Source organism: Lactuca serriola, chromosome 8 (genome assembly GCF_051521515.1).
Source record: "Lactuca serriola cultivar US96UC23 chromosome 8, Lser_US96UC23_V15, whole genome shotgun sequence".
NCBI classification, from domain to species: domain Eukaryota; kingdom Viridiplantae; phylum Streptophyta; class Magnoliopsida; order Asterales; family Asteraceae; genus Lactuca; species Lactuca serriola.
Genome location: NC_136415.1, coordinates 100,759,163 through 100,831,251, shown reverse-complemented (window position 1 = coordinate 100,831,251; position 72,089 = coordinate 100,759,163). Strand labels below are relative to the sequence as shown.

General features: G+C 39.6%; 2 protein-coding genes across 2 annotated transcripts; one reads left to right on the top strand and one right to left on the bottom strand.

The window, feature by feature from the left end:
* Window positions 1-48,911: 48,911 nt before the first annotated feature.
* Window positions 48,912-52,616, top strand: LOC145067223 (RAF-like serine/threonine-protein kinase 20). The gene is made up of 9 exons (XM_079014411.1): window positions 48,912-50,868; window positions 50,932-51,036; window positions 51,122-51,274; window positions 51,347-51,510; window positions 51,587-51,734; window positions 51,808-51,930; window positions 52,008-52,095; window positions 52,192-52,349; window positions 52,581-52,616. Exons 1-9 carry the CDS (start codon window positions 49,006-49,008, stop codon window positions 52,614-52,616), a joined length of 2,838 nt encoding a protein of 945 aa, XP_078870537.1. The 5' UTR covers window positions 48,912-49,005.
* Window positions 52,617-54,172: 1,556 nt separating this feature from the next.
* Window positions 54,173-56,029, bottom strand: LOC145067222 (uncharacterized). The gene is made up of 3 exons (XM_079014410.1): window positions 55,480-56,029; window positions 54,902-55,374; window positions 54,173-54,184 (listed from the first exon to the last, which is right to left on the bottom strand). The coding sequence occupies exons 1-3, from the start codon at window positions 56,027-56,029 to the stop codon at window positions 54,173-54,175; spliced, it is 1,035 nt and encodes a 344-aa protein (XP_078870536.1).
* Between the last annotated feature and the right edge of the window lie 16,060 nt (window positions 56,030-72,089).

The window sequence follows — 72,089 nt, the reverse complement described above, 5'->3', positions numbered from 1 at the left end:
GGAAACTCACCTGAGACTGTTGAACTGATGCTGCTAATCCTTTGATTGCTACTTGACCTCTGACTCCGAACTGCTGCTCCACTAGCTCCTCGAGCTACCAATGCCAAAATAACACTTAGGCCAACTGACCTCCAAAGGTCAACTAGGTCAACTCTAGCCAAGGTCAAAATCTTGGTCAAAGTCAACCTTCGAGGTCAAACCTACTCGCCGAGTCCACCTAATAACTCGCCGAGTTCATATGCTCAGGGTCCTTCTATTCGCGACTCGACTCGCCGAGTCAGTCCATGACTTGCCGAGTCAACTATTCCCGAGTCCTGACCTGTCCAACTCACTGAGTCCTTGCTCGACTCGCCGACTCGAGTCTTAACTCGAAGGGTTTGGGACTATGCGACCTGACTCGCTGAGTCTAAGAACAGACTCGCCGAGCATAAGGCAATCTTCAACCAACTCGCCGAGTTGTTCATCCAACTCGTCGAGTTCATGCCCATCTTCAACCGACTCGACGAGCTGTTCATCCCACTCGTCGAGTTCCTCCTCATCTTCAAGCTACTCGCCGAGTCCACTCGAAGGACTCGCCGAGTCTATTCAGATCTTCATACATGCAGAGGACTTTTGAGTCATGCATGGACTCCATACTGCAGATCTACCCTTCCCAAGCCTATTCCCCACGTAAAGTTGCAAACTTTACGTGTAGAGAAGGAGATCTAGGCACCATACACCATAAACTAGGGTTTAAGACCAAGGGGCTACAAAATCCACTCAATGGCTGATACTTTATGGGGTTCTAAACCAAAACAAGCATGGATCTGAGGTAGCAACCTCAGATCGGGACCTCAAGCTCGAGATTGATCTTAGACATGGCTTAAAAGCCCTAAAACTCATAACCAAAGAAGATCTAAAGGAGAGAAACGACTTAATACCTTCAAATGCTCAGAAATGTTCCCCAAACCTCGGATCCAAGGCCACACCTTGATGCTTCAAAGATTCCCACTTCTTCTTCTTCCTTTAAATCACTCAAGGAAATGGCCAAAAGCTTGAATGAGCACAATGGAGGCTTAGGGTTTCCGGTTCTGGACTATAGGGCCGCAAATGAGCCCTAGGGAAGAGATTAAGATGCTTAAATAGGGTACCAAGTCCCGAAATTAGGGTTTCCCAACCCAGACCTGACTCGCCGAGTCGGTCACTTGCTTTACACCCGGATCCTGCTCCGACTCGCCGAGTTCCTCCCTGGACTCGACGAGTCAACCCTCTTTAACTTAGGGTTTTTCCTTTCCTTTCTTGAACTTTCTGATTTCGGGTGTTACAAGCATAAATAAAAATTTTAAAATAACCGTGAATTTGGGGATGTCACAGTTGGTATCAGAGCATTAGTTTAAGAGGACTAGGAATTTTAGGAAATTTCTAGACTTAAACTAAGAATGCTAAGCGATGATTGTGAGATGAGTGTCTGTTATATTTAGGAAATATGCCTGAATAAACACAAGCACTAGATTATTTTGGGAGATGCCTAAATTGATTTTATGTACTAAATGATTTATTCTATAAGATGCCATATATGCTTTATGACGTTATGATTTGATCGGATCTATGGCCTATTGCCAACCGCATCTGGAAATTTTATGTGTTCAGATTTCTAAACGTTTAATTACGGTATTAGAACCGACATGTAACTTTTCGGAGTAACAAGGAGGATTACGCGTCTAAACCTTCTCTATCTTAAATTTCTCGTCTTGAACAACTATTACGGTGTATGGAACTTCATGCTAAGGACTCGTATGAGATTGAGCAAGTAAGGAAATAAGAAAGCTGATGATAGTGAAAGATACCTATCAAAAGATACCGTAAGAGAGGTATCTTTCCTTTAGAATGCGTCTAATAAATAATAGGTCTAGTATGGAAGAAGTACACTTTCAATTTGATGAAAGAAAGATTTTTGGTATAATCCATGAAGTTATCCCATCATCTGGCATTTCCATCACCAACCGAGTTGAAGCCTAATTGTTGTTGAAGATACGCATGGTAGAAGTCCAAGTAGAGTCCAGAGAAAATTTTAAGATTGTTTGGACACATTTGTATGCGTTAATTTTTTTTTCTGATAATAACTTGGAGAACTGAGAGACAATACTTGGGATGAGTATGAGTAGGTGTGAAAGGTAGTAGAGGCCTATAGTACCGGAAGCACAAGACTTAAACTTGGATCAAGGAGAGTCACAAGGTTACCAAGGCGCTAGTAATTGATTATGTTTTGTTCATGTATGTCGTTACCATCGTTTCGGTAAAGACTAAGAAGATGACTATTATTCGGACCCTGGTGGTCATATCAAATCGAGTCCATCTAAGATGAGTGTGTTACGTGGTTCAAAGAACCAAGTTCGGTGTAGCGTTCGACTTAAGCCAGAAGACTGGAGTGAAAGATAATCAAAGCGATCAATAGAAGTAGCACGATCTCCATGAAAGTAAAAAGCTTGTAGATAGAAGTAAAACATGCTAGAAAGTGATTATATCACATTAGAACATGAAGGAAGGTATATTCCATTTTGGAATCTGAATCAAAGTGACCTGAGTCTAAGCATTGCATCATACAATGAGAGGTCATTAGAACATGACCCAATGGTCTGTTACGATAATCAAAATAAAGTCTATTAATGAAGGAGCATGATTCTTCAATAAGTATCGAGATTGTAATTCAAAGGTTACAATTGAAAGTCTAAAATTGTATGAAGAACGGGTGCGAGATTGAGCACCGATAACAGTCAAGAAGTCTAAGAGTTAGATACTCATTTGAAAGAACATAAGAGTTATGATTATTATCTAGGATGAAAAGATAACGTGCATACTCATTATACAAACCCTGTTTTGTTGATGATTCAGGGACGTAATCATCCTAAGGGGGAGATAATTGTAACACTTGCACTTTCGGGCTGGTCAATTTAGAGACAATGAGAGTTAAAAATGACTTTTTGATAGAATATTATTTAAAATAAATAATCTTAACCAAAGTATGGTATATATCATAAGGATTCCGTACATATTAAGAACGCTAAAATCCGACTTATAACGAAGAAGTTAGGACCCGTCGAAGTTTTGCGACAAAACCGGCACGGCGCCGCGCATTGTAACAAGTGAATTTTTGATAAGCTACTTTTTAGCCCTAGCAATCTAAATGAAAGTCCTAGTATATGCTAAACCAAGAATTTGCATATAGAGAACGTCCAAATCTGACTTCGTTAGCGGAAGTTATGATTTTTCTAAGATTTTGCAAAGTAGTATACTACTCGAAAATCGAATTTTAGATCGATCGATTATTAGCCGACACAAAATAAATGAGAATTGAAGATCTCTTTGATAGGAGCTCAACGATATAAAGACAGTCGAAAACGGACGTCGAATGACAAAGTTATGAATTTTTAACAGACTTTAATTGTCTAAGTCTGTTAGAATATAACTTTTAGAATAAAGTCAAAATTAGCCGACGGAGTCTAAACGAAAGTTGTAGATCCCATCGATAACTACGTGTAGATTTAAAGAACTTCAAAACGGAGCTCGTATGTGAAAGTTACGGATTCTAGAAAATAATTCATTTTTCTATTAAGTTCCGGAGGTGACACATGACACCATCACAACCACACCTTCTTCCCCACAGCTTCGAACACGATTGCGACACATGGCACTTCAACACTTTGTGTTCAGCCCAAAAACACTTCGTGTTGAGCCATTTTACAGCCTATAAATAGAGGCGAAAAATCACCCCATTTCTTCACACCTTTTCTCAACTTCTCTCCCAACACCTCCAAACTCTCAAGGCTTTTCCTTAGAACCTCCTAGGTGTTAGTAGCAAGTCCTGGAGCGCTAGAAGGATTTGAGAAGAAGAGCTTTTGGATAAGAAGTTCATCCCGCGTAGAGCCCGGTTCCTCGCTAAACTCCTTTGTAAGTTAGTTATGCTTACCCTACTTTAAGTATAACTTATGTTTAAGTTCATTATCATTATTATGAACCTATAAAAAAGATTTATCAATGATTCCAAGTCGTTATACTGATTGATCTACTTACGGGGATGATGTCTAGGTTGTGATTTAGTGAGGTGTTTAAAGTGGAATTTCCAAACAGTATACTTCGTATACCAAACGGACCCTACCTGCGATATGATCCTACCTGGTTGTTCCTTACTTGATAGATCATGAAGTAGACTTCGAGTTACTGATGAATCTAGACTAATAATTAGTTGAAATAAATATTAGACTAAAATCTATCAATAATGATACTAGGTTTCTTCGAAGGAAAAGAAAATTGTTAGAAGCGGAGCGCTGCCCAAATTTCGAGCATTTAACAAGTGAGTGCATAGTTACTTTCATCTTACACATAGATATGAAGTATTTAATATTAATACATGTTATATGTGTTTATTCTCAATGTTACTGATATCTATGTTGGATGAACAATTTATACATGTTTTACTTGATTTAAACTGTATATGTATTTTATACCTATAAATATATTGGGTAAAGATGGGTAGATGAAAGATGATCTGGATGATGAGAGATGAAAGATGATATAGATGTTGAGAGGTAAAAGATGATGAGAAGCCTTGACTTAAACGATAATCCAGTCATCTAACAGAGTATAAATGAAGACCATAGACTATTCTAGACAGTCCAGTGGAAGCTAGCAGACTCGTAACCTGTAGGTGTTTTTGAACTATGTGTTCACCATATGTACTCTAAAAACCCTAACAGCTAAGGACTTAGTGCCTTATAAATGAACATTGACAACTATGGATTTAGTGCCTTATTAATGGACGTTGCCAGCTATAGATTTAGTGCGCTATAAATGACCGTTGGCAACTATGGATTTAGTGCCCTATAGATGAATATTGACAACTATGGACTTAGTGCCTAACAAATTACATGGGCAACTATGGACTTAGTGCCTTTTAGATAAACCCTGACATCGATGGACTTCGTTCCTATTCCTTAGGAATGAACATTGAAAAATAAATGATTCTTAGGGTAGATCCTGAAGAATAAAGAATATAATGGGGATGGGTAATCGGGTTAATTGTTGGACATGAAGTACGTGAAGAAAACAAATTAACTATATTATTGTGGGTTGAAAACCCTATGTACTCACTAGGTTTCCCAACCTGACCTACCCAGTTTATTTGTATCATAGGTATCGATGTGAAGACAGATTACACTGAGAGATTAAAGGAGATATAATTCATTAATGTAAATGAATGTAAGGTTTGTTTATGCTTATGTTTCTGTAATGACGATGACATGTCAACGTTTTAATATAATTAAAATACATTTCTTCGGAAATGCTTTGATGACATCTTTATCATGTTTTTTTGGGACAAATTCCGCAATATTATTCTTTAAATTGGATAATCTGATTTTTAAATAAGCATAAATAAAAATTTTAAATTCACCATGAATTTGGGGATGTCACAGTCGGTATAAGAGCATTAGTTTAAGCAGACTAGGAATTTTAGGAAATTTCTAGACTTCAACTTAGAATGCTAAACGATGATTGTGAGATGAGTTTATGCTATATTTAGAATGAGATGTCTTTTAATAAGCATAAAATGGATACTCTGATTTCTAGACTTAAACTTAGACTTAAACTTAAAATGGATACTATGATTTTTAAATAAGCATAAATAAAATTTTATGATCCTTCCCGTAGAATGGGATATCTTTCAATATAGTAAGTATGTGTCCCTTTAGCTCGAAGTTGGTGGTGTTCGGAATTTGGGGTCGCATAAGACCTTGCCCGTTATCTCACATCCTTTTCTTGTATTTCTCCATGGTCATTTCTGAAATGTCCTCTATCTCTTCTTCTCGTTTGATGTCTTTTTCAGATTCTGAATCGGTCACGTACTCGTTCTCTACTTCGTTCAGTTTCCCTTTTGGTCGTCTTTTTCTTTTCTCCTTTTTTTGTTGCTTTTACGAAAAATAGACTCGGGATCTTTCAAGCCTAGTAATGTAGTGGATGAAGATGCTTGTGTCATAAAGCAATTGTAACAAAACAGAAAACAAACACATAAAAATAACAAAAACAATAAAAAAACTAAATTGTATGAACTTTAGCCACAAAGTGGGCAATTCTTGCCAAGACGTGGTCACTGTAGGGAAAAAAATTCAAAACAGAGAAAACGTAAAAAACGAAACAAATGTAACTTTATGTGAAATAAATTCCACACAAAGGATCGAGAAAAAATAGCATATAAAGTTAACTAAAACTAAGTCGTTCCCCGACAACAGTGCCAAAAACTTGATCTGTAATATAAGTAATAGTTTTAAACCAACTAATCTAGACTAACCAACAGAAATAGGCAGTGTACCTAATTGATTAAAACGATAGCTTAGGTAAGTCGGGTATCGAACACATGAAATGAAAATAACAGCTAAAAATTATCTATTAAAGTTATCTAAATAAATTAACGGAATAAATGGGGGATTTTTCTAGTTTTGCAAGTCTAGAAACTTAAAAGTAATTAGCAAGGAAATACTTTAGACTAAAAAAGAAGCAAGAAAACAATTTTTAATTCAAGATATTAAAGAGACGTTCATTTAGATGCGATTCACTTGCTCCTATGGTTGATTTTGTGGAAAGTGCAATGGATTATAGTGTGATTGCTTACCGATTCTTAGATTGATTAGAATTATGATAAAAAACTAATCTTTTAGCTTAACAAGTTCATTCATTCAGTGATCAAGTGAACAAATAAACTAGAAAACTAGTGTGAAGTTCGAATTCAGGAAGACTTGTAACTTTGATTGATATGAATGGTTTATAAACATTAATACAATATATGATTGTTCTTCATATATTACATTTCTTATAAATTTACCAACTTTTCTATCTAACCCTAGGTTTTTGGTCGAAACACTAGTCTTACAACCCTCTTACTCACAAAATCATAAGATTCAAGCCAACTAAGAAAGATAGTTCATCAAATCTCAATTAAACTCAACAATAAACAGAAAAAGATGTTTTCATTAATATAAAAGGTTATTTTAACAAGAAACCATAATAAATAAGCAAATAGCTATAATTCAAATCCACTCAATCAACACATATTATACAATATCATCTGTTCTAAATGAAAGTTAGGGTACTTAGCCCATAACTACTGGAAACAAACAAGTAAAAACGAAAATCACTTTGACAAGCATGATTAAGTCAAAGCAATAGAGTAATTAAGAGTAATGTTACCTTTAGATCTATTCAAAATTAAGCTTCAAACGATGTTTTTGGTCTTCGAAAGTCATCAATAGCTTCCAACATAAGTTAGGGTTGAGAGCCAAAATGATATATATATATATATATATATATATATATATATATATATATATATATATATATATATATTTGCCGAAAATCGCTTCCCATGTCGAGGCAAATAGGCTCCACGGCATGGTGACTGCTTAAAACGGTATTCAGCAAGGCATTGTGAGATTGCAAAAAACCAACACGCCATGGCGTGGCAAGGAATCTCCATGCTATGGGATTCAGATTTTTGATATCCTTTGATTCTGATTGACTTGGTCCAGTAATCCAGCTTCTAGCTCTGTAATTACTTGATTTTCATCCCGAGTACTTAGCTTTTGTAGTATAATGAACACAATTGTAGCTAAAATTATTAAAAAAAATACACAAAATATATGATTAATTATGCACATATCACTTCCATTTTTAGTCTTTAACTTATGATCTTGAGATACATGCCAAAAACTTGTACAATACTTTTGGGGTTACACTATATATCACAACCATAGATACAAATGAAACCTTACATAAGCTAAGCCTATGACTTCTACTTTTATTCTTTAACTTATGATCGTGAGATACATGCCATTTTAAAAAGAATACATACAAAAAAACATGTCGTTAGTTACATGAGTTTTGGACTCGTCAGGTAATAAAATTTTCGAGTAATATCTCAATAATTTCTTAATTGAATTATTGATAAAACTTTTAAAATTTTCTAAACTTTATGCCAGAAGGTATGAACCAACGTTTAGAAATTTTCAAAAGATTTTGACTTGGAACGACGTTCGTTAATATAACAAAATTTTCATTCTTTAATGGAAGCCTTTTAGAAAAATTTACTCATCTTTAACTAATAAAAATTCAAACTACGGTTTAGAACTTCCAATGAAGCTTTTAATGAAATTAATTATTACTACAGTAATTCATAAAATAACTAGTGAAAGTGGAATCCCGAATAAATATTTGAATATCACATAAACTCAATAAATAAATATTTGAAAATCTCAAATAATTATTATGTCTAAAAACTGAAACTTTTGCATAAAAACAATAATTAATAAGTCAACCGAAAGCTATTAGTTCTCCATATATATAAAATACTTAAGCCATGGAAAATCTAACATCCCAAAATTTATGATCAAAAATTTCAATTTTAATTACGTAAATATAAAAGTCAGTGGTCTAAAAATAACAATAATGTCATCACATGTCATAATCAAAATCAATATCCAAAACATGTCATAAGAAAACAACATCAGAGTACAACTCCCAAAGATCTCATGTGCAGAAAATCATAGTGTGATGTGCTGCGATCATGCCGACCCCTTTCTTTTCAAAGAAGAGGTACTTGAAACCAAAACTGAAAACCGTAAGCACGAAGCTTAGTGAGTTCCCCCATCATACCACATACCATACATTAAACATACTGCCTAGCATATCCGGGTGTTGGCCTACCCCTTCGGTCTCTTTCAACCAGTAACCGCCTTGCGTATCAGGGTGCTGGCCTACCTCTTCGGTCTTTTTCAACCGGTAACTGCCTAGCATATCATAGTGTGCGCCTACCCCTTCGGTCTCTTTCAACCAGTAACTGCGTAGCATATCTGGGTGCTGGCCTACCCCTTTGGTCTCTTTTCAATACCACGTAATAACATAGCATACAAGCACATAAACGTCAACAGATAGTGGCATAGCAGATAGTTATCACAAAGACAATCATCTCAAATGTAAACAACCACTAGTAGGTCGACATTGGTGCCTTCGACCCACTTATACCGGGAAGGTAACTCACCTCAACCGTGTGTGCCGAAATCGTACTCCTCGGATGACACGAGACTCCTCTCCCTAAAGCATAACAAGTCCCTTAGTTAGTTATTGGTTCCAAGTATGACTCCCTTACGGCCCAACTTCTAATTCATGTCCCAAGGCAAGGTCTCCTAGTCCTTGACCTAATGGGCCTTTTCCCCAAGGTCCAATCCATAATCAATTTAAGGACCAAGTCCATTACTTTAAGCTTTAAAGCCCAATAAGGCCCAATACCATAATTCCCAGTCCTAGGCCAGAGGCCTTACTCCACAGTAGGCCATGAGGCCCAAAAAATTCAGGCCCAATCTCCTAAGGCCCAAAAACCCATGTTAAACAGTCTGTATGTGTACGCGAGACGTACCTGGCACGTACATCCGGCATACGTTGGCCTTCACCAGAAGTGGGAAACTGACTCGGAACGCGCAGCGTACTAGGGGGTATGCCCAATGTTCCTGCCAGTCACCCTAAAGTTCTTCTTTTGACTTAATCCATTAAGTCCTGTGACATCCCCAAAATCTCGGCCAGAAAAGACCGATTTCATTTATGCTTTTTAAAACATTTTCAGAGTAAATCCGTTTGATTTTAAAAGAGATGCGGAATTTGTTCCCAAAAACAAAACATGATAAAATAGATGTTTATCAAAACATTTCATATAGAAATATGATTTCATTTCATAATCAAAAGTCGGGATGTCATGTTCCGATATAGATCATAAAGCATAAACGATGATATTACAAGTCGTTCAACAAATATATACATATGCAGACTTGTAAACAAAATGACTTGATGATTCGCCCATCTTAAGCTCTTGCGCCACTTCCTGTAATACAAATCAACTGAGTGGGTCAGGCTTGGGAGCCTGGTGAGCATATAGGGTTTTCAAACCCACAATAATTATATTTAATTTCATCAATCAACAATAAACCCGATTACCCATTCCCGTTATCCTCACCTTACGTTCCTAAAAATAACGTCTATTATAAGGAACTTATATTCAGGATTTTCATCGGGACGGACATTACTGCAAAGGGGCTTCCTCAACAATAAGTGTCCTAAAGGCAACCATGTGGGGGATAGAGTACACCGGTGAACACGTCGTTCACAACACCTACAGGTAATGAGCCTGCTAGTGTTCCACAGGACAGTCTAGAATAGTCCGTGGTCGTCATCCATACTCTGCTGAATGACTAGAATAACACCAATAACACCGAGGCCTCTCATCTGTTTATTTCACACCAATTATCTACCCATGTTCTACCCAACATATTAGTAGATAAAAATATACATTTTTATACATTGTTTAAAAACCTGTATAGCATGCTTTAATCAATACATATTCCACATAACAGATGAGGCATACACACATAACACGTATTTCATAGAGAATATATCAGATCTATGAGATAAAAGAGAGTGAATATACATTCACACATATAACCACAAAATATATACACGTAGCACGTATTTTATATTAAATACTTCATAATATTGCGTTTTGAAAAGGGACTATACACTCACTTGATCAGAAGATGATCCGACAGCACTACGGCTTATAGAAGTAGCGTCTCTCCGCAGATCTGGAAGATCTTCACAAAAACCGGCTCCTCGCGGGCAGGGCTTCGGCTCGGGAATAACGCTCTTCGGGATCCTCGGGGCTTCGGATCTTGCTTCGGGGCTCGGGAATAATACCGGGGCTTCGGGATATGATTGGCACGCAAATCGAGGCAAAACTTAGAGAGAGGGAAGAGTTTGAACAAGAGAAAATGGCTGAATTCGAGTTCTATTTATAGGCTGAGGGTCTGGGATTACGCGGGGCGTAATCTCAAATTACGCAGGGCGTACTCAGTACGCGGGGCGTACTCCGTTACGCTGGGCGTACTTTGACGTCACTGCATGCGTCGATCTGTGGCACTCGAGTATTGGTCAGACAAGTTGCATCCGACTGAGTACGCGGGGCGTACTCAATTACGCGGGGCGTAATTGACTCGTCGAACTTCTAAATTGCGTAACTTTCGCATACGAGCTCCGTTTTCGACGTTCTTTATATCCACGCGAAGGTCAGACCATACTCTACAACTTTCATTTAGACTCCGTCGGCTAATTTTGACTTTTATTTTTATTATTTATTTTTAGAAGGCCGGGACAGAAAAACTTCGTTATAAATTCATAACTTCTTCGTCTGACGTCCGTTCTCGCCTAACTTTTCATCGTTTCGCTACTAACAACGAGATCTTCGATTCTCATTTAGATTGTTTTGGCTAAAAGCTGCTCGATCTCAAATCGAGTATTCGGGCTGCATACTGCTAAGTCAAAACTTAGAAAAATCATAACTTCCTCATACGAAGTCAGATTTGGGCGTTCCTTTTATGCACGCTCTCGGTTTAACGAAATCTACGACTTTCGTTTAGATCGCTAAGGCTAAATATCGCTCTATCTTAAATTCATATTTTACGTCACTCGACGTCGTGCCGGTTCTGTCGCGAAACTTCGACAGGTCATAACTTCTTCGTTATAACTCGGATTTTGGCATTCCTTATATCTCCGGAATCCTTGTTTCAACCACTACAACTTTATGCAAAGATATCGGGCTTATCTCACACTTAAATTTTGACGCTTATTTTATTCTTAATTCATTAAATTATAATAATTAAGAAAATAAACACATAAATCACATAATTCACATAATTCACAAATAATACATTTTTATTATTTCAAATTGGGGTTACAAAGGTTAACCTAGACTATTACATTGCTAAAAATGGCAATCCCAGAAACACGGGCGTTACAATTCTCTCCACCTTAGAATGATTCCGTCCCCGGAATCACACACCAGCAAACAAATGCGGATAGCGACTCATCATGTCACTCTCCGTCTCCCAGGTGAGATTCGGCCCATTCGTGTGTTTCCATCGGACAAGCACTAACTCAACCATCTTACGTCGCAATTTCTTAGTCTTTCGGTCAACGATTGCCTCCGGTTCCTCGATCAACCTTTTGTTCTCATCGATCCTCAACTCCGAAAGTGGAATTATGTCGGGAACTTCTCCCATGAACTTCCTCAAGTAACACACATGAAAAGTGTTATGAATTCCATTCAGTTCTTCTGGTAGTTCGAGTTTGTAAGCTTGGTTCCCAATCCTCTGAAGAACTTTAAACGGTCCAATAAACCTTGGACTTAACTTTCCCCTTTTACCAAATCTTATAAGTCCCTTCCACGGCGAGACTTTAAGCAAAACCAAATCTCCAACTTCAAAAGTCATCGGTCTTCGCTTTTTGTCAGCATAGCTCTTTTGACGGTCCTGAGCTGCTAACATTCTTTCCCTAATTATTTTCAACTTTTCAGCAGTTTGATGAACCAACTCCGGTCCCATAAACTGCTTTTCCCCAGCCTCAAGCCAACAAGACGGCGTACGACACTTCTGTCCATACAATGCTTGATAAGGTGCCATCTTTATGCTCGAGTGAAAACTATTATTATAGGAAAATTCTACCAAAGGCAAATGTTCATCCCAATTACCTAGGAATTCCAAGGTACACGCTCTCAGCATATCCTCAAGTGTTTGTATCGTTCTTTCACTCTGACCATCAGTCTGCGGATGGTAAGCTGTACTTAAACACAACTTGGTACCCAATTCCTCTTGTAGACTTTTCCAAAATCGTGAGGTGAAACGACTATCACGATCCGACACAATTGTTAACGGAACACCGTGAAGCCTCACAATTTCCTTCACGTAAGAATTCGCAAGCTTTTCCATAGTCCATTTCTCGTTGGCTGCTATGAAATGCGCACTCTTAGTGAATCGATCAACGACCACCCAAATCATGTCGTGACCACTTTTTGTTCTGGGCAGTTTAGTGACAAAATCCATAGCAATGTCTTCCCACTTACCCATAGGCACAGGTAATGGTTCTAAACTCCCGTATGGTTTCTGATGTTGTGCCTTGACTCTTGCACAGGTTACACACTCGGCCACATACTTCGCAATGTCGAGCTTCATCGTCGGCCACCAATAATAGGGTTTCAGGTCCCTATACATTTTTGTGCTACCGGGATGAATCGAGTACATGGTTTTGTGAGCTTCTTCCATCAGAAGATCTCTGACTCCTCCTGTCTTAGGTATCCAAATCCGATCTTGGAACACCTTCAGTCCGTGACTGTTTACACCGAACACCAACGTTTTGCCCAAACGTTCCTCCTTTCGGTCATTTTTCTCAGAAGCTTCGCTTTGAGCTTTCTTTATACTTTCCAAAATAGTCGAGACAACTTCAATTCTCAACGCTCTTGGCCTTTTCTTTCCAAGATTGACCTTCCGACTGAGAGCATCAGCAACAATATTGGCCTTACCGGGGTGGTAAAGTATCTCACAGTCGTAGTCCTTAAGTAATTCCAGCCAGCGTCGTTGCCTCATATTCAATTCTTTCTGACTAAAGAGATATTGGAGACTCTTATGATCAGTGAAAAGTTTGCACTTTGTGCCATAGAGGTAATGCCTCCATATTTTCAGTGCGAAAACTACCGCTGCCAACTCCAAATCATGAGTCGGGTAGTTCTTTTCGTGCTCTTTCAGCTGTCGAGACGCATATGCGATCACCTTATCCCTTTGGGTCAAAACACAACCCAATCCAACCCCAGACGCATCGCTATAAACAGCGAAGTCTTCAACCCCATCGGGTAGAGAAAGTATTGGTGCCTCGCATAGTTTCTTCTTTAGTCTCTCGAATGCTTCTTTATGCTTATCACTCCAAGCATAAGTAGCTCCTTTGTGGGTCAAAGCTGTTAATGGACTAGCGATCGAAGAAAAGCCTTGGATAAACCTTCGGTAATATCCGGCTAATCCCAAAAAGCTTCGGATCTCCGTGGGACTTTTCGGTTGTTCCCACTTCATCACAGCTTCGATCTTTGCTGGATCAACCATTATCCCTTCTTGGTTGACCACGTGACCCAAAAATTGGACTTCACGAATCCAGAAATCACATTTGGAGAATTTCGCATACAACTTCTCCTTCTTCAAGACTTCTAACACTTCTCGTAAGTGTCTGCCATGCTCCTATTGGCTTTTTGAATAAATCAGAATGTCATCTATGAACACTATCACAGATTTATCAAGGAACGGATTACAAACTCTGTTCATCAAATCCATGAATGCTGCCGGAGCATTGGTTAGTCCAAACGACATAACCAAGAACTCATAGTGTCCATATCGCGTTCTGAATGCGGTCTTCTCTATATCCTGCTCCCTTACTTTCAGCTGATGATATCCTGACCTCAAGTCGATCTTTGAGAAATAACTTGAACCTTGTAGTTGATCGAATAGGTCATCAATCCTTGGCAACGGATATCTATTCTTTATTGTTGCCTTATTCAGCTCTCGGTAATCAATGCACATCCTCATGCTTCCATCTTTCTTCTTTACGAATAACACCGGAGCTCCCCAGGGTGATGAACTAGGTCTAATGAAACCCTTGTCCAATAACTCCTGAAGTTGCATCATTAGCTCCTTCATCTCCGTCGGTGCTAATCGATAAGGTGCTTTTGCAATTGGCGTTGTTCCGGGCAACAAGTCGATACGAAATTCCACTTGTCGATCGGGCGGTAATCCAGGAAGATCTTCGGGAAATACTTTCGGATAATCACACACAACAGGAATATTTTGCATCACCTTCTTTTCCTTCTTAGCATCGATCACAAATGCTAAGTATGATGTACACCCCTTGGTCAAACATTTTCTGGCTTTCATTAGAGAAATGATCCCAGAATTTACTCTGCGTTTATCTCCATACACCATAAACGATTCCTTCCCAGGCGGGTTCACTTTCACTATTTTCTTCTTGCATAAAATTTCCGCATCATTGGCGCTAAGCCAATCCATTCCCAAAACGATGTCGAAACCGTTAAGTTCGATAGGCAATAATTCCTCGTGGAACTTATTCCCATTCAGATCAATTAAGATGTTTTTCATACGATGGCTAACAGGTACAAACTTGCCACTAGCAACTTCGATTAATAAAGCATTATCTAGTCTATCAACAGGCAAAGCTAGTTTTCTACCAAATTCATGCGATATAAAGGAGTAGTTGGCTCCAGAATCAAATAAAATTTGGGCAGGCAATTTGTTAACGAGAAAGGTACCTGAAGCGACATCAGCTTCATCTTTAGCAGCTTCCAGTGTCATCTGGAATGCTCTCGCCTTTGGCTTTGGCGGAATGTTGGGTCTTGCTGCTTCTTTCTTTTTCGGACAATCCCTTGAGATGTGCCCCTCCTCACCACAACCATAACAAACATTCTTGGTGAAGGTGCAGTCATTGGCATAATGCCCTAGCTTTCCACATTTGAAGCATGTGGTTTCCCCGCCACACTTCCCATGATGCTTCTTTTTGCACTTGTCACACCATTTCGCTTCTACCTTTCCTCCACTTCCCCTCGAACTAGACTTCGAGAATTTACTTTTCTTGCTGGACCCTGAAAATCCATCGATTTTCCTTTTCTCGCCAACCTCTGACCTTTCCAGACCTTTTTCCCTGATCTGGGTCTCAACATTTCTAGCAGCCCAGATGGCGGCTTTCAATGTGGTTGCTTGCTTAACCATTGGACCATAGTCCGCTGGTAGTCCAAGGGCAAACTTGTTGACCTTAGAGAGTTCTGTAGGCACCAAATATGGGATAAACTTCATCTTTTCCGTGAAACTTGCAGCGTATTCAGTAACGCTCAATTTCCCTTTCTTCAAATTTTGAAACTCATTACTGATTTCCAGAAGGTCCTGCTCGGAGCAGTATTGCAGTTTTAGTTGTTCCACAAAGTCTTCCCAAGACATTTTGCTTGCTTCTCCCTTGGGCATAGAGTCAGCTAACAGCTTCCACCAACTCAACACGCCAGATTTTAGCAGAGGGATCGCAAGAGCGGTCTTCTGCCTGTTGCTGCATTCGCAACTTTCAAACATAGTCTCCATTTCGGAGACCCAGTCCATAACTTGCACCGGCGTCGGGCTTCCGGATAGACATGGTGGTTTGGATGCCATGAAATCCTTATACTTGCACCCACGACCATCATTTCCTCCATACTGGTTATTGCGTCTAACCACTGGTTGTTCGTCTTGACCAATGATCCCACTAAAGTTTTCTCCTTCAGACTGCCCTCCATTCTCCTCGGGCTCTTCCGCTTGAATTGACGGTTCTTCACGATTCTGCCTAAGCAGGCGTCTGGTTTCTTCCATCTGACGATCCAACATCATTTGAATCATCATTTGTACACCAGCCATTGTTATCGGCTCAGGTGCATCAGCTACAACAGGTACTTGTTGAATTACAGGCGGTTGATTCCTGTTTTCATCAGCATTTCCAACTCCGCTTCTTGTTCTCACCATTTTTGATCTACACACCGAATAATTTCACCTTATTACTCCAAACTATTACATGCTAGTTCTAATATCGTATACATACGCTTAGAATCCTAAACACATAAACCTTCAGATCCGGTTGGCAACAAACCGTAGATCCGAACAAACAATATCATATATGGCAACATATAACATTTAGCACATAAAAGCATTTTAGGCAATCTTCCTAAAATAAACTAGTGCTCGTGTCTAAAATTTATCAGACACACATCTCACAATCTCCACTTAGCATACTAAGTTTAAGTCTAGAAATCCTACAAATTCCTAGTTCGCTTAAACTAATGCTCTGATACCAACTGTGACATCCCCAAAATCTCGGCCAGAAAAGACCGATTTCATTTATGCTTTTTAAAACATTTTCAGAGTAAATCCGTTTGATTTTAAAAGAGATGCGGAATTTGTTCCCAAAAACAAAACATGATAAAATAGATGTTTATCAAAACATTTCATATAGAAATATGATTTCATTTCATAATCAAAAGTCGGGATGTCATGTTCCGATATAGATCATAAAGCATAAACGATGATATTACAAGTCGTTCAACAAATATATACATATGCAGACTTGTAAACAAAATGACTTGATGATTCGCCCATCTTAAGCTCTTGCGCCACTTCCTGTAATACAAATCAACTGAGTGGGTCAGGCTTGGGAGCCTGGTGAGCATATAGGGTTTTCAAACCCACAATAATTATATTTAATTTCATCAATCAACAATAAACCCGATTACCCATTCCCGTTATCCTCACCTTACGTTCCTAAAAATAACGTCTATTATAAGGAACTTATATTCAGGATTTTCATCGGGACGGACATTACTGCAAAGGGGCTTCCTCAACAATAAGTGTCCTAAAGGCAACCATGTGGGGGATAGAGTACACCGGTGAACACGTCGTTCACAACACCTACAGGTAATGAGCCTGCTAGTGTTCCACAGGACAGTCTAGAATAGTCCGTGGTCGTCATCCATACTCTGCTGAATGACTAGAATAACACCAATAACACCGAGGCCTCTCATCTGTTTATTTCACACCAATTATCTACCCATGTTCTACCCAACATATTAGTAGATAAAAATATACATTTTTATACATTGTTTAAAAACCTGTATAGCATGCTTTAATCAATACATATTCCACATAACAGATGAGGCATACACACATAACACGTATTTCATAGAGAATATATCAGATCTATGAGATAAAAGAGAGTGAATATACATTCACACATATAACCACAAAATATATACACGTAGCACGTATTTTATATTAAATACTTCATAATATTGCGTTTTGAAAAGGGACTATACACTCACTTGATCAGAAGATGATCCGACAGCACTACGGCTTATAGAAGTAGCGTCTCTCCGCAGATCTGGAAGATCTTCACAAAAACCGGCTCCTCGCGGGCAGGGCTTCGGCTCGGGAATAACGCTCTTCGGGATCCTCGGGGCTTCGGATCTTGCTTCGGGGCTCGGGAATAATACCGGGGCTTCGGGATATGATTGGCACGCAAATCGAGGCAAAACTTAGAGAGAGGGAAGAGTTTGAACAAGAGAAAATGGCTGAATTCGAGTTCTATTTATAGGCTGAGGGTCTGGGATTACGCGGGGCGTAATCTCAAATTACGCAGGGCGTACTCAGTACGCGGGGCGTACTCCGTTACGCTGGGCGTACTTTGACGTCACTGCATGCGTCGATCTGTGGCACTCGAGTATTGGTCAGACAAGTTGCATCCGACTGAGTACGCGGGGCGTACTCAATTACGCGGGGCGTAATTGACTCGTCGAACTTCTAAATTGCGTAACTTTCGCATACGAGCTCCGTTTTCGACGTTCTTTATATCCACGCGAAGGTCAGACCATACTCTACAACTTTCATTTAGACTCCGTCGGCTAATTTTGACTTTTATTTTTATTATTTATTTTTAGAAGGCCGGGACAGAAAAACTTCGTTATAAATTCATAACTTCTTCGTCTGACGTCCGTTCTCGCCTAACTTTTCATCGTTTCGCTACTAACAACGAGATCTTCGATTCTCATTTAGATTGTTTTGGCTAAAAGCTGCTCGATCTCAAATCGAGTATTCGGGCTGCATACTGCTAAGTCAAAACTTAGAAAAATCATAACTTCCTCATACGAAGTCAGATTTGGGCGTTCCTTTTATGCACGCTCTCGGTTTAACGAAATCTACGACTTTCGTTTAGATCGCTAAGGCTAAATATCGCTCTATCTTAAATTCATATTTTACGTCACTCGACGTCGTGCCGGTTCTGTCGCGAAACTTCGACAGGTCATAACTTCTTCGTTATAACTCGGATTTTGGCATTCCTTATATCTCCGGAATCCTTGTTTCAACCACTACAACTTTATGCAAAGATATCGGGCTTATCTCACACTTAAATTTTGACGCTTATTTTATTCTTAATTCATTAAATTATAATAATTAAGAAAATAAACACATAAATCACATAATTCACATAATTCACAAATAATACATTTTTATTATTTCAAATTGGGGTTACAAAGGTTAACCTAGACTATTACATTGCTAAAAATGGCAATCCCAGAAACACGGGCGTTACAAGTCCCAACATCCAGAACATAGATTTAGGCTCCTAACAACGTCCTTAACAAAAAAAGTTATGAACTTTATGTTTTTTCATGCATGGATAGGGATTAAGACACCTATTAAGTCTATAAGCTCACTTTGTGGCCATCTATTACTTGCATGGTTTGGGTTAAACCATCAAGATCTGATTTTTATGGTCCTAAATGCTTCCAAGAGCTCAAAAGGATAGTTCTTATAGATAGATTCTTCCAAAACTCAAAGGACCTCAAGTATGGGACCAAAATGTGACATAAAACACCCCAAAACTACATCTAAGCATACAATGGTCAAGGTTGGAGCATGATACCTCAAACAAGTCAGAAAAGATGCCAAACTTTTGGATCTACAAGCTCTCTTCAAGTCCTTACTACTTCTTCAAACTCCTTGCTCTTCAAAATCACCAAAACATACCAAAATGCTCAAAGTAAGCTCAAGATACATGCAATGGAGTTAGGGTTCGAGTTGGGCACTATAAGGACAAGGGAGGCTGACATGATAAGGGTTTGGAGGATTATAAGTTGTTTAGATTGGGTGCAAACCCGAAAATTTAGGGTTTGTAGCCTGCACTCGTACGCCGCACATACTCTTTGGTACGTTGTGTGTAGGTGAAAGGCATGCACGATCATTTCCTTGTTAGTACGTTGCGCGTACACAGGGTGGTACGCCCAGCGTTCAGCACCCTAAAGCCCACTTAGTAAGGATCCAATGGATCCAAGCCCAATCCACATGAAGTAATTAACCCAATAAATATATAGAAAATACCTTGGAGAATTACCGAGCGTTACAACTATCCCCCACTTGAATCAGACTTCATCCTCGAATTTTTTTGCAGCCGGAAATAGCTCTAGGTAGTGCTCTCGCATTTCGTCCTCCGGCTACCACATCCATTCCGAGCTCTTGCGGTGCTACCACTGCACATTCACTAACTCTACCCTCTTGTTCCTCAGATCCTTCGTCTTCCTTTCGAGAATGGCTATTGGTCTCTCGATATAATTCATGTTGTTATCCACTCGAATGTCCTCCCAAGGAACCACTGCGGAATCATTGGCTATGAACTTCCACAACTGCAAAACATGAAAGGTGATATGGATCTGTCTAAGCTCTTTCGGAAGTTCCAACCGGTATTCCATCTTGCCCACCCGGGTTGTAACCCTGAAAGGTCTGATATACCTGGGGCCCAGCTTGCCCCGTTTTTGGAAGCGGATGACATCTTTTCAAGGTGACACCTTTAGAAGAACCATATCCCCGACCTGAAACTCCAAGTCTGATCGGCCTAGCTCTTCTGGCGAATCTGGGATGTCTGGAGTCTACTCCGGACCTGCTGGATCTTATTTGTCATCTTGAATACCACCTCGGTACTCCCTATGACCCTCTGCCTAACTTCACCCCAACATATCGGGGTCCTACACTTCCTCCCATAAAGCATATCAAAGGGAGGTCGATCGATAATAGCATGGTAGATATTATTATAGGAAAACTCTACCAAAGGAAGGTAGGTATCCCAGCTACCATCGAGGTCTATAACGCATGCCCGCAGCATATCCTCGAAGGTCTGGATGGTCCTCTCGCTCTGACCATCCGTCTGTGGGTGGAAAGTCGTGCTGAAGTGCAGACGAGTACCCAAATCGTCATGAAATTTCTTTTAGAATCTGGAAGTAAACCGTACATCCTTGTCGGAAATCACAGAAACCGACACACCGTGTCGAGCTACTACTTCCTTGGTGTAGATGTCCGCCGGCTTCTCAGCCGAAATACTCTCCTGAATCAGTATGAAATGGGCGCTCTTAGTCAATGGATCCATGATGACCCATATTGCGTCAACTCCTCGCGTCGTCTGGGGTAACTTCGTAACGAAGTCCATGGTAATATCCTACCATTTCCACACAAGGATATCCAACGGCTGTGTCTTGCCGTGAGGTCTCTAGTGTTCGGCCTTGACCTTCCTACATGTCAATAACCTCTCGACGTACTAGGCTACATCCCGCTTCATGCAGGGCCACTAGTAATCAGGACATAGATCTTTATACATCTTCATCGCCCTGGGATGGATGGAAAATATGGATTTGCGCACCTCCTCTATCAGGATTTGGCACACACCGCCCGAATATGGAACCCACACTCTACGATGGAGTGTCAATAGCTCGCAACTATCATAGTCGAAGGAGGAAATCTGGCCCATGATACACTCACTCTTTCAGTGATCCTCCTTCATGGCCTCCTGCTGAGCCCCCCCTCCCCCCCTCCCCCGAATCTGCTCCAAAAGCGGAGTCACTACTCTCAGCCTCAGGCAGATGCCCCTGATCGGGGCTGTGAATGCATTGCGGCTAAGTGCATTGGCCACAACATTGGCCTTCCTCGGGTGGTAGAGGATTTCTTAATCGTAATCCTTCACCATATCCAACCATTGTCGCTGTCTCATATTCAGAATTGGCTGATCCATCAAGCACCTCAAGCTCTTATGATATGTGTAAATGGTATAACGGACTCCATAGAGGTAGTGTCTCCAAATCTTGAGGGCAAAAATAACCGCCCCCAACTCCGGGTCGTACATCGGGTAATTCGCCTCGTGAGGCTTTAACTGCCTTTAGGCGTAAGTGATGCCCTCTCTGCATCAACACTACGACCAAACCCGAGATAGACGCGTCACAATACACTACGAAATCCTTAACGCCCTTTGGTAGGGATAAGATTGTCGCCTCGCACAACCTCTGCCTCAAATTATTGAATGCTACCTGTTGCTTAGGGGCCCAGTGAAAGACAACAACCTTCTTCATCAGCTGAGTCAGGGGTACCGCTATCCTGAATGAATCTCCAATAATAGCCTGCTAAATCGAGTAAGCTCCGAATATCAGATGGAGACCTCAGAACCTCCCATCTCAGCACGGCCTCCACATTGGCTGGATTGACTCGAATACTGTTCTGCTTGACAAGGTGCCGCAGAAACTGTACCTCACGAAACCAGAACTCCCAGTAGCTTCTCCTCGTGCTGCTCATGAGTCTTGGAATACACCAAGATTTCATCGATAAAAACTATCACAGACCGATCCAACATAGGTTTTCACTCGCGATTCATGAGATCCATGAACGCGACATGAGCATTGGTGAGCCCAAACGACATCACCACGAACTCATAGTGACCCTAGTGAGCCCAAACGACATCACCACGAACTCAAGTGGGGGAGAATTAAAAAGCCCCGATTCTCAGGTATCGATTTTATATAAGCATCTTCTTGATTTCAAGGTCTACTCGATGAGTTTGTTGCCCTACTCGCCGAGTAGCGGTTGATTGGTTCGCTTGTTTTAATGACCTACTCGCCGAGTCCAAGAAGGGACTCGACGAGTAGGAGCTGGCAGATGAAACCCTAAATTCTTGGGTATTGCACCCTATTTAAAGGATCACTGGCCTCCCCAAGCCTCCCCTTTACAGCTCATTGACACTCTTAAACCCTAAATCACGCGTGTGTGTTTCTTTGGTGTGTTAAAGCTTGGAAGAGGGATCTTGGTGAAGGAATACTTGGGAAGAACAAGTAAATTGAAGCAAGGAACTCGTGGGAAGATAAGATTTACTTTAGTTGGCACTCTCTTGAAGGTATTAGGTTGTTTCCTTGGCTCATTTCATTCTAGATCTCTTTTGGGTGGATTTTAGGGCTTTCCTAGTATGTTTGGATGCCTTGCTTGTGTGTAAGCTAAGATCTGCAGTTTTATCTTCAGATCTGAACTCTCTTGGGCCTTTAAGTCCATAAAGCTTCCAACTTTTGCAAAGATGAGACTCTCCTTAAGCGTAAAATCTCCATTGCAAGCTTAGTTTGTCATTTTAGGACTTTAGGGCCTTGCATGCACGTAAAGTTTGCAACTTTACATGATAAACATGCCTTGGGGGACTGGATCTACAATATAGAGCCTTAGCATGGCTTAAAAATCCTCTGTATGGATGAAGGACTGAAGGGACTCGACGACTCGCATGATCGACTCGGCGAGTGCGATGAAGATTGTCGTGGGCTTGGCGAGTCAGATGAGAGACTCGGCGAGTCGGCTAGGGTTTTCCCAACCTTTCGACACATATGAACGCGACGAGTTTTAAGGGGAAACCTCACCGAGTTGGCCGAGGAGTTACGATCACTGACACTAGGAACTCGACGAGTCACTCAAGTGACTCGGTGAGTTGGTGAGCATGAAAGGAACTCGACGAGTGGCTGGTTGTACTCGACGAGTTGAGGTCAACATGGAATGTTGACTTTGACAGTTGACTTGAACCTTGACCAAGGGTTGACTTTTGGACTTCTAGGACATTTAGGAAATTGAAATATTACAAGCATGGTTCTATGGTGCGTTTAGGTGGTGGAGTTGTACCAGTAATCCAAGAGCTTGAGTTTATCTTCGAGTCGATAGTACGAGGTGAGTTATCCTCACTATACCAATGGGTCTAAGGCACCAAGGCCGGCCCTTTATATATTTGTATATGGATTATGGCATGTTGAGAGAAATAACTTGAGACACACTTGAACAAACGTTAGAACACGTATGATTGCGGAATTAGTTAATCTCAAAGGATCTAAAAGCTCAACAATAATAACTTAATATGTTAGATGGTTAGATAGTTAGTTGTGGAAATATAAAGAAACATAAATGATAGCAGGTGATATATCAAGTAAACACATAAGTTGATTCATCACATGGAATGCATTCAAACCAAGTTAGTGAGTAAGATCAATCTTAGTGATAGAGTCACAAGTGACTTGCTCCGAAGAGAGGTGTTAATCAGTTGTGCTCGAGAGGATTTCAGTGAGTAAGAAAGATATAAGATGACTTGAAGATAATTAAGATCTAGAGATGAGTAAGAAGAGATCTGTATTGATTGATAAAGCATAGTCTCTATTTATAGAGACTAAAGAGATACAATAGATTTAGTCTCTAAGAGTAGCCGTGCAAGGCATACTGGACAATAAAGAGTATTACAAGAGATAGATACAAAATAGACTAAGTACAGAAAGAAAGACTGTGGTAGCTTGATGACTTCGGATGTGATTGCTGAGGGAGCTTGACTGCGGAGACCTGTAGACAACGGTAGACATAATTAAGAGGGTCACTTCATGTATCAACAATTTTCCCCTAAGTGACCTCTAATTTTCTTCACTTATCAAGCTTAAGGAACTTGATCAGGATCCACCAAAACTTCCTGACATTTTCCAACCAGGTGATCCTTCTTAAAATCTCGAACTTGACTTCGATAGTTGTATGCTTCGATTTTTCCACTGCAGTTCGACAGATTTTAAGTTTTTTCTTCGAGAGTCGGTTCATGGAGGACATGGGGATGAAGGACTTGACTTGATCAGCCTTCCTTTTGAAGATGACTCCAAGTCCAGGAAAGTTTGTAGAACCAAGGGATCTTTCCTCATAGCCTTCGGTTGGCATCGGTGCGGGATCAAGAGGAGGTAGATCAATCTTTTGGGCAATGATTGAGTGGATCTCCGCATCGATCTTACGAAGTCACAAACAGTTTCTTTCAGATAAGTACTTGCCCTTTCCAGTGCTATCTTCATCTTCGGATGCTTTTCACATTTATTCTGGAACACCTTTGCTATCAGGAAGACTTCTTTTGGGTTCACGCAGGGGAAGTCAGCTTAGGCGTGGACATAGTCCTGATTCCTTCTTGTGAGTGTGTATTGCACAAAATCAGCCTTCATAAATTTGCGAGGTTTGAAGTTCTTGGCTGCTGAAGGTCTGTCGTTGGACCAGATCTTCTCAATGGGAGACATACGACGAGGAGCTGGCTTTCCAGCTTACTGTAGAGGAGGCACGTACGGCTCCTGATGTTTTGATGGGTGTGTATTCTCTCATTATCTCTTTATTTGTATTGATTATCGCTTATGTTTACTTGTTTTATTATAGGGTCGTTCTTAGTGAACGGTATATCATCCCTGGTATTGTTCGATTTGGAGGCCACTGGATCTTTTGTGTCGCTTTCCTTAGCTTGCGATTTGTTGGAGCTTCGGGGGAGCTTGACTGTCCACTGGATGTAGAGATGGCAGATGATAGGACCGTTCGGGTTGCGAGGGTGCATCAGGGATGCTCGTTAAAGTTGTTCGAAGAGAAATTTTCCGTGGATTTGATCCCCATTCCCCTGAGAGGGAATAAGGTTATAGTGGGTATGCACTGGTTGAGCCCCAATGAGGCAGTGATCGACTGCGAGCATGTAACATCCGTAGATCCGGGCTAGTCAATTTAGAGTTAATAGGGGTCGAACACAACTTTTCGACAAAAGATTATTTAACATAAATAATCTTAACCAATTTTTAGAATACGTCTCAATGGTTCTGTACATATAAAGAACGCCGAAATCCGAGTTATAACGAAGAAGTTATGGTTCGTCGAAGTTTTACGGCAAAACCAGCACGACACCGGTAGACGTAAATAGTGAATTTATAATGGAGGAATTTTTTGCCTTAGAAATATAAACAAAAGTTTTAGTATATGTTAAACCAAGAACATACAAAAAAAAAGAACACCCAAATTTGACTTCGTATGAGGAAGTTATGAGTTTTCTAAGATTTGGCTTAGCAGTGCACACCCCGAAACTCGAATTTTAGATCAAGCGGTTTTGGCCTATGCGACCTAAATGAGAATTGAAGATTTCATTAATAGGAACTCAACGGTAAAAAGACAGATGAAAACAGAGTTCGTATGTAGTAGTTATGAATTTTACGCGAACATTTAACAGTATAATCTCCTCGTACTGTTAAATATAAGATCGGTCGAGAATTAGCCGACGGAGTCAAAATGAAAGTTGTAGATCTTATTTTTACTTATTCTTGGATATAAAGAACGTCAAAAACGGAGATCGTATGTCAAAGTTACGGATTTTAGAAGTCGAAAGTGTGTTGTGCGAAAATGGTTGATGTGGCACAATCTTGGCCATTGCTTTCTCCCCAAGTCTTGCTACTAGATGGTGACATGTGGCACCAAGTTCAGCCATTTTTCATCCTATAAATAGAACCTCTCTCACCCTCATTTTCTTCACACCTTTCCCATTCTTTCTTCTCTTTACTCTCTCTTTAGAACCTCTCTTTAGCCCCGAAACCCCCCGAAAAGCCTAGGGAACCTCCCTAGCACGAGGCGGAAGCCCCGGAGTGCTCGACGGCTCCGAGAAGAAAAGCTTTTCGGCTCGGGAACGCTGCTCCAAGCAAAGCCTGATTTTCTATAAAACCCTATGTAAGTGAGCTATGCCTACACTATTTTTAATATATTGTTTATTTAATTATAGTAACGTTATTAGGAACTTATAATAAGTACTTGAGCTATTATTATGGGTTATATAAGTATTGTTTAACGCTTATATAATAGTAATAATAGCTAGACTATTAATTTGTCTCGGCAAATAATAGACTAAACTCTAGTGATAATAATAGTAGGTTTCGTCGAAGGAAATTCTTTTTAAGAAGCGAAGCGCTGTATGAGTTCGGATTCACCACCTATTCAAGTGAGTGCATGGTCCCTTTCATCTTACACATAGATATGAAGCATTTTATATAAATTACGTGCTATGTGTGCATATTATCTGAATACGTGTTGTCTATGATGGATGAAAGATTTTATACATGTTTTAATTGATTTAAATATATATATATATATATATATATATATATATATATATATATATATATTTTATATCTACAAATATGTTGGGATAAAAATGGGTAGATGAAATAGTTGGTGTGTGATGAAATAAAATGATGAGAGATAGGTGATGATAATTAGGTGATTGATAGGTGATGATGAATCGGTGATGTAGGATGAAAGATACTATAACCTTGTCCGACAATTTGGAGATGTAGTCATCTACTAGAGTATAGATGCCGACCACGGACTATTCTAGACAACCCGTGGAAACACCAGCACACTTATAACCTGTAGGTAATGAATTACGAGTCCAGGTGATGTTGTGACTATATATTCATGTGATGATACTCTAACCCTTACTATGAATTACGAGTTCAGGCGACTTTGTAACTATGTATTCATGCCTTAGGAACGAGCATATAAGGAAATGTGAGGTAAAAAGATGAGAGGTAAATATGATATAGGAGATGACCCTTAAGATAATTCTTTAAGGAATATTAAAGAAGATAATGGGGATGAGTAATCAGGTTGATTGTTTGATGTTTAAATATAATAATTATATTATTGTGGGTTGAAAACCCTATGTACTCACCAGGTTTCCCAACCTAACCTAATCCAGCTTATTTGTATCACAGGGGTCAATACGAAGCTACTTTGCACAGAGAGATTTAAAAGAGATGTAGATCACTAGTGTAAATGAATGTAAGTTCTGTTTAAGCTTATGTTTCTGTATTGACGATGACATCCCAAATGTTTTAAATGAATAAAGATACATTTATTAGAAAATGCTTTGATAACATATTTATCATGTTTTTCTGGGAACAAATTCCGTAACATTTTTATTAAAATAAGTACTCTTATTTTTATAAAGCATAAAAAAATCAGTCTTTTATGGCCGTGAAAATGGGGATGTCACAGTTGGTATCAGAGCATTAGTTTAAGCGGACTAGGAATATGGATTTATTTCTAGACTTAAATTTAGAATGGTAAGAGATGATCGTGAGGACTGTGTCCAATATATTTTAGGTAGTACACCTGAATAGACACAAGCACTAGCTAATTTAGGAAAATGCCTAACATGCTTTTATGTGCTAAATGATTTATGATATGCATTGTATGATCGGATCTATGGTCTGTTGCCGACCAGATCTGGATACTTTATGTGTTCAGATTTCTAAACGTTTATATACGGTGTTAGAACTGGCATGTAACTTTTCGGAGTAATAAGGAGGAATACGCGTCTAAATCTTCCTTTATCTATATTCTCGTCTCGATATGCCGAACGCCTTCTTTGGTGTGCAGAACATCATGGTGAAGACTCATAGTGAATTGAGTGAATGGAGGAAATGAGAAGGCTTACGATAGTGAAGGATACCTACCGGAAGATATCGTAAGAGTGATATCTCGCCTTTAGAATGCGTCTAATAAATAATACGTCTAGTACGGGAGAAGTACATGTTCGATTAGCAGAAAGAAAGATTTTTAGTATAATCCATGAAGTTATCCCATCGTTTGACGTTCCCATCACCAACCGAGTTAAAGCGGAATTGATGATTGAAGATATGCATGAAAAATGTCCTAGTAGAGTCTAGGAAAAAGTTATATGATTGTTTGGACACATTTGTATGTGTTAAAATTGTTTTTGTGATAATGACTTGGAGAACTGCGAGACAATACTTGGGACGGGTATAAGTAGGTCTGAAAGGTAGTAGAGGCCTATACTACCGGAAGCACAGGACTCACGCTCTGATCAGGGAAAGTCACAAGGTTACCAAGAAGCTAATAATTGATACCGTTTTATTCAAATATGTCGTTACCATCGTTTCGGTAATGACTAAGAGGATGATTGTTATTCTGACCCTAGTGGTTATATCGTATCAAGTCCGACTATGATGAGTATGTTACGTGGTTCAGAGAACCAAGTTTGATGTAGCATCTGACTTAAGTCGGAAAATTGAAATAAAAGATAATCAATGCGATCAGTAGAGGTATCGCGATAGTTGCTTGTAACTAGAAATGCTACCTTTTAAGATGTGATTAGAACATGAAGACATGTATAGTCTGTTCTGGAATACTCTAAGAGACCTGAGTCTAAGTGTGGGAACATACGATAATAAGTCACTAGAACATGACACATCGGTCCATTGTAGTAATAAAGTAACTTATCTTAAGTTTGTTAAGAAGAAGAAGCAGTCTCCACTAAGGATTGAGATTGTGACTTGAAGGTCATAATTTGGAGTCTAACGTGAGATAGGGAGCAAGTGCAAGATCGAGCACTGCCTGCAATCAGGAAGTCTTAGAGTTAGATACTCGTTCGAAGAAACATCAAAGTTATGGTTATTACATAGGATGAAGAGATAACGTATGGAGTTACCATGTGAGCCCCGTTTCATTGATGATTCTGGGACGTAATCATCCTAAGGGAGAGATAATTGTAACGCCCGTAGATCCGGGCTAGTCAATTTAGAGATAGTTGGGGTCGAAAACGACTTTTCGACAAAAGATTATTTAGAATAAATAATATTAACCAAGTTGTAGAATACGTCTCAAGGGTTCCATACATATAAAGAACGCTGAAATCCTAGTTATAATGAAGAAGTTATGGTCCGTCGAAGTTTTACAGCAAAACCGGCACGACACTGGGAGACGTAAATAGTGAATTTACGATGTAGGACTTTTTAGCCTTAGAAATATAAACAAAAGTTTTAGTATATGTTAAACCATGAACATACAAAAAAAACGCCCAAATCTGACTTCGTATGAGGAAGTTATGAATTATCTAAGATTTGGGTTAGCAGTGCACAGCCTGAAACTCGAATTTTAGATCAAGCGATTTTTGGCCTATGCGACCTAAATGAGAATTGAAGATCTCATTAATAGGAAATCAATGGTAAAAAGACAGACGGGAACAGAGTCCCTATGTAGAAGTTATGAATTTTACGCGGACATTTAACAATATAATCTCCTCATATTGTTAAATTTAAGATCGGTCGAGAATTAGCTGATGAACTCAAAATGAAGCTTGTAGATCTTATTTTTACCTACGCGTGGATATAAATTACGTCAAAAATGGAGCTCGTATGTGAAAGTTACGGATTTTAGAAGTCGGAAGTGTATTGTGCGAAAATGAGTGACGTGGCACAATCTTGGCCATTGCTTTCTCCCCAAGTCTTGCCACTAGATGGTGACATGTGCACCAAGTTTAGCCATTTTTCACCCTATAAATAGAACCTCTCCCACCCTCATTTTCTTCACACCTTTCCCATTCTTTCTTCTCTTTACTCTCTCTCTAGAACCTCTCTCTAGCCCCGAAACCCCCCGAAAAGCCTAGGGAACCTCCCTAGCACGAGGCAGAAGCCCCGGAGTGCTCGACGGCTCCGAGAAGAAGAGATGTTTGGCTCAGGAACGCTGCTCCAAGCAAAGTCTGGTTTTCTATAAAACCCGCTGTAAGTGAGCTACGCCTACGCTATTATTAATATATCGTTTATTTAATTATAGTAACATTATTAGGAACTTATAATAACTACTTGGACTATTATTATGGGTTATATAAGTAATCTTTAATGCTTATATAATAGTAATAATAGCTAGACCATTAATTAGTCTCGGCGAATAATAGAATAAACTCTAGAGGTAATAATACTAGGTTTCGTCGAAGGAAATTATTTTTAAGAAGCGAAGCGCTGTATGAGTTCGGATTCACCATCTTTTCAAGTGAGTGCATGGTCACTTTCATCTTACACATAGATATGAAGTATTTTATATAAATTACGTGCTATGTGTGCATATTATCTGAATACTTGCTGTCTATGATGGATGAAAGATTTTATACATGTTTTAAATGATTTAAATATATATTTATTTTATATCTACAAATATGTTGGGATAAAAATGGGTAGATGAAATAGTTGGTGTGTGATGAAATAAAATGATGAGAGATAGGTGATGATAATTAGGTGATGGATAGGTGATGATGAATCGGTGATGTAGGATGAAAGATACTATAACCTTGTCCGGCAATTTGGAGATGTAGTCATCTACTAGAGTATAGATGTCGACCACGGACTATTCTAGACAACCCATGGAAACACTAGCAGACTTATAACCTGTTGGTGATGAATTACGAGTCCAGATGATGTTGTGACTGTATATTCATGTGATGATACTCTAACCCTTACTATGAATTACAAGTTCATGTGACGTTGTAACTACGTATTCATGCCTTAGGAACGAGCATATAAGGAAATGTGAGGTAATAAGATGAGAGGTAAATATGATATAGGAGATGACCCTTAAGATAATTCTTTAAGGGATATTAAAGAAGATAACAGGGATGGGTAATCGGGTTGATTGTTTGATGTTTAAATATAATAATTATATTATTGTGGGTTAAAAACCCTATGTACTCACCAGGTTTCCCAACCTGACCCACTCCAGCTTATTTGTGTCACAGGTGTCGATACGAAGCTACTTTGCATTGAGAGATTTAAAAGAGATGTAGATCACTAGTGTAAATGAATGTAAGTTCTGTTTAAGCTTATGTTTCTGTATTGACGATGACATCCCAAATGTTTTAAATGAATAAAAACTACATTTCTTCAAAAATGCTTTGATAACGTATTTATCATGTTTTTCTGGGAACAAATTCCACAACATTTTTATTAAAATAAGTACTCTGATTTTTATAAAGCGTAAACAAAATCGGTCTTTTATGGCCGTGAAAATGGGGATGTCATGGAGAAGCAACTAGTGAGAGTTCGGACTCCTAGTGGGGGAGGGTTAGTGATTCAGGGTGAGAGGCTGCATCGTGGACCTTCAGTATGTTCAGCAGCAAGAGCGAGGCGCTACCTTCTGTAGGGTTGTGCAAGGTATGTTGCTTAAGATATGGATGCCTGGGATAAGGGTAACAGACAGTGGATGATGTACCATTCGTGCGAGAGTAACCAAATGTATTCATGGAGGATTTTCCTGGGATACCTCCGAAGAGACAGGTTAAGTTCAGGATCGACCTAGTCCCTGGTGCGACTCCGATAGTCAAGGCACCATATCGGTTGGCTCCTCCCGAGATGCAGGAGTTGTCTACGCAGCTGCAAGAGCTGCTAGACAAGGGATTTATCAGGCTGAGTAGTTCGCCTTGGGGAGCCCCGATCATGTTTGGGAAGAAGAAGGACGGGTCACATCGGATGTCAATAGACTACTAGGAGTTGAATAAGGTAATGGTGAAGAACCGTTGTCCTCTCCCGAGGATCGATGATTTGTTTGACCAGCTACAGAGTGCATCTTGGTTATCCAAGATTGATCTATGATCGGGTTATCACCAGATGCTATTCAGGGACGAGGATGTGTAGAACACATATTTTAGGACTCGTTGTGGTCACTATGAGTTTGTGGTGATGCTATGTGTGCTCACCAATGCTCCAGCCGCATTCATGGACCTCATGAACCGCATGTGCAGACCGATGTTGGACTGGTATGTGATAGTTTTCATTGATGACATCTTGGTTTATTCCAAGACTCAGGAGCAGCACGAGGAGCACCCGAGGGAGGTGCTAGAGACACTGAGGATGGAGAGAATTTTCACAAGGTTCTACAAGTGTGAGTTCTGGTTGTGCGAGGTGCGGTTTTTGGGGCACCTTGTCAACAAGAAGGGTATTCTGGTCGATCTGGCCAAGATAGAGGCCATGATGCATTCGGAGGTTGTGAGGTCTCCAACTGAGATTCAGAGTTTTCTTGGTTAGCGGGTTATTATCATAGATTCATCCAAGATTTCTCCAAGATCGTTGTTCCTTTGACCCGACTGACCCAGAAGTAGGTGACATTCTGTTGGGGGCCTGAGTAGTAGGCAGCCTTCGAGACTCTCAGACGGCGGTTATGCAAGGCACCAATTCTAACTTTGCCGAAGGGCGTCGATGACCTCGTGGTTTACTGTGATGCTTCCATCACAGGCATAAGTGTGGTTTTGATGCAGTGGGGTCATGTGATAGCTTACGCTTCGAGGCAGTTGAAGCCTCACGAGGATAACTATCCGACACATGATTTAGAGCTAGGGTCTGTGTTTTTCGACCTCAAGATTGCAACATTACCTCTATCGGGTCCGTTGTACCATTTACACGGACCACGAGAGTTTAAGGTAACTCATGGATTAGTCGAATCTGAACTTGAGGCAACGTCGGTGGTTAGATGTGGTGAAGGATTACGAATGAGATCCTTTACCTCCCAGGAAAGTCCAATGTGGTAGCCGATGCCCAAAGCTGCAAGGAAGTGGCGGCTCCGATTCAAGATATATGTTTGAGGATGACAATTATTACTCCATTGCTGGAGCAGATTAAAGAGGCGCATGTTGAGGATCTGAAGGAGGAGCGCCGGAAGTGCGAGCAGATCAAAGGCCAGGTGACCCTGCATGGGAGGGTCTGGGTCCGTACTGGGGCGGAGTACGACAAGTTCTGATGGATGAGGCCCACAAGTCGACGTTCTCCATCAATCCCAGTGCGAGGAAGATGTATCGGGATCTTTACCCTGATTACTAGTGGACTTGCATGAATCGGGACATAGCATGGTATGTAGAGCGGTGTTTGACATGTAGGGAGGTCAAGGTCAAGCACCACAGACCCCATGGAAAGATGCAACCGCTAGACATTCCTGTGTGGAAATGGGAAGATATCACCAAGGATTTCATTACCAAGCTTCCCATGACCGCACGTGGAGTAGATTCGATATGGTTCATCATGGATTGGTTGACCATGAGTGCTCATTTTATCCCAATACAGGAGAGTATATCGGCTGAGAAGCTGGCCGAGATCTACGTGTGTTAGATAGTGGCACGAAATGGAGTGTCTGTCTCAGTGGTGTCAGACCGGGATGTTCGTTTCACTTCCCAATTTTGGAAGCGGTTTCACAACGAGATGGGTACTCTTCTCCACTTCAGCACTGCTTTGCAGCCTCAAACGGATGGAAAGAGTGAGAGGACGATTCATACTCTCGAGGACATGCTACGCGCATGTGTATTGAATTTCGGTGGCAGTTGGGATTTGTATCTTCTGTTAGCCGAATTTTCGTATAATAACAACTACCACTCTTGCATAGATCGACCTCCCTTCGAGATGCTTTACGGGAGGAAGTGTAGGACCCCAATTTGTTGGGGCGAGCTCTGTCAGAGAGTCATGGGGAGTTTGAGGTAGTACTCCAAACCACTAAGAGGATCTAGTGAGTCCAGAGTAGGATCCAGACTGCTCAGAGTCGACAAAAGAGCTATGCCGACAAGCGGCATTTAGACTTGGAGTTTTAGGTGGGCAACATGGTCCTCCTGAAGGTGTCACCTTGGAAGGGTGTCATCTAGTTTAGGAAGCAGGGCAAGTTGGGCCCCAGATATATTGATCCATTCAGGGTGTTGGCTCGGGTGGTCCGGGCTGCTTACCATTTGGATCTTCCAGCAGAGCTCAGCCAGATCCACCATACTTTCCATGTTTCTTAGTTACGGAAGTGCTTAGTGGATGACTCAATAGTTGTGCCCCTGGAGGATATTCAGGTTGATGATAGTCTGAATTACATCAAGAGACCGGTAGCTATTCTCGACAAGAAGACGAAGGAGCTAAGGAACAAGAGGGTTGAACTAGTGAAGGTGCAGTGGCGGCACCGCAAGAGTTCAAAGTGGACTTAGGAGCCCAAGGAGGAGATGAGAGAGTACTACCCAGAGTTGTTTCCCGACGCAACAGACTTTGAGGACGAAGTCTAAGACAAGTGGCGCGGGGGGGGGGGGGGGGGGGGGGAGGGAATTGTAACGCCTGATTTTTGGTACGCATTTAATTATAATTTATTCATTTTGAAGAGCTACTCGACGATTTGGGAGCCCTAGACTCATCGAGTAGAAACGATATTAGGCGCGGGATTTAAGTCGCCTACTCGACAAGTTGAGAGCCCCGACTTGACGAGTAGGGCTATCAGGATGAAACCCTAATTTCGGGGTTTGGCACCCTATTTAAGCATCTTAATCCCCACTTGCTGACCTCATTTCCAGCCTCCAAGTTCCAAACCCTAATCCACGAAACCATAGAGCCTTGTGTGAGTTTGTGAGCCATTTTTTATTGAACTTTATGTAATTTGAAGGTTGTAGAAGAAGAAGAAGAAGAAGAAGCTAGAGGATTCTTGGAGAAGAATGTAGATCCAAAAGCAACATCTCATCCTCTTCATTTTCTGGTAAGCAAGCCTTAACCTTGCTCAGTAGCTTGTTAAATCTTCTTCTTATCATTTCATGGGATTTTTGGTCCAAGAAGCTTAGTCCCTGGGAAATGGACGTCCCAAGGGATCTACCTTTCAGATCTGGGGTCTAGAAGGGGTTTCATGGCATAAAGGTGCAAACTTTATGACCATGGAAGCCCCATGCAAGCTTTAAGGTGTTATCTTTGCCTTTTAATTCCCAAAAGGCCATACATGGAAGCAAAGTTAGGAGCTCTACGAGTTGATGAGTTAACTCGGCGAGTTGAGTCCACCCAGTACGTTGAATTTGACCAGAATGTTGACTTTGACTATGGGTAAAATGGTCATTTTACCTTAAGAAGGATTATCCAATTTTGACTAAGTGTTATTCTGATAATGATAATCGGGGAGTCATTAGAGCAATCGTCAGAGATTCCTCACACGAGATTTCACAGCTAGCTTACGAGGTGTGTTTTCCTCCGGTAGGAACATGTTGAAGGCACAAAGGCTGACCTGTTATTGTATGATAGTATGTTCCGGATTAAGGTCCGATGTCGGGCGGGGCCAATGTATGTTTATATGTATTTCCGAATTTCGATCTGATGTCGAGACGGTACCCAAAGAATGTTAGTATGATTGATGTCTTTGTGATTCTTTCATGTATATGTGTTTGTATGTTTCCGGGCTACGGTCCGATGCGGGGGTGATTCCCGAGGAATTTATGTATGTTTTCGGATTTCGGTCTGATGTCGGGCGGGACCCGAGGAACATGTATATGTCTATTGTTAAGTGGTTATGATTATGTTATGTGTACTAGTAGTTATGCTCATATATATGCCGAGCTTTGCTCGATACCGGCGGGGCCCGATGCCCGGCAGCACCCGATGTAGTAGAACGGGGTCGAATGTATGTTATATGCGGTTATGTGATTATGTGTATGGTATGTGGTAGTTTGGGGAGACTCACTAAGCTTCATGCTTACAGTTTTCAGTTTTGGTTTCAGGTAATTCTACTAGAAAGGGGAAGAGCTCGGGATGACTGCATGGCACACACCACAATTTTTAGCCTGGGAGGATTCACTCTGATATTTTGATTTGTGATTTGGATACAGTGTTTTGACATAATATTTTGAGAATTACACTTATATTTTATGAGATGATTGGGTAACTATGGTTTCGTTATATATAAAAATGAAAATTTTGGATCGTGTTTTTGGGATGTTTCACATTTTTGCTTTGAAAAAACAAGTGTCACCCCACATAGTGGGTACGGAGCCCCTTATGGTATGAACATGTTTAATTGTTTTATATTTACTGTATATAGGTCTGAACCTATAGTTGCTAGGGTTTACTGTTATAATTGGTAAAAATAGATTAAGTTCATCGATCAAGTCACCGTGAACTCAACAATACTAGGGTTTATTGTAGGTTATTTTATGTTATGAAATGAAAAATATCTATTCGTTTGAGAAACAATCTAATGTTTCTTAAAAATAGAAAGTAAAACGATTCGTGTAGTTAATTGCACATTTCAATAGAAAATTTGAGAAAGTCTCGGAACTCGGACTTATGCCATAAGACATTTGTATATTTGTAGGTTTTCTCCTTACACTTTCATAGTTACGTAAGTTCAATCCCCCCACGAGGCGGGGTAGTAACTTAGGGGTCACTTTACTTGCCTTCTAACTGGATCAAAAGCTAGGATCCGATCCTCAGTCCCGAGTTAGCATGTTTGTTTCACTTCTGAACCCTTGGACTCGGTCCGCATTTTTTTGTTGATGCGATCCCCATTGTTTTCTCTTCTAAACCGGTTTGTTCTTCGATTTTGCATTTGATCAGTCCCTTCCTTGGACTCAGTCCTAGTCCACATGTTTGTGTTTAATTTTGTGTAAAATCCCGGAATAGCAAAGAGTATAGTTGAAGGGCTAAAAGAGTAAAATTGGAAGGGGAACTCGGCGAGTCCATGGGTGGACTCGGCGAGTAGAGTCGCGACTTGGTCGCGTGTTAAGTGGCCGACTCGGCGAGTCAGTAAGGTGGACTCAGCGAGTAGGCGCTGAGTGGAGAAAACCCTAATTCTCGGGGTTGAGCCCTATATAAAGAACATAACATTCATTCCCCCAGCCTCTTTACTCATCCTCAAGTCCAGAAACCCTTAGCCTTCGTGTGTGAGTGATCATATTGCATTGGGAAGCTTGGAGAAGCAATTGTTGAGGAAATCTTGAAGGGTAGGAGGCTTGGAGCAAGGGGCTTTGCTTGGATTCGAGTTCCATTGCAGTTGGGGCGTTCTTTTGAGGTAATGTCTCGTCCTTGGGCTGTTATTCTTATGGATTCATCATTATGGGGTTTATGGGGAGCTTATATTTTGGTGTTTTGGAGTTTAGAGGTTAGATCTGAGGTTGCTACCTCATATCTGGAATGGAGAAGGGTTGGAATGCCTGAAAGTCCCTGTGTTTGAGTGTGTAGTGAAGCTATCATGTCCCAAACCCTAGCCCTAAAGTGTTAAAGGCCTAGATCTCTTTGGATTCACGTAAAGTTTGCCACTTTACGTGATGGATGGGTTGTAGGAGGCTAGATCTATGTTTTGGATCAATTGCATGGCCTGGAGTGCTTCTGTATGGATTCAGATCGGTGGTACTCGGAGAGTCACATGGGTGGACTCGACGAGTTGCTTGAAGATGAGCTGGAACTCGACGAGTTGGAAGAACAACTCGGCGAGTTGGATGAAGATGGCCTGGAACTCGGCGAGTTGTATGAACAACTCGGCGAGTAGGTTGAAGATAGCCTTAGACTCGGCGAGTCTTGTCGAAGAGTCCCAATATTTTATGGTCGAGTCGAGAATCGGTGAGTCAAGGGATGACTCGGTGAGTTGTGTGCGAGTGGACTCAGAGTTGTTGGACTCGACGAGTCTCGGGGTGACTCGGCGAGTTAGGTCGCGGATTGAGGGAAGTCCTGAGCTTGGGGACTCGGCGAGTCATCGGGTTGACTCGGCGAGTAGAGTCAGTCAGGGGTTGACTATGACCTTGTCCAAGGGTTGACCAATTGTCTTCCGGGGGTATTTTGGTATTTAAGGGAATTTATTGAGTTGAATGTTTTGGTGTTCAGTGGAGGAGTTCGTGTCGGAGTTTGGAGCAGCGAGATCTTATCCTTTCAGTCGGCAGTTTCGAGGTGAGTTATCCTCACTATATCAACAGGGTCTAAGGCACCAAGGCCGGCCCTTATCGGATTGAGATCCGGGTAGTTGTTGTTATGTTACTGCTTTGATATGTTTGCATCCTGAGAGCTAGGATGGTATATGTTAGAGACCTGATTGAGATCGGTATCTTGAGATATAGGGAGATGCTATGCTAGTGACCTGTTAGGTCGGTATCCTGGTTAGGATGATGTTATGTTATGTGATCTGTTTGATCTGCTTGTTGACTGTGAATTGCTATATGATTGTATGTATATGTGCACATGGTTGTTTGGACTGGAGTTGGGTTGAGGCGGGTCCTGCTTTGTGTTGTAGGCCAAGATACCCAGGGCGGACCAGTTGTTTCGAAGGCCCAGCGAGCAGTCCGGATAGGTTGTAGGCCCCAAGAGGGCGGACCAGACATGCCGAGGCTCGGAGAGTGGACCAGGCTGACTGAAGGCCCGGTGCGGGCGGACCAGTCATACTGTAGACTCAGAGAGTGGACCAGGTGGATTGAAGGCCCGGTGCGGGCGGACCAATCACACTGCAGACTCAATGTATGTGGTTAGATTCGGAGAGTGGACCAGGTGGATTGAAGGCCCGGTGCGGGCGGACCAATCACACTGTAGACTCGAGGTTTATGGCTAGACTCAGAGGGTGGACCAGGTGGACTGTAGGCCGGTGCGGCGGACCAGTCACACAGTAGACCTGAAGTGCATGGCTGTTCTGTGATCAGATATGTTGTGGCATGTTATGCGTGTATGGTATAAGTGGTTGGTATTTTCGGGATATCTCACTAAGCTTTCGAGCTTACAGTTGTCGTTTTATGTTTTTCAGGTTCTTCAGGAGTCCGTGGCAAGGCGAAGGCGTGATCGTACCGCTCCTCATGATTTTGTAGTAATGTGATTCTGGGAATACGCTAAATGTTTTGTATTGAAAACCTTTTTGTAATGATTTAATGGAATCGAGTTGTTTTTTTTGAAAAATTTAAAATTGGTTGTATTTTTCGGTCGTTACAAGTTGGTATCAGAGCCTTGGTTTGAGTGAATTGGAGAAACACTCGTGTGACTCCAGTCTCAAATCGAGGAGAGTTTTCAAAAGAGAGTTTAAAATGGTTTTCGATTGAGTAAAGGAGGACGCGGAGGTACGATTAGCCGGAGCCAGTAAGTAACCCGAAAATACCATGCATGTTATTTGTTTTTGAGCTTTGATAGAACAGCATGCTAGTGTTAGGCTAGGGGTCTTCAGGATTTCATGATAATGTTGCCTGATTTGTGATGCCTATAGCCTAGTGTTTCCTTGTGGGAGATTTTCAGAGTTCCTCTAGTGGTGAGGGTTGAGAGTTGCTATGCATGTTTTCACTAGGGTGTTGTGGTAGTACTTCATACAAATATGGGTAGGTGTGGAAGGTAGTATGGGCCCGTACTACTGAAAGCACAGGACCCATACGCGTATCAGGGAAACCATGACCTCTAGGGTTGGGTTGAGAGAGTTGGATCCCAGGATAATGGGAAGAGTCTGAGATTTTGTGTGGTGTTTTTCAGTATGGAGATTCCGAGGCATTATGAGAGTGGATTCGGATCAGGATCAGGAGTAGGAGAGGGAGTTCCGGGCGGGTCAGTATCGCCCGAGGTTATCGGTCAGATGATCACGTGTGAGTTGGATGCGAGGATTCGTGAGATCCTGCGTGATGAGATTGCTGAGTTGTTCCGGGCTGAGTTGCTGGAGCTGTTTGGGTCGATCAAGACCGCCATGGTTGAGTATTTTGATGAGCACTATGCAGCTCTCACAGAGACGGCTGCCGCGGCGGCTACAGCAGCTGTAGCAGCGGCAGGGGGAGGAGCTGGTTGGGGCTTTCAATATCAGGACTTCGACAATACGAAGCCTCCCACCTTTGATGGAGTTCAGGACCCGATTGTTGCTATGAGGTGGTTATCGGACGTGGAGGGGTGTTTCTTCACGTGTTCATGCCCTGCTGATCAGAGGGTGAGGTGTGCTCTGAACCTGTTGAGGCTCGGGGCGAAGGATTGGTGGAGATTGACCACGGGGTCATATTCGGATGCACAGAGGGTTGCGGTTTCATGGGATCAGTTCATGGAGATGTTCAGTACTCGTTATGTTCCGCAAGTTGAGAGGGAGAGATTGGCTCAATAGTTCCTTGAGCTGAAGCAGGGTTCGGAGTCGGTGACTGAGATCACCAAGATGTTCACTGAGAAGGCAATGTTTTGCCTAGAGTTCGCTTCGGAGCAGGCTCAGATGTCTCGATATCTGAGCATGCTCTAGAGGGATATCAGACAGTTTGTGTCTACCCAGAGGTGCGAGACCTTGTTGGAGTTGCAGGAGGCCGCTAGGCGGCGTGAGTTAGAGATTGAGTTGCAGTTGCGTGAGCTGAGGCAGGCTCCGATGTAGTCGCAGCCGGCGCCGACACGGTCCAAGACTGTTGATGTTAGAGTGGGGGATCTGAGCAGCCACACTTGTGGGAAGTGTGGGAGGGGTCACACCGGAGTTTGTAGGTCCGGTGGTGCATGCCGTAAGTGCGGAAAGGAGGGGCACTATGCGAGGGATTGTCGGCAGTCAACACCGGTTTGGGATTTGAGGATTTGTTATCATTGTCATCAGGTTGGACATTTGAGGGTCAACTGTCCACAGCTTGTTGCGGGACCGGTGCAGGCTCCAGCACCGGCCACTTTGAGGATTACAGGTGGAGGTCAGGGTGGAGCGGAGCCCCCAAGGGCTCAGGGTCGTGCTTATCAGCTTGCGGCAGAGGAGGTCAGAGTAGTGCCGGATGCAGCTGCGGGTATGTTTCTTTCTTGATATCTTGTTATCTTGTGATTATTTGTGGTGTATTGTTTATGTGCTGGTATCTTTGTGTGGTTTTCGATGCGGTATTCGTCGTTTTGAGGGTTGTGGTTTGGTTATGGGTTATTGTATTGGGAATTTCGTTGGTTATCATTCATGAGGGTTATTAGTGGAAACCTGGCATTGGTTTGAAGGCCGGGTAGCATCTGCTTTCTGAGGAGTGGTTAGATGCAGATTGAATTTATTTCGAGCGGGTTAATCAGTGTTGATGTGGGATCTTGTTAAGGTTGTTTATGCCTGTGTAAATCAGTCCGCGTGTAAGTGTTGGTTTTGTGCAGAGCTGTTCTGGGAGGTCGGTGATGGCGACCGGTGGTTGTTAATCAATGCTACAAGTGGGGGAGAATTGGAAAATTCTCCGGGAGATCAATGAGTATTTGAGGGTGCTTAGCTGCTTGGGTTTCAGCAGTGGTTCTGTCAGTCAAGAGTATAGGCTGGTACGAGTAAGTTTCAGGCATGCGGGGTGGGATACAGACCTAGGACATTCGATTGTGGAGGGCCTAGGAGCAGGCCGGGATCGAGCATGTGCGATTGAGACAGAGTTCGGAACCCTTAAAGGGTTAGAACAGTATGCATGGGAGGATTTTCGGGAGAGATAGCTTGGAATGATGAATGCTAGTTGAGCGGTCCGGATAGACTGAAGGCCGGTAGGCGTACCAGTCAGGCCGAAGGCTCGGAGAACGGTCCAGCCAAACTGAAGGCACTGAGAGCAGTTCAGATTGGCTGAAGGTTCTGAGAGTGGTCCAGATTGGCTGAAGGCCTGGTGAGGCGGTCCAGTCATGCTGAAGACTCTGCAGGCATTGCTAGTCCGGTTGAGGAGATGGATTGAGTATGTTGAGATGCGTTAGCATCAGGAGGTCTGGCCCCGGGTATTGATCTTGATTAGTGGAGATGGTGCATGGACTCGAGAGTCCTTGCGAGCAGATTCAGAGCATGTGTGTTGCATGGATAGCGGTTATGCTATAAAGGGGTGGTGCAGCGTTGGGTGAGCACCGTGGCACTTGTTGTGGTGATAAGGTAGCCAAGTGGATTTCCTTGGTAAGGAATGAGAGAGGAGTGTAACTGCAAGAGGGAGTGCAAGTTCACGGAAGTAAAAACGGCAGAGCAGAGTTATGATTAGAGTGATCCGAGTATGGTTATTGAGCAGCATGTTTGCGGCAGTGGAATGCAGTCACACCTGGATTGGGATGTCTGCTGAGGTCGCGGAGGGAATTCCGCGGGTGTAGAGCCAAGAGACTCGGAAGGGATGCAGGGAGAGAGTCTTGGGCTCTCAGTGTGATTCTGATCAAGGGTTGAGTGCGTAGTAGTAGTTCATCCTGGGGGATGTTTGGAGATATCATCAGTATATCAGGTTTTCCCAACCTGAGGGTGCTAGAGCTAGTTCAGCATGTGTATGTGATTACAAGAGGAGAACCCATGGGAGTTGCTCTGAAGAATGTGTCTTTCTGTCAGCAGAATGATTAGAGTTGGACTCGGATCGGGAATCCGGTGGTGCATGGTTATCTTCTAACTCATATGGGTCGAGTGATGGTTGTGATTTGGAGCAGTGATGCATCTTGGGTAATTCTCGATTGTTGAGTGAGATTATTAGAGGGTACAGCCGGTGCCCTGTTTGAGACGGTGGTCAAGACACCGCAAGGAAAGAGGAAATGAGTTCGAGTTTCGATGGTTATGCCTTGAGGAACCTGGTCCGATTAGGGCCAGTTGGCGCGTCGTGGGAGTATTTTGGAGTTGAGTTGCCGTAGGCTTCGAGGACGAAGCCTAATTTAAGTGGGGGAGAATTGTAACATCCCGGAATAGAAAAGAGTATAGTTGAAGGGATAAAAGAGTAAAATTGGAAGGGGAACTCGGCGAGTCCATGGGTGGACTCGGCGAGTAGAGTCGCGACTTGGTCGCGTGTTAAGTGACCGACTCGGCGAGTCAGTAAGGTGGACTCGGCGAGTAGGCGCTGAGTGGAGAAAACCCTAATTCTCGGGGTTGAGCCCTATATAAAGAACATAACATTCATTCCCCCAGCCTCTTTACTCATCCTCAAGTCCAGAAACCCTTAGCCTTTGTGTGTGAGTGATCATATTGCATTGGGAAGCTTGGAGAAGCAATTGTTGAGGAAATCTTGAAGGGTAGGAGGCTTGGAGCAAGGGGCTTTGCTTGGATTCGAGTTCCATTGTAGTTGGGGCGTTCTTTTGAGGTACTGTCTCGTCCTTGGGCTGTTATTCATATGGATTCATCATTATGGGGTTTGTGGGGAGCTTATCTTTTGGTGTTTTGGAGTTTAGAGGTTAGATCTGAGGTTGCTACCTCATATCTGGAATGGAGAAGGGTTGGAATGCCTGAAAGTCCCTGTGTTTGAGTGTGTAGTGAAGCTATCATGTCCCAAACCCTAGCCCTAAAGTGTTAAAGGCCTAGATCTTTTTGGATTCACATAAATTTTGCCACTTTACGTGATGGATGGGTTGTAGGAGGCTAGATCTATGTTTTGGATCAATTGCATGGCCTGGAGTGCTTCTGTATGGATTCAGATCGGTGGTACTCGGCGAGTCACATGGGTGGACTCGACGAGTTGCTTGAAGATGAGCTGGAACTCGACGAGTTGGAAGAACAACTCGGCGAGTTGGATGAAGATGGTCTGGAACTCGTCGAGTTGTATGAACAACTTGGCGAGTAGGTTGAAGATAGCCTTAGACTCGGCGAGTCTTATCGAAGAGTCCCAATATTTTATGGTCGAGTCGAGAATCGGTGAGTCAAGGGATGACTCAGTGAGTTGTGTGCGAGTGGACTCAGAGTTGTTGGACTCGGCGAGTCTCGGGGTGACTCGGCGAGTTAGGTCGCGGATTGAGGGAAGTCCTGAGCTTGGGGACTCGGCGAGTCATCGGGTTGAATCGGCGAGTAGAGTCAGTCAGGGGTTGACTATGACCTTGTCCAAGGGTTGACCAATTGTCTTCCGGGGGTATTTTGGTATTTAAGGGTATTTATTGAGTTGAATGTTTTGGTGTTCAGTGGAGGAGTTCGTGTCGGAGTTTGGAGCAGCGAGATCTTATCCTTTCAGCCGGCAGTTTCAAGGTGAGTTATCCTCACTATATCAACAGGGTCTAAGGCACCAAGGCCGGCCCTTATCGGATTGAGATCCGGGTAGTTGTTGTTATGTTACTGCTTTGATATGTTTGCATCCTGAGAGCTAGGATGGTATATGTTAGAGACCTGATTGAGATCGATATCTTGAGAGATAGGGAGACGCTATGCTAGTGACCTGTTAGGTCAGTATCCTGGTTAGGATGATGTTATGTTATGTGATCTGTTTGATCTGCTTGTTGACTGTGAATTGCTATATGATTGTATGTATATGTGCACATGGTTGTTTGGACTGGAGTTGGGTTGAGGCGGGTCCTACTTTGTGCTGTAGGCCAAGATACCCAGGGCGGACCGGTTGTTTCGAAGGCTCAGCGAGCAGTCCAGATAGGTTGTAGGCCCCAAGAGGGCGGACCAGACATGCCGAGGCTCGGAGAGTGGACCAGGCCGACTGAAGGCCCGGTGCGGGCTGACCAGTCATACTGTAGATTCAGAGAGTGGATCAGGTGGATTGAAGGCCCAGTGCGGGCGGACCAATCACACTGCAGACTCGATGTATGTGGTTAGATTCGGAGAGTGGACCAGGTGGATTGAAGGCCCGGTGCGGGCGGACCAATCACACTGTAGACTCGAGGTTTATGGCTAGACTCAGAGGGTGGACCAGGTGGACTGTAGGCCGGTGCGGCGGACCAGTCACACAGTAGACCCGAAGTGCATGGTTGTTCTGTGATCAGATATGTTGTGGCATGTTATGCGTGTATGGTATAAGTGGTTGGTATTTTGGGGATATCTCACTAAGCTTTCGGGCTTACAGTTGTGGTTTTATGTTTTTCAGGTTCTTCAGGAGACCGTGGCAAGGCGAAGGCGTGATCGTACCGCTCCTCATGATTTTGTAGTAATGTGATTCTGGGAATACGCTAAATGTTTTGTATTGAAAACCTTTTTGTAATGATTTAATGGAATCGAGTTGTTTTTTTTGAAAAATTTAAAATTGGTTGTATTTTTCGGTCGTTACATTTTGTTTCTAACCCGACCCAAACCTCTAACTCAATCAGTTTCTAACCCAATTAGCATCTACCAAACCACCTTGTTAATTTACTCTTAAATAAAAAAAAATCTCACGTACGGTACAAACTCTTGTCCGTTGTATGTGCGTTAATTTGAATATTCGTCGCCCGAATGACGGAATGAGCGAGAACATTTTAAACATGCTCCCTCCTTGGCGCGTGAATGAAACATTCCATGCCCTGAGATAAATAGATGCTGTTAGTCTCGAGAGATGCAATATCACCACATGTGATCCTCGCTGACACCCCACGAAATCATCATCTCGAAAACAAAAATGGCGTTTTCGCTCCGGGGGATTTTTAGCGCACCACCTATGAAGCCTATAGGTCAAAATAATTAGTTGTAAAGAGATTGTGGCACAAAACACAAAGCTTTCAAAGGTCTAAAATTGTATCTGATTAGTTTATTTACATATTAACCCCCTAACACATATCAAAGTTTTATTTTAAACCTTTAGATTTTATAATTTTTATTATTAAATCTTCCCATTAAATTAAAATAATTTATTATAAGCTTAATAATTATATATTTCCAATGATTTTTATTTAATTTATATTAAAATAAAATACAAATAAAATATTTTGTAATATCTAAAAAAGTTTTATTTAATGTTATTTAATATTTTGTATTTTAAAATTTAGAGTTATTATAAAAATTTAAAGGTAAAGAAATCAAACGCGTATCCAGACATTTAGTTTGACAAAAAATTGTTTATTTTTGTTTACTTAATAAATGAACGAATCTAAACATGATTTTTATTCGTATAACTAAACAAACGAACACGAATAATGATTTTTTTCTTTCAATCAAAGACAATGATCATTTATATACTTTCGTTTTAATATCTCAATTAAGGAACACAAAAGATGATATATGCATAACAAAAGGCGTCACAAAAGGCAACAGAAACATACAATCAAAATACAAAAAGACATTTCCCAAAAGATGAAAAGATGTTAAAAATTTGCTGCAACTAATACACATGAAAGACTTACCTATAGAACATACAAAATTAACCCTTTTCAATTTGATACTTTGATACTTTTCATTATATATATATATATATATATATATATATATATATATATATATATATATATATATTATTTCTCTTTCCAAAAAAAACATTCAAAAGTTTTAAATTGTTAATGTTTCGGATAGAAATATGGAATAACCAGCTAGAAATTCATGTCAGTAAATAATAAAGCTTTAATGGATTGTTCCACCAATTTCTTTTTCTAGATCCTGTAACATGTTTGTTAAAATGCTATTTATTTGATTTTTTTACCAAAAGCCATATTACATTGCTAGTTATTGTATTTTTTTACATATTTAGGTGGTAAATGCACCAAATATCAATGTACTTTGAATCTACACCTATTTTTTCTGTTTTTTTTTTCAACTTATTTTGATTTCTTTACCAAAAACCGAAATACATTGCCATTTGGTGCATTTTCCATCTTTAGATTGTAAATTCACTAATTTCAATTTGCATTCTTTTTGGGTTTTTTTCAATTTATTTTGATTTCTTTACAAAAAACCAAAGTGCATTTCTACTTAGACAAGTATGTTGATATAATGGGTAAAAAGCTAAAATACGTTGCCCAAATTTATTTTGATTTCTTTACGAGAAACCAAAGTGCATTTCTACTTAGACAAGTATGTTGATATAATGGGTAAAAAGCTAAAATATGTTGCCCATATTGGTAATGAGAGTAAAGTACATTGCTATAATCCATGATCTAACATTTTTATTGATTGGAATTTGCATCTTCCTCTCTGTGTCTTGACTATTGTGTCTGCTTATCGTCCCAATGTTGGTACTGCTCGCTATCCATATAGATGTGGATAAGGACTGTATGACATCTTTTGAATCAAATCATATTAGTAAATTAAATTTTTGGTCCATACTTGAAATAAAGACCAAAAATCAAAAATTGCAAAAATTGGTTATATAATAGCACCAAAAATGTAATTCACTATATTCATAATCTACATCAATAGTAACTTCAAAGGTTCATATGCAACATGCTTTCACATGATCCTCTGAAACCGGTATAATTGTACTCGAATTGGCTGCAAAAAGCAATCTTAAACCAATAACTGTAGAAGTTAGTTGCGTATTTGTTGGTGAATCATGATGCTTATTTTTGTGTAATTCAAATGTTGGATTCATTTGAAACCACACAATTATATGTTGCCACTTATGGGGATCATTCTGTCGAGTAATTTGGAACTGGATTGTTAGTTTTGACTTGGATTACCACCCCCCGTTTTCGGGAATCTTCACTACCTTATATTAATTATTATAAAGTTAGCTATTTGCAATTTGATTTCTGTTTTTTTTGTTTTTTTGTTTTCTTACTCAAAAATTTATATTAATATGCTATTAAAAATATTTAAAATAACTCAACAACAAACTTTTATATATATATATATATATATATATATATATATATATATATATATATATATATATATATATATACATATATATATATATATAGTAAATAAAATATTTCAAAATTGAAAAAAATTTAAACAGAAAATTCATAATATATTTTATTTTGATTGTACCCAATTTTAAAAAACAATATACTTTAAGTAATGAAATGAGTTGGTTACCTTGTTGTTGTTGTTATTATTATTATTATTATGATCATACCAAAATTTAGATTTATTAGTATAATTATTAATCGGGAAAAGTAGTAGTTTCTAATAAATAAATTATTTCCATGTATTTAGTTCTCGTGAACAATTAATAGACCGAGTTAAAAAGACGGAGCACCGACTTGGTTACGTTATTATAATAAAAAGATCAACTGCTAACATAAATATTTATTTTCAGTATGATTGTAGAGTTGTTTACAAAATTAAAATAATATTCATAAAAAAATATAGGTAGCAAGACAATAAAATAATAAAAATATACTTTCATTCTATAAGGTTAAGAATGTAAAATATATATTTTTATTAAATGCAATTATATTACCATTAATGATAAAATAACTAAGTTATAACATCTTTTCAAAAGAATAATTGCAAAAACAAGATTAAATAAACTTACCAACAAACATATAATTTAATTAAAAAGCTGAAATCAATAAAATAAATAAATTATATTAGTTGTATTCAAGTTAAGAAAATAAGTTTGTAATTATAAAGAATAGAAAATAAAAGGTTGTAAGTAAAATAATTGAAAATAAAAAGAGATTGAAATAGAAAACAAAATATAAAGTAAAGGACTAAAGATGTAATTTCATTGTTCGGTCATGTCATAGATTTTTATTGCTAAATTTCAATGGTTTTGACCCTATTAATAGTGGTTTATTAAGAGTGGTTTTGATGTTTGCAGTGGTTTTGACCTATAATCGGGTGCGATTAGCAATACTTTCGCTCCTCCTCTTCCTCTCCCATCACCATTAATTCCGATTTCACCCTCTCCTTCCTCTCTCTCTCTCTCTCGCTGTTTCTCTCTCTAACCGTATTCTCGCTTTTCATCGTTATTATTATCTTTGAGATTTTCGTAAATGCATATTTCTCCGCATTAAAGGCACAAAATTCGGCTGCAAATTTTGTTTTCTTAACAATTTCGGTAGCTGGGGACAAAATTTCGAATTTTGTGATCGTAGATTTCTTGTATCCGCTAATTACAGGTACTTCATTTTGATTTCTTCTTGTTGTTTATTTCCGCTGTTGGATTCGCATGGTGAATCTTGGTAAAAATTAGGGATTGAATTGGATCATACATTGCGTTCTTGTTAATTCGGTTTAATTAGTTCCGAGATTGAATAAACATTTTATTAAATTCTAAATGTTGTGTTTGTCAGGAGAGTCAAGAGCGTGAACGAAATATCGGAGGCGATTGTGTTTCTTGAATGGTATGGAGTAATGTACGATGGAACCATTAGGGTTTCGAAGGACTCATTAGTGCATTGAGGAAACAGAAGTCCAAATGGACAACCCTACTCCATTAACAGCCTCTCCGGGTTCAGTCCGGAACTGGAACGACGATACTCCTCGCGTGAAGATCTTATGTAGCTTTAATGGTGGCATACTACCACGGCCACAAGACGGAAAACTTAGGTACGTTGGTGGTGAAACACGGATTTTAAGTGTTCCCAGAGACATTGCATTCGAAGAACTAATGTCAAGGATGAAAGAATTGTTTGATGGGGCGACTGTTTTGAAATATAAACAACCTGATGAAGATCTTGATGCTCTGGTTTCAGTAGTGAACGATGATGATGTGACAAATATGATGGAGGAATACGACAAGTTAGGTTCAGGGGATGGATTTACTAGGCTTAGGGTATTCTTGTTTTCAAATTCTGAACTTGATGATCCTCTACACTTTCTAGATACCGATGGGAGAGATAGTGAGAGAAGATATGTAGATGCTTTGAACAGTCTTCATGACTCCCCTGAGTATGGAAAACTACAAATGAGTGAGTTTCAAGGAATGTCTCCCATGGATGACTCTCAGTTAACAGAATATTCCTTTAATCAGTTAAATCTAGATGGTGGTATTCATAATCCAAGAAACTATGACACACATATGCCACCTATTAACTTGCATCACCTTACAATCCCTCATATGGGTCCATCGCAACACCAACAACCTCTAAGCCCTGCATACTACTCCCCTAGACACCCTGGAAATGACTTTCCAACTTCTCCTTCATGTTCTTATTATCATAGTCCTTATGGTGAACCAGCAGCAGAAGATTACTACAGACATCATCATGTTAATCATCTTTCCCCAATTGATCACCAATCCCAATTACCAATCCCAAATACCAACATGTTTGAAGGAAACAATGTTTTTGATCAATGTACTCCTCCTTTTTCAAGAAACCAAACTCCGGAATTACCCAACACCGGAAACGGATTCCACCAATTCCCCCATCCATATTACATTAGAGAACAAAATGAACCTAGAACTTTCTACAATGGGCCCACAGGGTATCCAGATAGTTATCCAATTCCATCACCTTATAATATCTCACGTGATGATAGAACACATTACATTCGTCATAGACATGAATTTGGTAATGAAATGTTTCATGATCAAATTACTCGATATGGAAACTTTCCATATGCTTATGGACCTGAGAATATTCAACATTCATCATCTAATAATGGACACATACAAAATTCTTATTGGAGAGATGTTCAAAGCCCAATGCATGGGTCTCCATCAAATGAAACACCAATTTCACCACAACAACAAGAAAATGGTATTCCTAGGCTTCGAATTGAGGTGGAGCATCTGAATCCTTTGGTGGACCCCACTCATAAATTGACACGTTACAATGAGAGTGATGTATCTGATTATTACCCTGTACGCCCTTTGAAACTTCTGCCAAATTCTTACAATCTTGAGGATCATAACATAGCTCCTGAACCTGTTATCCCTGTCCAATCTAATGATTCGGTGCTGGGGTTTGACCAATCACCAAGTTTCGTTGACCATAAATCACTTTCTTTGAACACCATGAATAGAAAAACAACACAAAACACCAATGACAACACTGAACCATTGATAAAGATAGATGGAAGAAATGGTTCTGAAAGTTTGAAGGAATCAGAGCAAGCAACAACAAATTCCCTTGGAGTCAATGCTTCTCATTCTCCTGAAAAAGGGGAAGCTAAAGGCGAAGACTTGAATTTTGTTCCTCAATTTGTTGAATCTGTGAAAAAAGCAGCTTTAGAATGTGTTGAGGAGGTCAAAGGTGAAGTTGAAGAAGTTGTTGATTCTGCCCTTGAGAAAGTTGTTGAGGTCAAAGGGGAACCCACTCAAGAATTAGATGTTGTGGTGAGTAAATTTACTTATTTACCCCTCAACACGAGTTATTCTCAAATACTTGTTATATTGTAGGATGCACCTGAGGATTTGGAGTTGGACTCTGATACTGGGACTGAAAGCATTTCAAAGATTGAACCAACAAAAGCTGAGGAGGAAGCCATTGCTAGAGGATTGCAGGTTTGTTTACTTATTTACCCCTCAACTTTGGTTTTTAAGAATGTTGGGAAATGAGTTTCATTACATTTAATATTTTACATTTTAGACCATAAAGAACGATGATTTGGAGGAGATACGCCAGTTAGGATCAGGTACATATGGAGCTGTTTATCATGGAAAGTGGAAGGGTTCTGATGTTGCAATCAAGAGAATTAAAGCCAGTTGCTTTGCTGGAAAACCATCTGAAAGGGAACGTATGGTAGGCATATACATTCTTTTCCTCTTTCTTTCATGGGCATATTGGTCATTTGACTTTTTTTTTTATTTACAGATTGCAGATTTCTGGAAGGAGGCGTCAATGTTAAGTTCATTGCACCACCCAAATGTCGTCTCCTTTTATGGTATAGTTCGTGATGGGCCAGATGGGTCTTTGGCAACTGTAACAGAGTACATGATCAATGGATCTTTAAAGCAGTTTTTAAAGAAAAAGGACAGGTGTCGTTATCATTTTCATCTAATATTTTATTTATTTATTTATTTGGAATGGGGTGAAAATTTATTTTATATACAGAACGATAGATCGGCGTAAAAGACTTATCATAGCCATGGATGCTGCTTTTGGAATGGAATATTTGCATGGAAAGAATATCGTACACTTTGACCTAAAGTGTGAAAATTTGCTAGTAAACATGAGAGATCCACATAGACCAATTTGCAAGGTATGTATTAAATGAATCATTTTGGGACATCGGTTAAGGTGCATATCAGTCATTTTGCATTTATTTATTTTAGATTGGAGATCTTGGCCTATCGAAGGTAAAACAACAAACAATGGTATCTGGAGGTGTTCGTGGAACTTTGCCTTGGATGGCACCTGAGCTTCTTAGTGGAAAAAGTCAAATGGTAACAGAAAAGGTATATTATGAATTTACAATAATACCCTCCATGACCATTCCTTTCTTTATATTGTAACATTGTCTTTTTAAATGTAGATTGATGTTTATTCATTTGGGGTTGTCATGTGGGAACTACTCACTGGAGATGAACCTTATACAAATATGCATTGTGCTTCCATTATTGGTATGTTCTTTGATTCTAATAGAGTAATAGTAAAAAAAAAGGTAGGATTTTATAATTCACAAATTAATGAAAGTACATTGGTAATTGATGTGATAGGAGGAATTGTGAATGGAACGTTACGTCCAACAATACCAACATGGTGTGATCCTGAATGGAAGTCATTAATGGAAAGATGTTGGTCTGTTGATCCACATGAAAGACCATCTTTTCTAGAAATTGCTCAAAAGTTGAGAACAATGGCTGCAGCAATGAATGTCAAATAAATCATATAGTTTTCATCCATAAAATCAATCAACCCTTCTTCACTTCTTTTATTCGTGCTGATGGGTTTAAAATGGAGACAAAAGTAAGTTTCCTTCACTTCTTATGTCAGCTAGCCAATGAGCCACTATGAGTTTGGACAATATGGGCTAGCTTAGAGGCTGCTGGAAGAATAATTTTTTTTTTTTTTTTATAGTTTTAAACATGTTGATTTCCTATTGCAGGTCGAGCTTGTGAGGAAGAACTACTATTGTGTATAAGAAAACGTTATGAAAGTGTTGTTCTTTTTTTAGCGTGTGATAATATGTTTTTTCTACTAGAAGTTCGGGGTTTTGAGCTTTAGTTTGAAATGATCATTAGATCATATATGATAATCCGATTTTTTAATGTGTTGGTTGGTCAAAGTAAAATTCTAGGTTGTTTGGTTCGTAAAATTGTTTTGGAAATCAACTTTTTTTTTTTATTATAAATATATATAATATATAATTGAAATTTCATTTTTAATTGCTTTTTAATATATATAATAAAGATATTTTGGTCTTTTAATAAGCAAAGGAAGAGTGAAATCAAATTTGTTCCATGCTCGCTAGGAATGATAAAATTCAACAAATATGGGGTTTGGATTTCAAGGTGACAACAAAAATGTTTTATAATGTGGACTTGAATTCCGATTACGTTGGAATCCATAAATTAAACATGTGTCAAGCATCGAGGTTTGAAACCTATTGCACGAAACTTGGAAGACATGAAATTATTTGATGTGTTTGAAGATGATGTTGGCTTTTGTTATTGACTTTACTGATTTAAAAATTTGTCATCGATTTATGTCACAACATAGAAAGTATCTATCTTTTTAAAAAAGTATGATATCATAACCTTATAGTATACAAAAATTAATTAATATATGACATAGATAACGATTTATTTGTTTGGATGGTTATTGACTTAAAAGACGAATCCAAAAGAGTCAATTACATGACCTCAAAACCTTCATACATTACCTGCTACACGCGGTTTGACTTATCATTATAAGTCAAATATTTTAATATTTAAGTATGAGTCACCTTAATCCAAATATTTAATTTATTTTACAAGACATTAGGTGAAAAACAACCAACAAAGTCCTAAGTACCTTTTTTTAAACGGTAACTTTTTAGGATATTCTGATTAGTATATGAGTTTGTTTGATATGCTTCCTACTGAGTTTTATAAGAGATTGGGTTTGTATCGGTCCAATTCAAACTGTTTGATACAATATTTAGATGTTTTCTGATTCGGTCTTACCTTCTATGAAATGTCTTTTACTCGGACAAGATTCTTATTCGGTTAAACATTGACTCAATCAGATTTCACATAATCAACAACTATCAAACAATCTCTAAAGTTATTTATTTTAAAAAAATAAAAAGTTAAGACCATGTAATTTTTCTTTTGATATTAATCACATTTTGTTTAAACCATTATTACTTTATTAAGATTCTAATTTTTATTTTCAATTTCAAATATGTATTTCGTGTTAATAAATAAAGATTAATGGAAAGTTTAGTTTCTTGGATGCTTACAGCAAATGGATTTGTTAGAAGGATAGTGTTAATAATTTTATTTAGATATTTATATATCATGGAGTAATAGTTTATTATAGTTTTCGAAGCAGAAATTCAAAATGTTCTAGATTGATAAAATTCTTTAATATTAGGGATGGATATGTCAACAACTGCGTCCATTTGTTGCATCCCTATAGAATTATTTAGGTAAATCATAAATGGTGTTTGATTAAGTAATATAGCTCGCTATAATTATTTATTTTATTACCTAACTAGTTAATAACCTGTGAAAATCATGGTTACAAAATTTATTAAACTTTCATTGTAAAATTTTATTATTATTAATCAATTAATTTGAAGAAATAAATTTAAAAAAATTATTAATTAAGAGATATACTACAATTTTAAAGTTAGTTATAACTTCAAACTTAACATATAATTATAAAAAGTAATTGTTTCTAAAAAAAAAAATTAAATTTATTATTTAAAATCTTAAAGTCATTAATTGTGATTGTGATTTACTTTTTTTTTTTGGAACCGACAAATAGATATAAATAAAAAGGCAAACCTCTAGCAAGAGACTAGAGGCCGCAGAGAGAATTTACGGAGGGAACCAAAACAGAAATAAAAAGAATAACAAGCCACCAGATAACAAGAACTAGAACTACATACAAATGAAATGGATTACTGCACTAGTCTTGCCACTCCAAGGTAGAGTTTTTCCTCTTATTTTTGATCCAAAGAAACGTAGTGGATTGTATGATATATGTGCATTAGGCGAAAGACAACCGCTGCTTTTAAAAAACTCTGTTATTTCGTGCTATCCAAGTATTCCAGAGGGTTCCATAGCAAATCCCGAGTAGCAATTTCCTCCTTAGCGGGCAATCGAACCATTTGGTTGCGTATTCTAGCACGTCACACACCGATAGGAGAGTGGATGTTGGGATCCCACACCATTTGAAAGTCCATTCCCACACTGTTCTAGCATATTGACAACGAACCAGAGCATGATCCGCACATTCCTGTATATCTCCACAGAGGCTGCAAAAAGTATTTTCCAGATTTACCCCTCTCTTGGATAGAGCCAAAGCTGTAGGAATCTTACCCATGCGTTCTCTCCATGCAAAACACACCACCTTGATGGGGATATCAGTTGTCCATTCAAAGCGCCCGATAGGGATAGTAGGGCAGGATTCCCAGACATTCCGAAGAGCTTTGACAATAAAACTCCCATCAGAAGTAAGACTGCAGGTCCACGAGTTTCCAGATCCGCATGGTTGTTTCTTCATTATTCGTTCAATTGCAATTTCTTTTTCCAACAATTCCTTTCTTACCCCTGCTATATTTTTCCGGACTCCAGGTAGTGTATTATTAGCATAGTACCCCTCCAAATTTGAATTGAGATCATGCAGACTTGTGATTGCAGCTGCCCAAGTGGTTGATGGACCCACCCTTAGCCTCGACCACCACTTCACTATAAGAGACACATTTAAGGATTTAATAGTTCCTATTCCAATCCTGCCAGCTTCTTTGGATGTAGTAATCATATCCCAAGAGGCCTAGTGAATTTTTCTAGTACCCTCCGAACTCCCCCATAAAAACTTCTTTCGGATGCCTTCTAGTTTGTCAATCACCCCTTGAGGCGCCACAAATAATGACAAGAAGTAGGTCGGTATGTTCCCAAGAATTGATTGTACCAGGGTTAAACGACCTCCAAATGAGAGTGTTTTAGACTTCCATTTTGAAAGCTTATTTTGAAATCTTTCAATTACCGGTTTCCAGTTTTTAATATGCTTCATGTTTGCCCCAATCGGGACCCCTAGATAATTGAATGGTAGTTTGGCCGGTTCGCATCCTAAAGGTCTGGCATATCTTGTAACTTCCTGCATGCTTACCCCCACCCCAAATACCCTAGACTTGTTGAAGTTGACCCTAAGACCTGCGGAGACATGAAAACAGTGGAGAACCCTAGCGAGATTTTTGATATTGTGTTCGGACCACTCACCAAGGAATAATGCATCATCTGCATATAGTAGATGCGAAATTATCGGGCCCCCATTAGAGATTTGCAGTCTCTGGAAGACCCCTCTTTCGCATGCCGCTCTCATCGCCACACTCAATCCCTCCATGGCTATTATGAAGAGGAATGATGATTATGGATCGCCTTATCTTACCCCCTTGGAGATGCAGAATTCATCAGTTGGACAACCATTGATAAGAACCGAAGATTTGGCTGAGTTCAGACAACCATTGATCCACTTCCACCACTTGACTCCAAACACCATTGATTGCATGTTTGAGTCTAAAAATTCCCAATCTATAGAGTCGAATGCTTTATTGAAGTCGACTTTGAATAATAGCACCTTATTTTTTTGTAGTTTTTACCCACGAACAGATTTCGTTAACCACTAGAGGACCATCTAGTATATTTCTTCCCGCCACATAGGCAAATTGTACCTCGTTGATGCAAGACCCCAACACCTTCTTGATTCGGTGTGCACGTATTTTCGCAGTGATCTTGTATATCGAGCTAATGAGGCTGATGGGACGAAAGTCACTTAGCACAATGGGGTCTTTAATTTTGGGAATTAAAGAGATAAATGATGAGTTGCAGGCTTTGTCAATCATCCCGTATTTCTCGAAATGTTTCACCACTGCAACAATGTCCCCAAATAGCACATCCCAATATTTTTTATAGAATTTAAAGGAGAACCCATCGGGTCCCGGGGCCTTCTCATTTCCACATGCCCATACAACTTCTTTGATTTCCTCTAGGGTAAACGGGGCCTCCAACATTATATTTTCTGTTGGTAGAATGCGTTTGAAGTGACTGCTCACCAGCTTGGGTCTAGAAGGCCATTTCTCCTTAAATTTGTTAGCAAAAAATTTGAAAGCTTCTGCTTTTATCACCCCCGGATCAGTGCACCAACTACCATTGATCATAAGTCCCTCAATCCGATTTTTTCGATTATTATTATCAACATAGCCATGAAAGAATCGCGTGTTTTCATCACCATCCACCACCTACTTGATCCTGGATTTCTGTTTAATATCCAGTACCTTGTATTTCTCCAGCTCGGATACCATCTTGAGACTATCTCGTCTTTTTTCTTGTTCCACTGTAGTTAGTGATCGTGTCTCAGCCACAAGATCTAATTTTTCCATCACCTCCTTGTGTTAACGTAATTCCAGTTCCTCTTTGGGATAGTCAGCAGCTCTCCATTTCTTTAATCCTTTCTTCACATATTTCAATTTAGCTAGAAGGTATTGGTCGGGTGTTCCGTACCCCCTGAAGTTGTTCCAGCATGAGATAAAAGCCTTCTCGAATCCGTCTCATAACATCCATGAATTGAAAAGTCGGAATGGTGGTGGACCAAAGTCAGATGTGGAACTGGATAATAGGATCAGACAATGATATGATAATTCTCGGGGGAGGGCGGTGATAGTAGCTGTGGGGGAGATGTCGAGGAACTCGGGGCAAAAAAGAAATCGATCCAGCTTACTAAGCTTCAAATCTTCATCTCGGTAGCATGTGAAGCGGAATCCTCCCATTTTAGGATCGATTAACCCGACTTCCCTGATGAAATCATTAAAGTCGTGAGCTGTACGGCGACAGAAGTTGGAATTAAATCGTTCTTTTGGTCTTCGTACATCATTAAAATCACCCATGAGCACCTAGACTCCTTCATTGGCTTCTATGATTTCTTTTAGCTCATTCCAAGTTCTGGCTTTTTCCTTTACCGCTTGTGGACCGTATATGTTAGCAAAGATTACAGGTTGATGAATGCCCACCCAATTTCCAATATTTATGAGATAATTTCGTGAGGATATTATCGTCGTCGAAGTAAATAAATTGCTATCCCATAGGTTCATTAGACCCCCCGAACGGCCATACGAGTTTACACAACTTACACCAAAATTGTTTGATCCCCAACAAGCAGCAACATGAATGTTCTCAGCATCTAAGATCTGAGTTTCCTGGATAGCAACGAAAGATAATTTGTGTTTCCTTCTTAACCTTTGGACCCATGAGACCTTGTAATCTTCTCCCACTCCTCTAATATTTAGAGATAAGATATTCATTGGGGACCGTTGTTCTCACCAATTCCACCTAGCACTTCCGATAGCACAGGGTTATCCTGTTGAATATCAAACTCGATCATGGCGCCCACGACTGCAATAGCTTCAATTTCAGAAATCGGGACCATGAGGTTTGGAAGTCGATGTATCTCAGGGAGGTTATGGCCCAGAGCTGAGAGAAAAGAGGTTACAGGAGTGGGTGGTATTGGTATGTTGGACATCAGAGGCATTTGTGAAGTATCACGGTCTGGGAATAGGTTCACTTGGAATATTAATTGATCGCTGGAGGGGGATTGCTGATACCACCTACGTTTTAATGAAAAATGACGTCCAACTGAGTTATAATGGGATGTTAAATTGGGGTTAGGTTGTATCGGAGTTAATATATCTCCGTTACATGTGTCATAATATTAATGAGTTGTTGTATTAGAATTACACATGATAAAAAGAGATCAAAATTATTCTTTTATATATATATATATATATATATATATATATATATATATATATATATATATATATAGAGAGAGAGAGAGAGAGAGAGAGAGAGGGGTGGGTTCAATTGAGAAAATAAAAAAGGTTGAGAATGGGGGAATCATTCTCAGCCACTCATTTAATCTAAGCATAAAAGACATGGTGACAAACTTGTAAATATCGTAATAACCTTCAATTTCAAATACGTAACTATAGAGAATTCGATAACTGTTCGTTCATCATCAAAAATTTTCCTCTAACCTTCAATAATCATCCATTTCTTCAACTAAACTGGAATTTTTTTGCTGTTCATGAAATTGGAATCGGAGTTCTGGACTCGCAGTCACATTCGACATTGAGGGACTTAGAATCGGTACTCACATGTTCCCAATCGGATTTTCGGAAATCAAAATCAAATTGAGAAATCGATCAGAGATAGGATGTCGCATCTGAAGTCGAAATCGGAAGTATATGATGATTTGGAATTGATAACTTGATGTTTTTAACATTTTTAAAATAGTTAACTTGTTTACACTCCAACTGTTTGATGAAATGCATAAACTAAATTACCACGTTATATTCACATATGAATATGTTTTCTCACCTGAATCAGTATATGATTATTAAAAACACAAAACAAATATGCAAGTATGTATGTTATTCATATGTGAATAACATATAAAAATTATATATATTTGTCAAAATACCTTCAATATTCATAAGTGAATATACCTTGTAATATTCATATGTGAATATACTGTGTAATATTCATAAGTGAATATATAATCTAATATTCACAAGTGAATATATTTTGTAATATTCACATGTGACATACCATGTAATACTATGTAATATTCACATATGAAATATCATTTAATACTCATAAGTGAATATACCATCTAATATTCACAAGTGAATATACTATGTTAATATTCACAAGTGAATTCATCATCCAATATTAAAATATGAATATACTATGTTTATTATATGTTATATTCATATATGAATGATACTTCAATTGTAAAAAAGAAATCATATTTTTTATTAATAAGTGAGTAACGAATGTACTGTAATAAAACCTGATGCATTGTTATTCATTTATAAATAACGATAACTGAAAATATAAAAAAAAAATTATTTTATCTTAAAACTATATCAATATGGATGTTTATTTGTAGAAAATAAAAAATCATGAATTTTGGTATATTTAAAAACATTTTTTTGATAAAAATAGCTTATAAAAATTTTAAAAAAACGAAAAAACTATGTTTTTGTATATATTAAGGTAATGATTAACATAGTTTATGGAAATATGTTATATGTTGGAAAGTATATATGCATTCGTTTCTCATTTCCGCTGGTACATTGAAGACTTTTGCGGCAAAAATAAATGATTGGCTGAGAATGATTCCTCCATTCTCAACCTTTTTTTTTCTCAATTGAACTCTCCTCTCTCTCTTTCTCTCTCTCTCTCTCTCTCTCTCTATATATATATATATATATATATATATATATATATATATATATATATATATATATATATATATATATATATATATATATATATAGTTCAGTATGGTAAGGAATAAAATCATGGGCTTAGTCTGTACTAAATATTTAAATATTTTTTGTACAACGAAAACGCAAGGCGTTTAATCAAGTTTCTTCAAGCCCTACAAAAATTGGAGATATTGTAATCACTTTGGTTTTCGGGTGGATAATATTTTGTAAATTTTCTTGTCATTTTTTCAACCTTACATTTTGTTAGAATGTGTTTTTAATAAAAATATAAAATCTTGCCGGTTATGCGTTCCAAATGAAAAACGCGTATAAAATTTAAACATATTTTAAAGATACAATTCACTGAATAAATAAGATATTAACAAAATAAAAGTAATTTTGAAAATGAGTGACGTAATCACGTAAAGATAGATGTAATAAATGAAAAGAACCAATGTCACTTATTAGGATTCTATAATTTCTAAAGTTCAACAATTTTCTTCATAATTCATTTTAATCCAATATACATAGAAAATAAATAAAATGGAATTTGATTTGAGACAAAAATAATATTTTATACTGTTTTGTTGGTCAACCGTAGTGACGAAAGATGGACCTTTTTCTCCCCAAAGAAATGGACACCTTATTTCCAACAAACAAATTATTTATACAAGTTGACTCAACTTTATAAAATAAAATAGGATGTATAATTGGGTAATCATAAATGATATATACTTGTAGAATTTGTTGCATTCACTAGTCATTAAATGATATATACTAAAAAAATTATTTCGAAAGTTTTAAATAGATAAATAATATATTTTTTTCCATTAATTTAAATATCATCGTATAACGACTGAGATAACAAATAGACAACAAACTGCGTCGCTAAACTTTTTTTTATGATAAAGTTAAATTATTTTGAAGACTATATCGATAGATCTAGGGGATATAACATTGTTATGCATGATCCATTGTATTGTATTAAGAAGCTCAACCGCATCCAGCGTGAAGAAACCAAACGTAGCATATACAAATGGTATGAACAAGTGTTGAATTTTCATGCACAATTTCTCATGTTTGGTGACTTTGTCTGTGGCAGCTTTTAAAGTAGTCTATCCCGTCGTGAAACCCCCAGCCCTCAAGCACATAAGAGAGGATACCCCTGTAAGGTCCATACATGCATGTTTATCTCAAACTCATCCAAAAATCAAAATGTCAGCTAGTCTAAGGGTTGACATTCCTTCTGTCGGGTTAGTCAAAAAATTCACAGGTGTCTCTTTCTTGACGGAAATCCCGACACGCTTAAATATGTCAAAAAAAACATCCCTAACCATATAATGTCTGTATTTGAACCCTGAGAGTTCTTTACAGTGAACTGCATGCTCTCCAAAAGAGTCCAAACATGTCTTGCGACACACCGGGCATATCTCGCCAGCTGGCAATATTGGAATCATGAGTCGATATTTGAGGATAGTATGATACTCCACAAGAGACATATGTTGACCAAGCTCATATATAGGGATAACTACAAGAAAATCTTGAGCTTGTGGTGCACGTAAGCACTGGAAAACCGCTTTCTGCTGAGTCGTTATGTCGAGATGCACTTCCATATCTTGGAAAATTTTACGAAAAAGGGTACTCGCCAATGTATTTTGAGATTTAGGGGGAATCTTTAATAGTAAAACTGCTAAGGTCAATATCCGGAAGCTTGTTACGAAGAGAAGCCAATACACAATCATAATCATAATCCATACTATATATGCCGCTATCCCGTAAGATGTGGTCTTGTAATACTCAAAATTGGGCCGTTGAGGCAACTAAAGCATATGAGGTAGCCTCTACTGTCGAGTATAAACCCAAAACACCAAACTAATGGGTAAGGAAGCAATTCGCCACTTTATGTCACCAAAGAAAAATTAAACCACAAATAACCACAATGTTCTCAATCTCCCCGCATAACCCATTGTTAAAGAATAATGCCAACTCCTCCATGTGAATGGGTTGACACAAGACTGAAGCAGAAGGAGCTCACTCTGGGGGTTAGACAATTGTGGAAGAAGATGCATCAAATTCACAGCATTTTTGGCTCTCTTTACAGCTAAGCTGCTAATGAAACTAGCATCTCTACTAACAGCTCCCCCAAGAAGTTTCACCCCCAAAGACAGCCTCCCGATGCCAACCAGGAATAGCCCCTCACATAGCTTCCTACCATCACATGAGGGCCAAAAGAGCTTCATTTTCTTGATATTCAGCTAAAGGCCCAATTTTGGACCAATCACCTTAATGATGATGTCCAACACTTTGGCCCTCCTCCTCTTCCTCCTCCTACTCCATTGGGTGTTAGGTGGTGGTGGTGGTACGTGGTTCAACGGACCAGATTCCATATCATGAGTGTTTGGAAGATGATTATAATTAGTATAATGAGTGGGGTGTCCGCTAGTGATTGATGGATGCGAAAAACGTGATATTATTGAACCCCGAGAGCAAAGAGATGTGGTCCCAAGGGGTCTCCTTGTTGAACCCAGTAGTGGACCAAATATGTGTGTCACCTAGATACAACCTTACTGCTTGACCATATAGGAATTCTACCTACAAGAATATAGAAGGACACCTCAATATGACCTCATGAAGTAATGTAAATATGTAGATAAGGTTAAAACCATTGAATAAGTCCACGGTAAACATGGAAAGAGACCCGTCATCGTGACACTCACTCAACACCCTATTGGCGCTATGTAGTACGACCTCAACACCACCCGACACCCCGAACCCGATAATAACATCCCCCTCAAGTACGTATCACAATATTGTCCGCTTTGGGTTCCCGACGTGAAAACATCCTAGGGGGTCACGCATCCCTGGATTGCTCTCGCCCGAGCACGCTTAACTGCAGAATTCTTATGGGATCTGCTGCCCTCACGACTTTAAAATACGTTGTGACAGGGAAGGTATCCACACCCATTATAATGAATGTTTAGTTCTCCTTCCCAACCGATGTGGGATCAGGTGCAACCCACCTTCATCCCTATTATAGGGTTTGACGTCCCCGTCGAACACATCGACCTGCGCCCTAGCTCTGATACCATTTGCAACATCCCCCTCCAACACGTATCACAATATTGTCCACTTTGGGCTCCCAACGCGAAAACTTCCCAAGGGGTCACCCATCCCTGGATTGCTCTTGCTTGGATACGCATAACTGTAGATTTCTTATGGGATCTGCTGCCCTCACGACTTTAAAACGCATTGTGACAGGGAAAGTATCCACACCCTTTATAAGGAATGTTTAGTTCTTCTTCCCAAACGATGTGTGATCAGGTGTAACCCACCTTTAACTTGAAACACTCGAAAAATCACAGGGTAAAAATTTCATTTTTAATATATATTCAAACATTGATTTATCCTTATTCAAACATTTAAAAGTATTCCAGAGTAAAACAACTATCAGAGTAAAATCCCAAAATAACGAATTGCGGAAAAACACGGGTGTATGCGCTGGGATCAAGCCAGGCCCTTCCCTTTCGAACTGGAAGTACTTGAAACCATAAACCACAAACTGTAAGCACAAAGCTTAGTGAGTTCCCCAAATACCACATACCATACATATCAAACTAGCCATACATATCATACATATCCAACAATCAATAAAAAGAGCTATGTGCCAACAATAGTCTTGCTATTATGCCACGAGCTGTATCATAGTCTTCCTTGCTAGGCCGGTGATCAAAACCATGGGTCTTACAGACAAGTGCCAGGAGCCACCTCCTGGTCCTCCATGCGAGCATTAAAAAAACAACTAGCTTACAATCTACAATTACTTGACTAATTAACTTCCAGAGTTTAGACTCTAGTCTTGCATACAAATTGGCAGGAGCCACCTCCCGGTATTTCATACAAATATCATGGGCCACCCCGGGTCTTCCTATGAAACATAAATCGTATGGGCTGACATTAGTGCCTTCAACCCATAGTACAATGAGGAGACTCACCTCGAATGTTGAAGCTCACTGAAAGAAGTCCCAAGTTGCTACCCTGACAACTCCCCGAGTCATCAGTACAAAATAACACCCAATTAACACTTGGGTTCCAATCCCATACTTGGGGTAAAATGAGCATTTTACCCGTGGCCCAATTTGAACCAAAACGGAGGCCCAAATCCATAAACCAAAAAGGCCTTAAACCAAAAGATCCATAAAGGCCCACTTATGGCCTAATTTTCCAAATTGGGCCCAACCCCCATATGGGCCTTATCCTAAAGCCTAATAATTTCCTCAGTCCAAAAAGTTGATCTCAGATGGCCCAAAAGGCTTAAAGCAACAAGTCCAGTGAAGGCGCCTAAAGATTCGAAGCCCAAAAACACAATAAGCCAAAGCCCAACTGAGCGCTGTACTAGGGGCGTACGCTCAGCTACGTTGGGCGTACTCGACAAATCCATGTGGCGACCAAAACTAGGTACGCTAGGTGCACGTTCTTTTACGCGGGGCATAACCTGACTTATTCCGAAACTTATTTTATGGCTTCACCACTTAAGCACTTGGCACCCAAACTTCAGAGAACCTTAAACTAAAGCTCTTAATGCATAAAGTTGGCACCTTTATGCATTTACATGACTTAAGGGGATCCAACAACCATCTTAATCCATTAAGATCCATTCTAATCCAACTAGAACATGCATGGACCAAAAGCAAGGATCAAGATACCATTTTTACGAACTTACAAACTCATAAAGGGCAAGATCTAGCAATCTTAGCTCCTGGAGTGGCTCAAAATCACAAGGAGGACTCAAAACCCAAAAATAAGCACAAATTTAGCCCTAAACCCATAAAGCATAACAAGAAGCCAAGGTATGAACTTGATACCTTAAATGAGCTGGAAATAAAGCCAAGAGTGTGGATCTATAAGTCTTCTTTGAACCACAAGCTAGCACCAAGCACTTTTTCCTTGAAAATAAGCAAAAGCACACCAAAATGCACACTTAGATCTCAAAAATACTCAATGAGAGATTAGGGTTTCCAAAATGAGACTTGAAGTCAGTGGAGTCTACGAAATGAAAGAGCCTTGAGCTTATAAGGGTGTTTAAATAGTGCAGAAGCCCCAAAAATTTGGGTTTGGCACTCTGCCAATTACGTCGGGCATACCCCAACTTACGATGAGCGTACCCACCTAGGCACGCTCCAACTTACCATGCACGTATGGGACCTATCTTGCAAATCTTGTCAACTAGGGACCATTTCTGCTATTATTTCAAATTTCCCTAACTTCCTCATCGTAGGTCCATTTCCAACTAACCTTATATCCACAAAAAGGTGGCAAGAAGCCCTAAGCTTTTAACAACTCACCATAGCCTTAAAACATCCTGAACAAAACCCAAAATTCATAAAGGAACAATTTATCAAATTAGGATTATACCCTTGGGCTCCGAAAACACCATCGAACACTTGGATCACTTAAACCATAACACCCACATCCGAAAAGTGCCAAATCCTTTCTTCCCCAAGGCCCTAAGCCTCATGACAATTGGTGATTGGGCCACAACCCCTAATAAAGAAGCAAATCCAAAACCGAGTGTTACAACTCTCCCCCACTTAAATTAGATTTCGTCCTCGAAATCGCTCCTTACTAACATTCAGATCATACCTAACAACCCGAGCAACGCAACCGAAAATTTTGAGCATAAAACGACCTTCTCAAGACAACCGAAACCAAACGGAAACTTCCAACCCGAAGAAGAACAAACCCTTAGCCCCTACAGAAAACCATTTCTACCTTTCCGAAACCGAAAGCTACATTGATCTGACTCACCGCAGACCGCCCATGCTGAATCATTACCATGCCAATTCCTCATCTAAAAACAGACTAAACAAAACACTTCCAACACTTATTATCTTGATGTTACCAATGGAAACAAAGTCACTGGGCATAAACAACTGCAGAACACTTATACTTTATAGAAGGCTCAGATAATCCTTCGAGTAAAAGATTCATCCCTACAACGGTTAGACTCAGACGAGAGCTGCACAACAAGGTCAAATCAATTATTCTGAGATTATTTAATCCAAACTGCAAGTGACTTAGCATTTCCCGTACAACAAGCTACTCCACACACATGAATCCCAATTCACTAATACTGCCCGAAACATCACGCTGCCTCCTAGCTGCTTTCCAAAAGAAGCCGAGACCTCCCTGGTCCCAACTGGTCTACTGACTATCTGAAATACCGGATTCCTGCCCAGTTGCTAAGCGAAAACACACCTATACAGTCGCCCCACGCGACTTATGAAAGAAAGCCTCAACTAGCGATAATTACCCGAACCATTTCGTCACCAAACCCTGTGCTAAACTGAATGCTACGAGACCAACTGTACTCTTTCATCATTCCCGGTCTCCGACGACCTACCATTTTCTGATTCCAATCATGTTGTGGCCCTCCCATAGCCTTGCGAATTGAACCACCCTAGCTTAAACCATTTGAAGAAATCCGTGAGCAAATCATATATTTGCCACAATCTCACCGTTGCACAGGGATCGGTGAATGCTACGGGCCACCCCGCAGTCCTTACAACACTCCCACACTAAGTGGCCACTAGTGGATGATACTGGCTACCCTGCAGTCTTACAACACTTCCACTTCGCCACGGCATCCGCCTTGGTCTTATAACTAATATATCAATCTGAACACATCCAGGGTCGAGCATGCACTCGACCAAACACCCAAGCAGAACTCGAGTCATGAATGGAACCCTAACCTGGGCCCACCAAAGCCTACTATCTGACCAAGAAGGCGCAAACCAAATGTTAGGAAGTTTCCCGAACTCCGAAATCACACAATCCTCAATCCAGACATCCACTTGGGCCGCCTTCCTCCCTGACGGTGATGCGAAACTCATCCTAGTTTCATGCCTGCTTCCGTTCCTGAATACTTGAGCGGTTCTCCCACACTTTAATTCGACTCAACTCTTACAACACACAAGATTTGAAGAATTCCCAATCATTTTTACCCTCCAATGATTGAACCACTGACAACCTATGCTTACCATTGCTAGTGATCCATCACTAGCCAAACCCAAAAGACCGCATAAACCTTGAAAACCAGATGAACACTCCCCGAATACCAACAAAACTGATAACCCTAGAAGCTTTAAATGGTACAACACTCAAATCTTGAAGCCCAAAGAACAGATGGTCAGACATAAACCTTAACTATAGACCACTTCCTTTGGCACCCCCAAGAGCCAACCACGCATAATTGATACAACCACTAAATCCTAACAATATTGGAGAACTAACCCGCTGAATCCTGACCATAGACTTTCCACACAATGCCCCTGAATCGGTCTCCACCAAAACCAAAATAACAATTGAACACTTTGGAATCCTCTACATGAGATACAACCCCTTACTAACCCACTAATGATTTATGGTATGCAAATGGAATATAACAATTCTTGAAGATATAAACCAAACATGAATAAAGGATTAAACAAAAGATAATTCTTACCCAAACTGATGCAAGATTCCAAACAACATAAATACTGATAAAAACTGAAAGGAAAACAAAAGATAACATACCCGCAATGTCGGATGCTGGAGTCCTAACCTCCCCTGTCTAACACTTCAATTCCCGACTCCTCTGTGTTTGGGCTCCTGCCCTACCCTCTCGTCCATCGGTGATCCTCAAAGTAGCCAGAGTAGGCGCACTCACTTCCCTTTCCCTCAACATCGGACAATCGGCCTTCTTGTGGCCTACTAGTGTGACATCCCCATTTTCACGGCCAGAAAAGACCGATTTTGTTTATGCTTTATAAAAATCAGAGTACTTCTTTTAATAAAAATGTTGCGGAATCTGTTCCCAGAAAAACACGATAAATACGTTATTAAAACATTTTCAAAGAAACGTATTTTATTCATTTTAAAACATTTGGGATGTCATCGTTAATACATAAACATAAGCATAAACAGAACTTACATTTATTTACACTAGTGATCTACATCTCTTTAAATCTCTCAGTGTAATGTGCCTTCATATCAACACCTGTGATATAAATAAACTGAATGGGTCAGGTTGGGAAACCTGGTGAGTACATAGGGTTTTCAACCCACAATAATATAATTATTATGTTCAATCAATCAAACAATCAACCCAATTACCCATCCCCATTATCTTCTTTACTCTTAAGGATCTACCCTACGAATCAACCAATCCTCGTTCATACATTCCTAAGGATCATCCTAAGGAATCGGCACGAAGTCCATCGTTACCAAAGCTTATAGATTACAGCTAGTGAACACGTAGTCCAAAATATCTGGTAAGCACTTAGTTCAAAAGTAACTAGTGAACACACTTAGTTCAAAATACCTAGTAAACACACTCAGTTCAAAGATACGTAGTGAACACACTCAGTTCAAGGATACCTAGTGAACACACTCAGTTCAAAGATACGTAGTGAACACACTCAGTTGAAAGATACCTAGTGAACACACTCAGTTCAAAAATACCTAATGAGCACCTAGTTCAAAAACACCTACAGGTTACGAGCCTACTAGCGTTCCACCGGACTGTCTAGTATCGTCCATGGTCATCATCTATACTCCACTAGATGATTGGATCACTGACAACATTGATGTCTTCCATCGTGTTATCACAAAACAACTATTTCATCTACCCATGTTTTACCCAACACATTTTGTAGATATAAAATACATATACAGTTTAAATCATTTAAAACATGTATAAAACGTTCATCCAACATAGACAGCAAGTATTCAGATAATATGCACACATAGCAAGTAGTTTATATAAAATACTTCATATCTATGTGTAAGATGAAAGTAACTATGCACTCACCTGAAAGGTGGTGACTCAGCACTCAGACAGTGCTTCGGTACTCTCAAAACAATTTCCTTCGATAAAACCTAGTATCAATACCACTAGAGTTTAGTCTAATGATAACCGCGACAAACTAATAGTATGGCTATTATTATTATTATTATATAAGCGTTAAATAACACTCAATATAACTCATAATAATAGCCCAAATACTCATTATAAGTTCCTAATAATGCTACTATGTTAAAACATAAGCTATACTAAAGATAGGGTAGACATAACTCACTTACAGCGGGTTTTTCTCGAAAACCGGGCTTCGCTGGAGCAGCGTTTCTGAGCCGAAAGACCCTTTTTCTCGGGACTCTGGGAGCCTCGGGGCTTCCTTCGGGTGCTAGGGGGTTTACCTAGACTTTAGGGGGGGGGGGGGGTTAGGATAGGCTAGAGAGAGAGTGTAGAGAGAGAAAGAAGTGGGGAAAGGTGTGAGAAATGATAGAACCCGACACTTCTATTTATAGGGTGAAATCCTGACGGAATCGCCGAGTCGGTTCACTGACTCGCCAAGTCAGTGCCACGTGTCGTCATCTCATGGCTTTCCTTGAAGAGAAAGCATTGGCCCATATTCAGCCACGTTACCCCTTTTGCAGCAGCACCCTGCCGACTTCTAAACCCCGTAACTTTCGCATACGAGCTCTGTTTTCAACGTTATTTTTTTCCACGCGTAGGTAAAAACAAGATCTACAACTTTCATTTAGACTCCGTCGGCTAATTCTCGACCGATCTGAAATTTAACAGTAGGATGCGTTTAGACTATTAAATGACCGCGAAGAATTCGTAACTTCTTCATACGAACTCCGTTTTCATCCATCTTTTTACCGTTGAGTTCCTATTAATGAGATCTTCAACTCTCATTTAGGTCGCGTAAGCCAAAAACAGCTCGAACTAAAATTCGAGTTTCGGGTCGCACAATGCTAAGCCGAATCTTAGAAAAATCATAACTTCTTCATACGAAGTCAGATTTGGGCGTTCTTTTTATGGATTTTCTCGGTTTAACATATTCTACGACTTTTGTTTAGACCACTAAGGCTAAAAATTCCTCCATCGTAAGTTCACTATTTACGTCTCCCGGTGCCATGTCGGTTTTGCCGTAAAACTTCGGCGAGTCATAACTTCTTCGTTATAACTCGGATTTCGGCGTTCTTTATATGTACGGAAACGTTGTAACATATACTACAACTTGGTTAAGATTATTTATTCTAAATAATCATTTTTCGAAAAGTCATTTTTGACCCTTATTGCCTCTAAATTGACTAGCCCGGATCTACGGGCGTTACAACCAGGTTGCAGTGAAAACATAACAGGGTTGCCCCTGAGGAAAATCCTTGCCAACGTGACCAACCCTGCCACACTTGTAGCAACCCATACCCCTGAAATGACAAACTCCATCATGCAATTTCCCGCACATGTTGCGCAGACTCCGGCCCTACTGGACTCTTAAACGTTGATTAGAAGTCTTGGGTCTCTTCTGGGGACACTCCACAATATGCACCTGATCTGGACCCCTCTTCCCTAGGTGCTCCAAATCGATCTCTCGCTCTCGGGCTCTAGAAATCATACCATTCAGGGTCTTGTACCCTGAAATACTCACAAACTCCCTGATATCATCTCGCAACATATCATGATACCTCACTTTCTTCATTTCCTCATATATTGCATACTGCGGAACCAACAAAGCCCTCTCCCAAAACTTGGGAGTGATCTCCACCACAGTCTTAGTAGTCTGACGGAGATCCTGAAACTCTCGCGCCAACTGCTTCCACTCAATCACCGGTTCAAACTCAGCTTGGAACCTGGTCGAAAAATTATCCCAAGCCATGGCATCAACTGCATCATCACCGACCTCACTGATGGGTTTTATACAAATGATACTATGTGTGCATGCAACCCTAGATACGGATCTATGTTTTCACTATTAGTTACACAACATTATGAACACATGAAGAACCCTAGCATGCTCCTAGTAATTTCGAAATTTATAAAGGAGAATGAATTACATACCTATTGTTGCTATATTGTAATAACAACTTGTATCTTGAATCTTCTTGTCTTTGAAAGCAAGTACTACAAGTGTAGTACCTCTAATGGCTCACAAACACCAAGAGCAATTGAAGAAGCAATAGAGAGAGAGAGAGAGAGAGAGAGAGAGAGGGCAGAGGCAGAAAATCGGCTCTAGGAACTTCTAGGATCAAGTGACTAATTTTCCTATGCCAAGGTGTCTTTATATAGGTGTAGGGGTTAGGGTATCATGTTTTCACCATTTCGATGTGAGCTTACTTATATACTGTATCAATTTATTACATTTTATGAATAACTTTAATCATAAAAGTTGAAGTCAATGAATCCAACAGAATTCTCTATTCTTGAATTGAACACTAAAACATAAATAATAATTAGCAAAAAATAAACAAGTTAAAACTCAAAACAAGGTCGTGAATGTTGGAATATAGATGTCACAAAAGGTATATATATATATATATATATATATATATATATATATATATATATATATATATATATATATATATATAGAGAGAGAGAGAGAGAGAGAGAGCTAGGTTCAAATATGGATTGACATCTATTGTGTGGACGTGTGGATAATGCTATTCCGTGAGAGTGACAAAGAAAATATGTTGTTTGATAATATGAATACGTTCAATCTTATATAATTATTGTAATTATCAAGCATTTTCATTAATTAAATCGTCTATAAGGTTATTATAGACTTTTCTTAATTATTCTCATTCTATCAGAATGTTATTAGGATGTTTATTGAGTCGTATTCTGCAAGAATTAAAAAAAAACGATGCATGCGAACAAAAAAGAATTAGAATTGGTGAGAATCCATTAACATAACAATAGTTCTGTGAGGTTGAATGTATTCACATTACTAAACAAAATATTCTCTTAGTAATTTTCATAAAATAGCATTATCCACACGTCCACACAATGGTTATCTATCCACATTATAACCTATATATATATATATATATATATATATATATATATATATATATATATATATATATATATATATATATATATATATATATATATATATATATATGAAGACATAATAGCAGAAAAGTACATATTACCACTTCTTCCTGTTCTTCCGATAACCACATTTCCTGAATTGAAATAAAGTCACTAGATTTACAAAAAATTTCAATTTTGACACCAAGTTTCAAATTACAAGAAAGTCACTATATTACCACAAAATTTTCATTTTGACACCAAATTTATTTTTT

Coding starts and splice junctions, on each gene's coding strand:
- LOC145067223 (XM_079014411.1), top strand. CDS start 49,006: ATGGACAACCCTACTCCATTAACAGCCTCTCCGGGTTCAGTCCGGAAC. Junction 52,096..52,191: donor GCATTGTGCTTCCATTATTG/GTATGTTCTTTG, acceptor TTGATGTGATAG/GAGGAATTGTGAATGGAACG. Junction 52,350..52,580: donor CAATGGCTGCAGCAATGAAT/GTCAAATAAATC, acceptor TTCCTATTGCAG/GTCGAGCTTGTGAGGAAGAA.
- LOC145067222 (XM_079014410.1), bottom strand. CDS start 56,029: ATGGAGGGATTGAGTGTGGCGATGAGAGCGGCATGCGAAAGAGGGGTC. Junction 55,375..55,479: donor TTTATGGGGGAGTTCGGAGG/GTACTAGAAAAA, acceptor TGTCTCTTATAG/TGAAGTGGTGGTCGAGGCTA.